At 46.3% G+C, this 71,846-nt stretch overlaps 1 protein-coding gene across 1 annotated transcript; it reads right to left on the bottom strand.

Annotated features, from left to right (window-relative positions):
- Positions 1–36,972: 36,972 nt before the first annotated feature.
- WNT5A (Wnt family member 5A) lies at positions 36,973–54,338 on the bottom strand (the record flags this gene model as incomplete). The annotated part of the gene is given in 7 exon segments (XM_082848104.1): positions 36,973–37,431; positions 47,288–47,580; positions 52,028–52,278; positions 53,561–53,694; positions 54,103–54,153; positions 54,155–54,241; positions 54,243–54,338. Coding segments are annotated over 7 exon segments (1,371 nt in total).
- Between the last annotated feature and the right edge of the window lie 17,508 nt (positions 54,339–71,846).

Here is a 71,846-nt window from a genome sequence, read left to right as displayed (position 1 = left end):
CCTCCTTGGGTAGGTTTTGTTCCAAGTACTTTATTATTTTTGATGTGATGATAAATGAAATTGTTTCCTTAATTTCCCTTTCTGACCTTTTATTGTTAGTGTATAGAAATGCAACAGATTTCTGTGTGTTAATTTTGTATCCTACAACTTTACTGAAATCATTGATGAGCTCTAGTAGTTTCCTGGTAGTGTCTTTAGAATTTTCTTTGTATAGTATCATGTCATCTGCAAACAGTGATTGGATTCCTTTTATTTCTTTTTCTTCTCTGATTGCCGTGGCTAGGACTGCCAAGACTATGTTGAATAAAAGTGGTGACAATGGACATCTTTGCCTTGTTCCTGATCTTAGAGGGAATGCTTTAACGTTTCACTGTTGAGCATGAGGTTAGCTGTGGGTTTGTTGTACATGGCCTTTATTATGTTGAGGTAGGTTCCCTCTATGCCCACTTTCTGGAGAGTTTTTTATCATAAATGGGTGTTGAATTTTGTGAAAAGCTTTTTCTGCATCTATTGAGATGATCATATGGTTTTTATTCTTCAATTTGTTAGTATGGTGTATCACATTGAGTGATTTGCATGTATTGAAAAGTCCTTGCATCCCTGGGATAAATCCCACTTGATCGTGGTGTATGATCCTTTTAATGTATTGTTGGATTGGGTTTGCTAGTATTTTGTTGAGGGTGTTTGCATCTGTGTTCATCAGTGATATTGGCCTGTAATTTTCTTTTTTGTGGTATCTTTGTCTGGTTTTGTTATCAGCCTGAGGGTGGCCTCATAGAATAAGCTTGGGAGTGTTTCTTCATCTGCAATTTTTTGAAATATGTTCTGAAGGATTAGTGTTAAGTCTTCTCTAAATGTTTGATAGAATTTGCCTGTGAAGCCATCTGGCCCTGGACTTTTTCTTGGGAGTATTTAAATCACAGATTCAATTTCATTACTTGTGATTGGTCTGTTCATATTTTCTATTTCATCCTGTTTCACTCTTGGGAGATTGTACCCTTCTAAGAATTTGTGCATTTCTTCTAGGTTGTCCATTTTATTGGCATATAGTTGCATAGTTGCTTGTAGTAGTGTCTTATGAACTTTTGTATTTCTACGGTGTCTGTTGTAACTACTCCTTTTTCATTTCTAATTTTACTGATTTGATCCCTCTCCCTTTTTTCTCTTGATGACTCTGGCTAAAGGTTTATCAATTTTGTTTATCTTTTCTTATTTCTGCTCTGATCTTTATGATTTCTTTACTTTCTTTGGGTTTTGTTTGTTCTTTTTTCTCTAGTTGCTTTAGGTGTAAGGTTAGGTTGTTCATTTGAGATTTTTCTTGTTTCCTGAGGTAAGAGTGTATTGCTGTAAACTTCCCACTTAAAACTGCTTTTGCTGTGCCCCATAGATTTTGGATTGTCGTGCTTTTGTTGGATCATTTGTCTCTAGGTATATTTTGATTTCCCCTGATTTCTTCAGTGATCCTTCGGTTGCTTAGTAGCATATTGTTTATCCTCCATGTGTTTGTATTATTTACAGTTTTATTTTTCTTATTAGTCATCCATTTTATATACATCAGTGTATACATGTCAATCCCAATCTCCCAATTCATCACACCCCAATCCCCACCACCCGCCTCTTTCCCCTCTTGGTGTCCATATGTTTTTTCTCTACTTCTGTGTCTCAATTTCTGCTCTGCAAACCGGTTCATCTGTACCACTTTCTAGGTTCCACATATATGCGTTAATATACAATATTTGTTTTCCTCCTTCTGACTTCCTTCACTCTGTATGACACTCTGTAGATGCATCCACATCTCTACAAATGACCCAATTTACTTCCTGTTTATGGCTGAGTAATATCCCATTGTATATATGTACCACATCTTCTTTCATCTGTCAGTGGGCATTTAGGTTGATTCCATGACATGGCTATTGTAAATAGTGCTGCAGTGAACACTAGGGTGCATGTGTTTTTTTGAATTATGGTTTTCTCTGGGTATATGCCCAGTAGTGGAATTGCTGGGTGATATGATAATTCTATTTTTAGTTCTTTAAGGAACCTCCATACTGTTCTCCATAGTGGCTATAGCAATTTAAATTCCCACCAACAGTGCAGGAGGGTTCCCTTTTCACCACACCCCCTCCAGCATTTCTTGTTTGTAGATTTTCTGATGATGCCCATTCTAACTGGTGTGAGGTGATACCTCATTGTAGTTTTGATTTGCATTTCTGTAATAATTAGTGATGTTGAGCAGCTTTTCATGTGCTTCTTGGCTATCGGTATGTCTTCTTAGGAGAAATGTCTATTTAGGTCTTCTGACCATTTTTTGATTGGGTTGTTTATTTTTTTTTAATATTGAGCTGCATGAGCTGTTTATATATTTCGGAGATCAATGCTTTGTCTGATGATTCATTTGCAAATACTTTCTCCCATTCTGAGGGTTGTCTTTTCATCTTATTTATGGTTTCCTTTTCTGTGCAAAAGCTTTTAAGTTTGTAGGTCCCACTTGTGATTTTTGTTTTTATTTCCATTACTCTAGGAGGTGGGTCAAAAAAGATCTTGCTGTGATTTATGTCAAAGAGTGTTCTTCCTATGTTTTCCTCTAAGAGTTTTATAGTGTCCGGTCTTACATTTAGTTCTCTAATCCATTTGGAGTTTATTTTTGTGTATGATGTTAGGGCGTGTTCTGATTTCATTCTTTTACATGTAGGTGCCCAGCTTTCCCAGCATCACTTGTTGAAGAGGCTGTCTTTTCTCCACTGTATATCCTTGCCACTTTTGTCATAATTAGTTGACCATAGGTGCATGGGTTTATCTCTGGGCTTTCTATCCTGTTCCATTGATCTCTATGTCTGTTTTTGTGCCAGTAGCATATTGTCTTACTACTGTAGTTCTGTAGTATAGTGTGAAGTCAGGGAGTCTGATTCCTCCAGCTCCGTTTTTCTCCCTCAAGACTGCTTTGGCTATTCGGGATCTTTTGTGTCTCCATACAAATTTTAAGACTTTTTGTTCGAGTTCTGTAAAAAATGCCATTGGTAATTTGATGGGGATTGCAATGAATCTATAGATTGCTTTGGGTATTATAGTCATTTTCACAATATTGATTCTCTCAATCCAAGAACATGGTATATCTCTCCATCTGTTGGTATCATCTTTAATTTCTTTCATCAGTGTCTTATACTTTTCTGCGTATAGGTCTTTTGTCTCCCTAGGTAGTTTATTCCTGGGTATTTTATTCTTTTTGTTGCAGTGGTAAATGGGAGTGTTTCCTTAATTTCTCTTTCAGATTTATCATCATTAGTGTATAGAAATGCAAGAGATTTCTGTGCATTAATTTTGTATCCTGCAACTTTACCGAATTCACTGACTAGCTCTAGTAGCTTTCTGGTGGGATATTAAGGATTCTCTGTGTGTAGTATCATGTCATCTGCAAACAGTGACAGTTTTACTTCTTCTTTTCCAATTTGTATTCCTTTTATTTCTTTTTCTTCTCTGATTTCCGTGGCTAGGATTTCCAAAACTATGTTGAATAGTAGTGGCGAGAGTGGACATCCTTGTCTTGTTCCTGCTCTTAGAGGAAATGCTTTCAGTTTTTCACCATTGAGAATGATGTTTGCTGTGGGTTTGTCATATATGGCCTTTATTATGTCGATGTAGGTTCCCTCTATGCCAACTTTCTGGAGAGTTTTTATCATAAATGGGTGTCGAATTTTGTCAAAAGCTTTTTTTGCATCTATTGAGATGATCATGTGATTTTTATTCTTCAATTTGTTAATATGGTGTATCACAGTGACTGATTTGCATATATTGAAGAATCCTTGCATCTCTGGGATAAATCCCACTTGATCATGGTGTATGATCCTTTTAATGTGTTGTTGGATTGTGTTTGCTAGTATTTTGTTGAGGATTTTTGCATCTATATTTATCAGTGAAAAGGGTCTGTAATTTTCTTTTTTTGTACTATCTTTGTCTGATTTTGGTATCAGGGTGATGGTGGCCTCATAGAATGAGGTTGGGAGTTTTCCTTCCTCTGCAATTTTTTGGAAGAGTTTAAGAAGGATGGGTGTTAGCTCCTCTCTAAATGTTTGATAGAATTCACCTGTGAAGCCATCTGGTCCTGGACTTTGGTTTGTTGGAAGATGTTTAATCCCAGTTTCAATTTCATTACTTGTGATTGGTCTGTTCATATGTTCAATTTCTTCCAGGTTGTCCATTTTATTGGCATAGAGTTGCTTGTAGTAGTCTCTTAGGATGCTTTGTATTTCTGCGGTGTCTGTTGTAACTTCTCCTTTTTCATTTCTAATTTTGTTGATTTGAGTCCTCTCCCTCTTTTTCTTGATGAGTATGGCTAATGGTTTATCAATTTGTTTATCTTCTCAAAGAACCAGCTTTTAGTTTTATTGATCTGTGCTATTGTTTCTCTTCTTTGTGTTTCATTTATTTCTGCTCTGATCTTTATGACTTCTTTCCTTCTGCTAACTTTGGGTTTTGTTTGTTCATCTTTCTCTAGTTCCTTTAGGTGTAACGTTAGTTTGTTTATTTGAGATTTTTCTTGTTTTCAACTATATTTTCAACTATAATCTCTTCAAATATTTTCTCAGGTCCTTTCTCTCTCTTCTCCTTCTGGGACCCCTATAATGCGAATGTTGTTGCATTTAATGTTGTCCCAGAGGTCTCTTAGGCTGTCTTCATTTCTTGTCATTCTTTTTTCTTTATTCTGTTCCACAGCAGTGAATTCCACCATTCTGTTTCCAGGTCACTTATCCGTTCTTCTGCCTCAGTTATTCTGTTATTGATTCCTTCTAGTGTAGTTTTTATTTCAGTTCTTGTATTGTTCATCTCTGTTTGTTTGTTCTTTAATTCTTCTAGGTCTTTGTTAAACATTTCTTGCCTCTTCTCAATCTTTGCCTCCATTCTTTTTCTGAGGTCCTGGATCATCTTCACTATCATTATTCTGAATTCTTTTTCCGGAAAATTGCCTATCTCCATTTCATTTAGTTGTTTTTCTGGGGTTTTATCTTGTTCCTTCATCTGGTACATAGCCCTCTGCCTTTTCATCCTGTCTGTCTTTCTGTGAATGTGGTTTTTGTTCCACAGGCTGCAGGATTGTAGTTCTTCTTGCTTCTGCCGTCTGCCCTCTGGTGGATGAGGCTATCTAAGAGGCCTGTGCAAGTTTCCTGATGGGAGGGACTGGTGGTGGGTAGAGTTGGCTGTTGCTCTGGTGGGCAGAGCTCAGTAAAACTTTAATCCACTTGTCTGCTGATGGGTGGGGCTGGGTTCCCTCCCTGTTGGTTGTTTGGCCTGAGGCGACCCAACACTGGAGCCTACCCGGGCTCTTTTGTGGAACTAATGGCAGACTCTGGGAGGGCTCACGCCAAAGAGTACTTCCCAGAATTTCTGCTGCCAGTGTCCTTGTCCTTTGGTGAGCCACATCTTACCCCTGCCTCTGCAGGAGATCCTCCCACACTAGCAGATAGGTCTGGTTCAGTCTCCTGTGGGGTCACTGCTCCTTCCCCTGGGTCCTGAGGCACACACTACTTTGTGTGTGCCCTCCAAGAGTGGAGTCTGTTTAACTCAGTCCTGCCGAAGTCCTGCTATCAAATCGTGCTAGCCTTCAAAGTCTGATTCTCTAGGAATTTCTCCTCCCCTTTCCAGACCCCCAGTCTGGGAAGCCTGACGTGTGGCTCCGAACCTTCACTCCAGTGGGCGGACTTCTGTGGTATAAGTATTCTCTAGTTTGTGAGTCACCCAACCAGCAGTTGTGGGGTTTTATGTTATTGCGATAGCTCCCCTCCTACCATCTCATTGCAACTTCTCCTTGTCTTTGCATGTGGGGTATCTTTTTTGGTGAGTTCCAGTGTCTTCCTGTCGATGAATGTTCAGCAGTTAGTTGTGATTCCAGTGTTGTCGAAAGAGGGAGTGAGAACATGTCCTTCTACTCTACCATCTTGAACCAATCTCCCCTACAGTTTTTTTTCTGGTTGTTGATTTCTAATCTCATAGTGTTGTGGTTGGAAATGGTGCTTGATGTGATATCAGTTTTCTTACATTTGCTAAGGCTTTCTTTGTGGCCTAGCATGTGATCTATCCTGGAGAATGTTGCACTTGAAAAGAATGTGCATTCTGCTGCTTTCAGACAGAATGCTCTATAAATATTATCTAAGTCCATCTGGTCTAATGTGTCATCTAAGGCCTGTGTTTCCTCATTGATTTTCTGTCTTGGCGATCTGTCTGTTGATATAAGTTGGTTGTTATAATCCCCCAATATTGTGTTACTGTCAATTTCTTCTTTTATATCTGTTAACATTTGCCTTCTATATTGAGTTGCTTCTGTGTTGGGTACATATATTTACAATTCTTATATCTTTTTCTTGGATTGATCCCTTGATTATTATGTAGTGTCCTTCTTTGTCTCTTGTAACAGTCTTTATTTTAAAGTCTATTTTTTCTGATATAAGTATTGCTACTCTAGCTTTCTTTTGATTTCCATTTGCGTGGAATACCTTTTTCCAGCCTGTCACTTTCAGTCTGTATATGTCTCTCTATCTGAAGTGGGTCTCTTTTAGAAAGTGTATATACGCTTCCTGTTTTTGTATCCATCTAGCCAGTCTTTGTCTTTTGGTTGGAGCAATTAATCTGTTTACATTTAAGGTAATTATCAATATGTATGTTCTTATTGCCATTTTGTTAATTGTTTTGGATTTGTTTTTGTAGGGTTTTTTTTCCCCTTTCCTCTTTTGTTATCTTGTGATTTGAAGATGTCCTTCAGCGCTGTGTTTGGATTCCTTTTTTCACGTGTGTCTGTACATCTATTATAAATTTTTGGTTTGAGGTTACCATGAGGATTTGATATAGTATTCTCTATATATACATGATTGTCTTAAGTGGCTGATCTCTTAATTTTCAAATACATTTTAAATATTGTGCATTTGTACTCACCTTCTCTCACAATCACTGTTTTTGATATCATATTTTACATCTAATTGTTCTGTGTGTCCCTTAACTTATTTTTTATATAGATGATCTTGTTACTTTTGTCTTTTAACCTCCCTACTAGATTGCGTGTGGATGATTTCCTACCTTTACTGTATCTTTGCCTTTACCAATGAGCCTTCCCATTTTGTAATTTCCTTGCTACCAGTAGTGGCCTTTTTTTTCCACCTAGAGAAATGCCTTTAACATTTGTTGTAAATATGGTTTGGTCTTTCTGAATTCTTTTAGCTGTCACTTGTCTGTAAAGCTTTTGATTTCTCTGTCAAATCTGAATGAGAGCCTTGCTGCACAGTATTCTTGCTTGTAGGTTTTTCTCTTTCATCATTTTAAATATATCATGCCACTCACTTCCGGCCTGCAGAGTTTCTGCTGAAAAATCAGCTGATAGCGTTATGGGTGTTCCCTTTTATGTTATTTGTTGCTTTTCCCTCATTGCTTCTAATATATTCTTTTTATTTGATTTTTATTTTTTTTAACTTCATTACTATGTGTCTCACCATGTTCCTCCTTGGGTTAATCCTGTATGGGACTCTGCATTTCCTGGACTTGGACTACTTTTTCCTTTCACACATTAAGGAAGTTTTCAGCTAATCTCTCTTCAAATATTTTCATGGGCCCTTTCTCTCTCTCTCTTATCATTTTAGGACCCCCTATAATGTGAATCTTAGTATGTTTGATGTTATCCCAGAGGTCTCTTTTTTTTTTTGAATTTTATTTTATTTTTTTTACACAGCAGGTCATTAGTTATCTATTTTATACTAATTAGTGTATATATGTCAATCCGAATCTCCCAGTTCATCCCACCCCCACTCCCCCACTGTCCCCCCTTGGTGTCCATACGTTTGGTCTCTACATCTGTATCTCTGTTTCTGCCTTGCAAATTGGTTCATCTGTAACATTTTTCTATATTCCACATATATGCGTTAATATACGATATTTGTTTTTCTCCTTCTGACTTCCTTCACTCTGTATGACACTCTCTAGATGCATCCATGTGTCTACAAATGACCCAATTTCGTTCCTTTTTACGGCTGAGTAATATTCCATTGTATATATGTTCCACATCTTCTTTATTCATTTGTCTGTCGACGGGCATTTAGGTTGTTTCCATGACCTGGCTATTGTAAATAGTGCTGCGGTGAATATTGGGGTGCATGTGTCTTTTTGAATTATGGTTTTCTCTGGGTATATGCCCAGTAGTGGGATTGCTGGGTCATATGGTAATTCTGTTTTTAGTTTTTTAAGGAACCTCCATACTGTTCTCCATAGTGGCTGTATCAATTTACATTCCACCAACAGTGCAGGAGGGTTCCCTTTTCACCACACCCCCTCCAGCATTTCTTGTTTGTAGATTGTCTGATGATACCCATTCTAACTGGTGTGAGGTGGTACCTCATTGTAGTTTTGATTTGCATTTCTCTAATAATTAGTGATGTTGAACAGCTTTTCATGTGCCTCTTGGTCATCTGTATGTCTTCTTTGGAGAAATGCCTGTTTAGCTCTTCTGCCCATTTTTCGATTGGGTTGTTTGTTTTTTTAATATTGAGCTGTGTGAGCTGTTTATATATTTTGGAGATCAATCTTTTGTCTGTTGATTCATTTGCAAATATTTTCTCCCATTCTGAGGACTGTCTTTTTGTCTTGTTTGTAGTTTGCTTTGCTGTGTAAAAGCTTTTGAGATTCATTAGGTCCCATTTGTTTATGTTGTTTTTATTCCCATTACTCTAGGAGGCGGGCCAAGAAAGATCTTGCTGTGATTTATGTCAAAGAGTGTTCTTCCTATGTTTTCCTCTGAGTTTTATAGTGTCCGGTCTTACATTTAGGTCTTTAAATCCATTTTGAGTTTATTTTTGTGTATGGTGTTATGGAGTGTTCTAATTTCATTCTTTTACATTTAGGTGTCCAGCTTTCCCAGCATCACTTGTTGAAGAGGCTGTCTTTTCTCCATTGTATATCCTTGACTCCTTTGTCGTAGATTAGTTGACCATAGGTGCGTGGGCTTATCTCTGGGCTTTCTATCCTGTTCCATTGATCTATATTTTTGCTTTTGTGCCAGTACCATATTGTCTTGATTACTGTAGCTTTGTAGTATAGTCTTAAGTCAAGGAGTCTGATTCCTCCAGCTCCATTTATTCCCTCAAGATTGCTTTGGCTCTTTGGGGACTTTTGTGCCTCCACGCAAATTTTAAGACTTTTTGTTCTAGTTCTGTAAAAAAAAAAAAAAAAAAAAAAAAAAGCCATTGGTAATTTGATAGGGATTGCATTGAATCTGTAGATTGTTTTGGGTAATATAGTCATTTTCAAAATATTGAGTCTTCCAATCCAAGAACATGGTATATCTCTCCATCTGTTTGTGTCATCTTTGTTTTCTTTCATCAATGTCTTGTAGTTTTCTGAGCACATGTCATTTACCTCCTTAGGTAGGTTTATTCCTAGGTATTTTATTCTTTTTGTTTCAGTGGTGAGTGGGATTGTTTCCTCAAATTCTCTTACTGGTCTTTCGTTGTTAGTGTATAGGAATGCAAGAGTTTTCTGTACATTAGTTTTGTATCCTGCAGATTTACCACATTCCTTGATTAGCTTTAATAGTTTTCTGGTGGCATCTTTAGGATTCTCTATGTATAGTATCATGTCATCTGCAAACAGTGACAGTTTTACTTCTTCTTTTCCAATTTGCATTCCTTTTATTTCTTTTTCTTCTCTGATTTCCGTGGCTAGGATTTCCAAAACTATGTTGAATAATAGGGGCAAGGGTGGACATCCTTGTCTTGTTCCTGATCTTAGAGGAAATGCTTTCAGTTTTTCACCATTGAGAATGATGTTTGCTGTGCGTTTTTCATATATGGCCTTTATTATGTTGAGGTAGGTTCCCTCTTTGGCCACTTTCTGGAGAGTTTTTATCATAAATGGGTGTCGAATTTTGTCAAAAGCTTTTTCTGCATCTATTGAGATGATCATATGGTTTTTATTCTTCAATTTTTTAATACGGTGTATCACAGTGATTGATTTGCGTATATTGAAGAATCCTTGCATCCCTGGGATAAATCCCACTTTATCATGGTGTCTTATCCTTTTAAGGTGTTCTTGGATTGTGTTTGCTAGTATTTTGTTGAGGATTTTTGCATCAGTGTTCATCAGTGATATTGGCCTGTAGTTTTCTTTTTTTGTGACATCTTCGTCTGGTTTTGGTACCAGGGTGATGTTGGCATCATAGAATGAGTGTGGGAGTATTCCTTCCTCTGCAAATTTTTGGAAGAGTTTGAGAAGGATGGATGTTAGCTCTTCTCTAAATGTTTGAGAGAATTCACCTGTGAAGCCATTTGGTCTTGGACTTTGGTTTGTTGGAAGATGTTTAATCACAGTTTCAATTTCAGTGCTTGTGATTGGTCTGTTTATATTTTCTATTTCTTCCTGGTTCAGTTTTGGAAGGTTATACCTTTCTAAGAATTTGTCAGTTTCTTCCAGGTTGTCCATTTTATCGGCATAGAGTTGCTTGTAGTAGTCTCTTAGGATGCTTTGTATTTCTGAGGTGTCCGTTGTCACTTCTCCTTTTTCCTTTCTAATTTTATTGATTTGAGTCCTCTCCCGCTTTTTCTTCATGAGTCTGGCTAAAGGGTAATCAATCTTGTTTATCTTCTGAAAGAACCAGCTTTTAGTTTTATTGATCTTTGCTATTGTTTCTCTTGCTTGTGTTTCATTTATTTCTGCTCTGATCTTTACGATTTCTTTCCTTCTGCTAACTTTGGGTTTTGTTTGTTCATCTTTCTCTAGTTCCTTTAGGTGTAAGGTTAGATTGCTTATTTGAGATTTTTCTTGTTTCTTGAGGTAGGATTGTATTGCTATAAGCTTTCCTCTTAGAAGTGCTTTTGCTGCATCCCATAGGTTTTGAATCGTTGTGTTTTCATTGTCATTTGTTTCTAGGTATTCTTTGTTTTCCTCTTTGATTTCTTCAGTGATATCTTGGTTATTTAGTAACGTATTGTTTAGTCTCCATGTGTTTGTGTTTTTTATGTTTTTTTCCTTGTAATTCATTTCTAATCTCATAGCATTGTGGTCAGATAAGATGCTTGATATGATTTCAATTTTCTTAAATTTGTTCCATGCACACTTGAGAAGAAAGTGTAATCTGCTGTTTTTGGATGGAATGTCCTATAAATATCAATTAAATCTATCTGGTCTATTGTGTCATTTAAAGCTTGTGTTTCCTCATTAATTTTCCGTTTGGATGATCTGTCCATTGGTGTATGTGAGGTGTTAAAGTCCCCCACTATTATTGTGTTGCTGTCGATTTCCTCTTTTAGAATTGTTAGCAGTTGCCTTATGTACTGAGGTGCTCCTATGTTGGGTGCATATATATTTATAATTGTTATATCTTCTTCTTGGATTGATCCCTTGATCATTACATAGTGTCCTTCCTTGTCTCTTATAACATTTTTTATTTTAAAGTCTATTTTATCTGATATAAGTGTTGCTATGCCAGCTTTCTTTTGATTTCAATTTGCATGGAATATCTTTTTCCATCCCCTCACTTTCAGTCTGTATGTGTCTCTAGGTCTGAAGTGGGTCTCTTGTAGACAGCATACATATGGGTCTTGTTTTTGTATCCATTCAGTGAGCCTGTGTCTTTTGGTTGAAGCATTTAGTCCATTCACATTTAAGGTAATTATCAGTATGTATGTTCCTATTACCATTTTCTTAATTGTTTTGGGTTTGTTTTTGTAAGTCCTTTTCTTCTATTGTGTTTCCCACTTAGAGACGTTCTTTTAGCATGTGTTGTAGAGCTGGTTTGGTGATGCTGAATTCTCTTAGTTTTTGCTTGTATATAAAGCTTTTGATTTCTCCATCGTATCTGAATGTGTTCCTTGCCAGGTAGAGTAATCTTGGTTGTAGCTTCTTCCCTTTAGTCACTTTAAATATATCATGCCACTCCCTTGTGGCTTGTAGATTTTCTGCTGAGAAATCAGCTGTTATCTTTATGGGAGTTCCCTTGTATGTTATTTGTCGTTCTTTCCTTGTTGCTTTTAATAATTTTGCTTTGTCTTTAATTTTTGTCCATTTGATTACTGTGTGTCTTGGCGTGTATATCCTGCCTGAGACTCTCTGCACTTCGTGGATTGGGAAGCTATTTCCTTTCCCATGTTAGGGAAATTTTTGGCTATAATCTCTTCAAATATTTTCTTGGGTCCTTTCTCTCTCTCTTCTCCTTCTGGGACCCCTGTAATGCGAATGTTGGTGTGTTTAATGTTGTCCCAGATGTTTCTTAGGCTGTCTTCATTTCTCTTCATTTTTTTTCCTTATTCTGTTCTGCAGCAGTGATTTCCACCATTTTGTCTTCCAGGTCACTTATCCGTTCTTCTGCCTCAGTTATTCTGCTATTGATTCCTTCTAGTGTAGTTTTCATTTCAGTTATTGTATTGTTCATCTCTGTTTGTTTGTTCTTTAATTATTCTAGATCTTTGTTAAATGTTTGTTGCATCTTCTCAGTCTTTGCCTCCATTCTTTTTCTTAGGTCCTGCATCATCTTCACTATCATTATTCTGAATTCTTTTTCTGGAAGGTTGCCTATTCCACTTTATTTAGTTGTTCTTCTGGTGTTTTATCTTGTGCCTTCATCTGGTACATAGTCCTCTGACTTTTCATTTTGTGTATCTTTCTGTGAATGTGGTTTTCATTTCATAGGCTACAGGATTGTAGTTCTTGCTTCTCATCCCTGAGGTCTCTTAAACTGTCCCCTTTTCTTTTCATCTTTTTTTATCAATATTTTTATTGAAGTATCATTGATTTACAATGTGTTAATTTGTTCTGTAGTGCAAACTGATTCACCTATCCATATATATAATAATCCTTTTTATATATTCTTTTCTATTATGGTTTATTGTAGGATACTGAGTATAGTTGTCTGTGCTATATAGTAGGAACTTGTTGTTTTTCTGTTCTATGTATAAAAACTTACATCTCCTAACCCCAACCTCCCACTCCATTGCTCTCCCAGCCCATTCACTTTGGCCTCCAACAGTCTGTTCTATGTCCGTGTTTCTGTTTCACTGATAGGTTTATTTGTGCCATAGTTTAGATTCCACATATAAGTGATATCATATGGTGTTTGTCATTCTCTTACTGCCTTACTTCACTTTGTACAACTCTGTAGTTGCATCCATGTTGCTGCAAATGGCGTTATGTCATTGTTCTTTATGGCTGAGTAGTATTCCATTGTGTATATTTATCACATCTTTATCCATTCACCTGTCAATGGACGTTTAAGTCATTCCATGTCTTGGCCTTTTTAAGTAAGCAGTGCTTCTATGGACATAGAGGTGCATGTATCTTTTTGCATTATAGTTTTGTCTGGATATATGCCCAGGAATGGGATTGCTGGACATATGGTAATTCTAATTTTAGTTTTCAGAGGAACCTCTGTATGGTTTTCCACAGTGGCTGCACCAACTTACATTCCCACCAACAGTGTGGGAGGGTTCCTTTTTCTGCACACCTTCTCCAGCATTTATTATTTGTAAACTTTTTAATGGTGGCCATTCTGACTGGTGTGAACTCATGTCATTGTCGTTTTCACTTACATTCAATAGCTCTGCTGAGCATCTATTTATGTGCATATTGGCCATCTGTATCTCTTATTTGGAGGAATGTCTATTTAGGCCTTCTGCCCATTTTTTGATTGGGTTGTTTTTTGTTGTATTTTTTTTTTTTGCGGTACGCGGGCCTCTCACTATTGTTGCCTCTCCTGTTGCGGAGCACAGGCTCCGGACGCGCAGGCTCAGCGGTCATGGCTCACGGGCCCAACCGCTCCACAGCATGTGTGATCTTCCTGGACCGGGGCACGAACCCATGTCCCCTGCTTCGGCGGGAGGGCTCTCAACCACTGTGCCACCAGGGAAGCCCTGTTTTTGTTTTTTTGTTTTTGAGTTGTATGAGCTGCTTATATATTTTGGAAATTAAGCCCTTGTCAGTCTCATCATTTGAAAATATTTTCTCCCATTCTGAAGGTTGTCTTTTCATGTTGTTTATGGTTTTGTTTGCTGTCGAAAAGATTGTAAGTTTGATTAGGTCCCATTTGTTTGTTTTTATATCTTTTGCCTTTGGAGACTGACCTAAGAAAACATTGGTACAATTTATGTCAGACTTTTGCCTATGGTCACTTCTAGGAGTTTTATGCTGTCATATCTTATGTTTAAGTCTTTAAGCCATTTTGAGTTTATTTTTGTGTGTGGTGAGAGGTTGTGTTCTAACTTCATTGGTTTATATGCAGCTGTCCAGTTTTCCCAACACCATTAGCAGCCACTTTCTTTTTCCCATTGTATATCTTTGCCTCCTTTGTCGAAGATGCATTGACTGTAAGTGTGTGGCTTTATTTCAGGGCTTTCTATTCTGTTCCACTGACTCATATGTTTGTTTTTGTGCCAATACCATGCTGTTTCAATTACTGTAACTTTGTAATATTATCTGAAGTCTGTTAGGGTTATGCCTCCTGCTTTGTTCTTTTTCTTCAGGATTGCTTTGGCAATTCTGGGTCTTTCATGTTTCCATATTAATTTTAGCATTATTTGTTCTAGTTTTGTGAAAAATGTCATGGGTAATTTAATAGGGATTATATTAAATCTGTAGATTGTTTTGGGTATTATGGCCATTTTAATAATATTAATTCTTCCAATTGAAGAGCATGGGGATTCCCTGGCCATTCAGTGGTTACGAGTTGGTGATCCCACTGCTGGGCCTCTGGTTTGATCCCTGGTCAGGGAACTAAGATTCCACAAGCTGTGTGATGCAGCCAAACAAACAAATAAACAAACAAAACAGAAGAGCACAGGGTATCTTTCCATTTCTTTGAGTCATCTTCAGTTTTCTTTATTAATGTTTTATCGTTCTCAGTGTATAAGTCTTTCATCTCCTTGGTCAGGTTTATTCCTAATTATGTAATCTTTTAGGGTGAGATTTAAAAGGTAATTTTTTTACATTCCCTTTCTGATATTTCACTATCAGTGCAAAAAATGCAACCGATTTCTGTATGTGAATCTTGTATCCTGCTACCTTGCTGAATTTGTTTATCAGTTCTAGTAGTTTTTGTATGGAGTCTTTAGGGTTTTCTATATATAGTATCATACCATCTGCATATAATGACAGTTTTACCTCTTCTTTTCCTATTTAGATACACTTTATTTCTTTTTCTCATCTGATTGCTGTGGCTAGGACCTCCAATACTATGTTGATTAGAAGAGGTGACAGTGGGCATCCTTGTCTTCTTCCAGATTTTAGCAGGGAGTCTTTTAGCTTTTCACCATTTGGTATTATTCAGGTGTGGGTTTGTCATAAATAGCTTTTATTATATTGTGATATGTTCCCTCTATACCCACTTTGGTAAGATCTTTTATCATGAATAGATGTTGAATTTTGTCAAATGCTTTTTCTGCGTCTATTGAGATAAACATGTGGTTTTTGTCTTGTCTGTTGTTTATGTGGTGTATCACATTGATTGATTTGTGTATGCTAAACCATCACTGTGAACTTTGGATGAATCCCACTTGGTCATGGTGTATGATCTTTTCTATGCATTGTTGGATTCAGCTTGTTAATATTTTGTTGAGAATTTTTGTATCTATATTCATCAAAGATATTGGCCTTTAATTTTCTTTTTTCATGGTGTCTTTGTCTGGTTTTGGTATCAGGGTGATGGTGGCTTTATAGAATGTCTTTGGGAGCGTTCCTTCCTCTTCAATATTTTGGAAGAGTTTAAGATGGATTGGTATAAGTTCTTTGTGTGTTTGGTAGAATTAACCTGTGAAGCCATCTGGTCCAGGACTTTTGTTTGCAGGGAGTTTTTTAATTACAAATTCTATTTCACTTCTAGTGATCAGTCTGTTCAAATTATCTATTTTTTCCTGATTCAGTTTTGGTGGGCTGTATGTTTCTAGAAACTTGTCCATTTTTTCTAAGTTGTCGAATTTGTTGGCATATAATTGTTCATAGTATTCCCTTATGTTTTTTGTATTTCTGTGATATCAGCTGTTATGTCTCCTTTTTCATTTCTTATTTTGTCTATTTGGGTTCTCTCTTTTCTTTTTGATGAGCCTGACCAGATGTTTGGCAATCTTGTTTATCCTTTCATATAACAAGCTCTTGGTTTTATTGACTTTTTCTGTTGTGTTTTTCTTTTTATCTTTTTTTTTTTTTTTTTTTTTTTTTTTGCTGTATGCCTGCCTCTCACTGTTGTGGCCTCTCCCGTTGTGGAGCACAGACTCCGGACACACAGGCTTAGCGGCCAAGGCTCACAGGCCCAGCCGCTCTGCGGCATGTGGGATCTTCCCAGACTGGGGCACGAACCCGTGTCCCCTGCATCAGCAGGCGGACTCTCAACCACTGCACCACCAGGGAAGCCCCTCTATTGTGTTTTTAATCTCTATTTTATTTATTTCCTCTCTGATCTTTATTTCCTTCCTTCTGCTGACTTTAGGTTTTGTTTGTTCTTCTTTTGCTAATTCTTTTAAGTGGTAGGTTTCGTTGTTTATTTGAGATTTTTCTTGTTTTTTGAGTAAGACCTGTATTGCTATGAATTTCTCTCTAACAACTGATTTTGGTGCCTCCCATAGATTTTGTATGGTTGTGTTTTCATTGTCATTTGTCTGAAGATATCTTTATTTTCCTCTTCTTTTCCACGTTGGCCCATTGGTTGTTGTTGTTTAATCTCCATGTAATCTTTTTTTTCTCATTTCTTTTTCTGTGGTTAATTTCTAGTTTCATGCCATTGTGGTCAGAAAAGAGGCTTGAGATAATTTCTATGCTCTAAAATTTGTTGCTTGTTTTGTGCCCTAGTATGTGGTCAATCCTAGAGAATGTTCCATGTGCACTTGGAAAGAATGTATATTCTGGGTTTTTTTGGATATAATGTCCTGAAAATATCAATTAAGTCTAACTGTTCTATAGTATCATTTAGGATCTCTGTTGCTTTATTGATTTTCTGTTTAGAAGATCTGTTCATTGATGTGAGTGGGGTGATAAAATTTCCTACTATTATTGTATTTCTGTCAATTTCTCCTTTTATGTCTGTTAGTATTTGTTTTATGTATTTGGGTGCTCATATATTAGGTGCATATTTGTTGAAAAGTGTAAAATTCTCTTCTTGTATTGATCCTTTTATCATTATAGAGTGTCCTTCTTTATCTTTCTTTATGGCCTTTGTTTTAAAGTCTATTTCGTCTGATATGGGTACTGTGACCCCTGCTTACTTGTCATTTCTGTTTGCCTGAAATATCTTTTTCCATCCCCTCACTTACAGTCTATGTGTGTCCTTTGCCCTAAAGTGGGTCTTTTGTAGGTAGCATATCATAGGCACTTGTTTTTTTGTTTGTTTGTTTTTTAAATCTAATCTGCCACACTGTGTCTTTTGATTGGAGCATTTAGTCCATTGACATTTAAGGTAATTATTGATATATATGAGTTTATTGCCATTTTAAACTTTGTTTTCCCATTGATTTTATATTTCCTCTTTGTTCCTTCCTTTTTCTTTTCTTTCCTTTGTGTGTGTGTGTGTGTGTGTGTGTGTGTGTGTGTGTGTGTGTGTGTGTGGTTTGATGATTTTCTTTTGTATTATACTTATGTTCTCTTCTTTTTGTTTTTTGTGAATCTGTTGTATATTTTTGATTTGTGGTTACCCTGTTTTTCAAGTATGTTACCCCCTTCCTATATCTACTTGCCTTAGACTGATAGTTATACAGGCTCTAACACATTCGAGATAAAAAAATCTGTTTCCTTTCTCTCCCCCACCACATTTTATGATTTTGATGCCCTCTTTTACATCTTCCTGTTCATCCTTTTTCTGTTCATGGTGGTTATCATCACATTCACAGAAATTTTTTACTTTTTTAAAAAATCCATGTACTGGTTTATTTAAGTGATTTTCTTTCCAATTGTGATTTTCTCTTTCCTATGGATTCTTAATACTTTTCTATTTAGAGAAGACCTTTCAATACTTCCTTTAGGATAGGTGTAGTAGTATTCCTTTAGTTTTTGCTTGTCTGAGAAATTTTTTCTCCTATTCTAAATGATAATCTTGCTGGGTAGAGTATCCTAGGTTGCAGGTTTTTCTCTTTCAGGACTTTGAATATATCTTGCCACTCCCTCCTGGCCTGTAAGGTTTCTGTAGAGAAATCAGCTGATAGCCTTATAGGGGTTCCCTTGTAATTAGCTCTTTGTTTATTCACTTGCTGCCTTTAGAATCCTCTCTTTAACTTTTGCCTTTTTTATTATAATATATCTTGGTGTAGGTCTGTCTGGGTTTATCTTGTTTGGGACCCTCAGTGCTTCCTGAAACTGGATATCTGTTTCCTTCTTTAGGTTTGGGAAGTTTTCAGCCATAATTTCTTCAGATACATTTTTGATCCCCTTTTCTCTTTCTTCCCCTTCTGGAATCCCCATTATGCATAGATTGACCCACATTTTATTACCCCATAGGTCTTTTATCTTGCTTTCACTTTTTTTTTTTTTTGGTCTTTCATTATCTCATTTTTGAAATGGGTGTCTATTAGACTAAAGAGATTTGTTTCCTTGTTTGTTCTTTCAGGGGAATTCTCTTGGTCTTTTACCTGGGAGTGGGTTCCTCTGCTTCTTTATTTTACTTACATTTACCTTGCTCTCTGAGTTTAGGAGAAACAATTACCTACTGTGATTTTTTAGGGCTCTTTACATGTGGGAGGGTGTCACTGTGTAGCTTGGCTGGGTTTAGTATATTGATATTTGGTGTGATGGTTGTTTTTAGTAGAGATGCCTATAGCCTCTTTCCTCAGCATGTGCTGCTCATTATCCCCTTGAGTGGGGGTGTGCAGATAGGGTGGCTGATACCCAATCCTGGGGTTCTCAGCAGCAGCGGCAGCTCAGGTGCACCCCTGGAGCATGTGATGGGAGCAGAGGTGGCTCACAACCTCTCTTGGAGTCTGCATGGGCAGTGATGGCTCGAAACCACTCACAGTGACTGGACAGGTGACAGTGGCAGCTCACTACCCCTTCATTCTTTTTTCTTTATTCTGTTCCACGGCAGTGATTTCCACTACTATGTCTTCCAGATCACTGATCCATTCTTATACCTCATTTATTCTGTTATTGATTCCTTCTAGTGTATTTTTCATTTAATTTATTGTATTCTTCAACTCTGATTGGTTGTTCTTGATATTTTCTAACTCTTTGTTAAAAACTTCTTGTACCTTCTCGCTTTGTGCATCCATTCTTTTCCAGAGTTCTTGGATTGTCTTTATGATCATTCCTCTGAACTCTTTCTTGTGTAGATTGCCTTTTCCAGATAGATTGCTTATCACCATCTCACTTAGTTGTTCTTCTGGGGTTTTATCTTAATCCTTCCTCTGGAACATATTCCTCTGCCATCTCATTTTGTGTAAACGTCCATTTGTATTTTCATGTATGTGGTATGTTTCTTGACCTTGGAGAAGTGGCCCTCTGTAAGGGATGTCCTATGTATCCCAGCAGTACATTCCCCTCTCGCCATCCAAGGGCCAGTGATGAGCCCCACGGTAGGTTCCGGCTGGGGTTTGTGGACTCAGTTTCACAGCTGAAGGACTGTAGATTTTTGCCTCTGGTGTCTGCACCCTGGTAGGTGAGGCTGGTCTAGAGGCTTGTGCAGGCTTCTTGCTGGGAGGGGCTCATGCCTGCCCACTGGTGGGTGGAGCTGGGTCTTGGCCTTCTGTTGGGCAGGGCCGTGTCAAGGGGCATGTCTAGAGGCGGCTCTGGGCTCAGCAAGTCTTTAAGCAGCCTGTCTACTGATGGGTGTGGCTGTGTTCCTACCCTGTATTTTGTTGGGCTGAGGCGTCCAGGCACTGGAGGCACTGGGGCCTCCAGTCAGTGGGGGCCAGGTCTCGGTGCTAATGACCTAAGTAAGATATCGATCTCCAGTGAAAATTTACTCAGATGAATAGTCCCTGATATCTCTGCCACCAGTGTCTATGTCCCCAGGGTGAGCACAGTCTCCCCCCTTCCCCGACTCCCCAGGGGACCCTCCAAGAGTAGCAGGTGAGTCTGGCCCAGACTCCTATGAAGTCACTGCTTTTGCTCTGGTTCCTGGTGCTCATGAGACCTTGTGTGTGCCCTCCAAGAGTGGAGTCTCTGTTTTCCCCAGTCCTGTAGAGCTCCTACAATCAAGCCTTGTTGGTTTTCAAAGCCAAATGCTCTGGGGGCTCCTCCTCCCAATGCTGGACTCCCAGGCTGGGGAGCTTGATGTGGAGCTCAGAACTCTCACTCCTGTGGGAGAACTTCTGTGATATAATTATTCTCCAGTTTGTGGGTCATCCACCCAGGGGGTATGGGATTTGATTACATTATGTGCATGCCCTTCCTTTATGTCTTTGGATGTAGAATACTGTTTTTAGTAGGTTCCAGTCTTTTTTATTGATGGTTGTTCAGCTATTAGTTGTGATTTTGGTGTGCTTATGAGAACAGGTGAGCTCACAGTTCTTCTACTTCACCATCTTGTCTCTCATCCCTTAAAGGAAGCCATAGTTTCTTCAAATACACTTTCAATCCCCTTTTCCCTTTCTTCTCCTTCTCAGATCCCTATTATGTATAGATTGGCTCGTTTTGTATTATCCCATAGGTCTCATATATTGCTTTCATTTTTTTTCATTTGTCTTTCTGTCTGCTGTTTTCACTGAGTGATCTCCATTGTTCTATCCTCCAGATCACTTATTTATTCTTCTGCATTATTTACTTTGCTATTTATTGCCTGTAGCTTGGCTTTCATCTCAGAAAATGAATTTCCTAACTTTAATTGGCTCCTCTTTATAGTTTCTAGTTCCTTGTTACAGTGATCTGTATTTCTATCAATAACCTTTCTTAATTCCTTCAGTATTTTTATTACCTCCTTTGAACCAGGGATCTGGCAGACTGGGGAGGTCTGTTTCATTGTTCCTTCTTTCAGGGGAATTCTCTTGTTCTTTTAGTTGGGAGTGGTTCCTCTGTTTCATTTCTCTGACTCTATTAAGTTAGGAGAAACAGTAATCTACTGTGGTCCTGAAAGGCTATTTGTATGTGGAGCCTGCGTGAGTCTAATATTTCTGGTGTGAGGGCTTTCTTGAGTCTGGACACCTACCACATCTTTCCTCAGTGTGTTCTGGCCATTATCACCTTGATAGGTGGTGTGATTGCTGTTGTGACCCAAGCTGCACTAGATGTTGAGTGGGGTGTCTTCTTTGCTCTGTGGTTGTCACAACACTGTCTGGGGCAGGGTTTGCTCCCCAGTTGTTGGAGTAGAGGTCCCCGGATCTCCTTCTGATCTGTAGTGTGAGGTAGGTGGGACTGCAGTGCTTCTGCTGGGAGAGGAGCCACCGAGTATTCCTTGGCAGGAGCTGTCCACCAGGAAGTGCACTCTGCAGTATCACCCGTCACCCTTCGTGAACACTCACAAAGTACACTGTTGTTGGCGCTGCCCTTGGCCCCGCCTCATGGGAATGCAGGCAGTCAGCCCAGATGTCCCTGAGGCACTGTGCTCACAAAGCCTCCAGTGCAGACCTACTGAAGTCAGACACCAGGACCAGCTGTAGTCACACACCTGGACCTGCCAAGGAAGCTGTGGGGTCAGCCCAGACCCTGGCCCCGCCTCAGCATTTGTTATTTATAGGCTTTTTGATGATGGCCATTCTGAGCAGTGTGAGCTGATACCTCATTGTAGTTGTGATTTGCATTACTTTCGTAATTAGTGATATTGAGCATCTTTTCGTGTGCTTATTGGCCATCAGTATATCTTCTTTGGAGAAATGTCTATGTAGGTCTTCTGCCCATTTTTGATTGGGTTGTTTGTTTTTTTTGTTATTGAGCTGCATGAGCTGTTTGTGTATTTTGGAAATTAAGCCCTTGTCAGTTGCATCATTTGCAAATATTTTCTCCCAGTCCATCCACAGGTTGTCTTTCTTTTGTTTATGGTTTCCTTTGCTGTGCCAAAGCTTGTAAGTTTGATTGGGCTCCATTTGTTTATTTTTGCTTTTTTTTTCTTATTGCCTTGGGAGACTGACCTAAGAAAACAGTGCTGTGATTTATGTCAGAGAATGTTTTGCCTATGTTCTCTTCTAAGAATTTCATGGTGTCCTGTCTTATATTTAAGTCTTTAAGCCATTTTGAGTTTATTTTTGTGTATGGTGTGAAGGAGCGTTCTAATTTCATTGATTTCATGGGGCTGTCCAGTTTTCCCAACAACACTGGCTGAAGAGACTGTCTTTTTCCACTGTATATTTGGGAAGGGACAGAGCAGGGACCTGTGTAGAGAATGGGGAGATTGCTGACACTGACTTATGCATTTTACCAACTATTTTGAAAAATTAGTCAAGAAGAATTTGTTGATTATCTGCCTTTCTCCTTTTGATGAAATGAGCTTTAGCAAGCTATATCTCTCTCAAGAATACACCAGGGCTTCCCTGGTGGCGCGGTGGTTGAGAGTCCGCCTGCCGATGCAGGGGACACGGGTTCGTGCCCCGGTCCGGGAAGATCCCACATGCCGCGGAGCGGCTGGGCCCGTGAGCCATGGCCGCTGAGCCTGCGCGTCCGGAGCCTGTGCTCCACAACGGGAGAGGCCACAACGGTGAGAGGCTCGCGTACCACAAAAAAAAAACAAAAAAAAAACCAGACAGGGAGTTTAGATATATGTCTAGCTACAAACTGTTAGCAGGAAGACTTTGGTAGCAAGTGCCTTGTACTTTAGACTGGGTCTTACCTTATCCTTGGAAATCAAGCGTGTCTGGCTGGCTGCCTTTCTTCTTTCCTTCCTTCTACTTCTCTACTATGAATTATAAATAGAAAGAAATCATTTTAGTAGAAAGCCCAACATCTTCAACACAATTTGCAAGCTCTTCATGACCTCCAGCTGAACTTCCCAGCCCAGTTGGCCACTGTCCCCACCATTCTTGGTCATCCAGTCTCACTGGCCATTTTTCAGCTTCTCAAAGATGCCAGTCCACCACAGGGCCTTTGCATTTGCTGTTTCTTGTGCCTGGATTACTCTCCCCTGACACCACTCTTCCCAGCCCTGCCTTTGCCCAAGGTACCTCCTACTTATTCACCAAGCTTCAGTGTAATTCCCAGCTCAATTTCTCTTTCTTTGAGGGAAACTTTCCCTGGTCCCCCCGATTGGGTCAAGCTCCCTAGTATAAACTCTCAGAGCACCATGAGCCCTTCATATCAGTTACCAATTGCAATTTCATATTTATTTGTGTAATGGTTTGATTGTCTGCTTTTCCAACTATCTGGTTAATCCCGTAAGAATAGAGACAGAGTTTGCACTGGCTCGTACCTGATTCCTTAGTGTCTAGCACACAGCTTTGTTATCATAATATTTTGTGAGTCAAAGGGATGAATGAATAGTTGTCATTTCATACCCAGGAAAACGTCCATTTAAGATTGATGGTTAAATAAAAATATTTTCAATAAAAAAAAACTAAGACAATTCCCATCAACTCACTAAAAGAACTTCTAAAGGCTGCACTTCTGGCGCTAAGGAAAGTCAATACAGATCACAGGTGGTCTAAGAGACAAGATCTTGGCATATATGTTGGAAAATCTAAATGAACATTGACTGTATAAAATAATAACTGCAGTATCTACTTTAGGGCATTAAGCAACCAGGACACTGGTCAAATAAGAGCATATACATTAGGAGAAGAAAAACTGGAATTGAAATGATCTAGGAACCTCACATGGCTTGAGAAGATGATCAAGGTACTGATTAATATTAGACTTTATTCAATATAAATATTTAAGCATAGAGGGTATCCATATTTAAAAAAAAATAGGAAATATAGCTTCCGAAACAAAAAGTAAGAAAATGGAATGAGAAAAAGGAAATACAAATCACCCCAAAGAGCAAGAAAGGAAGATAAGCAAAAGAAAGAAAAAGTAGGACCAACAGAAAGCTCAAAATATATACAATCAAAACAATGAACTAACTTTTCAGTTAAAAGGCAAAGAGTAAAGATTGTCAGAGTAAAGAAAATCCAACTCCAGATGTTTAAAAGAGACACTCAAAACCTAAAGATACAGAGCAGTTGAACAAAAGGATTAAAAGAGACAAGTCCCAACCAAAAGGAGACGATGGTAGCCGTACTGATACCAAACCCAATAGAATTTGAGGTGCAAAACATCTGGTATTAATAGGGATAGTATATAATAATAGAAGTTTTTATTTGCCAGCAACGTAGCAAGTGAAGAAGATGCCGTCCATTCATTTGTATCTTCAAGTCATTGTGAAAACATGTCCACGGAAAGGGAGCAGCTCTGTTGAAACCAAGGGGGAAGCTCACCCCTCGGCTGAGGACGCATCAGCCCAGGCGGGATGCCGTCCGCCTTTACCACCAGCCTCAAACAGAAGGACCTCCCCGAGCTCAGCATGGCTTCACTTCCCTTGACTGCCGGCCGAGTGGACTGACTTCTGCTGCCGTTTGGCACAATTCCTCAGTCACCCCCACTGAAAGCGACAACTGCTCACCCACACGTCCTTGGTCCCGTGCTCTTCCAGCCCCAGGTCAGAAACCTAAAGGAACCCAAATGCTCTGTGTCACGTAAACATCCTCTGATTCTCCCTCCTCCCCAAGCTTCACCATGTGAGTCTGACTTAAATTCTTTCTTCATTTTTTCCTCCTGTACTTTTGCATAATTATCAGCACTGAGCACTGTCCCAGGTACAAAGGAAAGACCCCTTCAGAGTCCTTAGCCTGACTCTCAGGACCTAGCCTAGCGGGTCTTCCTCCCATCGCCTCCTGCGGAGGGAGGGGTGTGACACCGATTACCAGACTCCTGAGCCGTTCTCCACCCTTGGAAGCCAAAACTTTGCTTAGCTTCAAGCGTGAAGTTAGCCCTCAGAGGTCATTTTCCACACTGTTCACAGGGGTAGTCACACGCATGTCAACCATTATTTCATGTGTCCATTTTTATATTTAAAAATGACCTTTAATGATTGCAAAAAAATCATTTTCATCATAGAAATATTAGAATATAAAGATTAATAAAACTAAAAACTGACTTCACCGCTGTGAACACTTTGGTGCACTGCTATTCAGACATTTTTCCCATCCACACAAACACACACACACAGGAATAGTTTTACCCATTCATTTCCATTATGAAATAGAGCATTTAGTCTGAGGGCAAAAAGGAGATGAAGACCCTTGGATATCACCAAGTCAGGTGTGTGAAGCACCCCTTAAAATCACGTGTTCTCAGGACTAAGTTTTTCACTGAAAAGTTGCAAAATCAACAGCACATTAAATAGTAAAAGAAATGGCTTTCAAATTGTTTCCCCCCAAAAGAAAATAGAGCTCTTTGAATTGGTTACCTGTGACTGCATGACAAAATGCCTTACTACCCCTAGACGTCACAAAATAAAGCCCTGAAATGGCATTGGCCCCGTAGGAGCTGTGTCTGTGCTCTCTGAACACCTCATCAAAACTCCCTCCTTTTTTTCTTTAAATTGTGGTAAGAGACCTTAACATGAGATCTACCTGTTAACAAATTTTTAAGTGTACAATACAGTATTGTTAACCGCAGGCACAATGCTGTACAGCAGGTCTCTAGAATTTATTCTTCTTGCGTGACTGAAACTTTATACCCGTTTGAACAGCAGCTCCCTATTTCCCCTTCCCCCCATCATCCCTGGCAACCACCATTCTAGTCTCTGTTTCTAGGAGTTTGACGATTGTGGATGCCTCCTATAAGTGGAATCATGCGGTATCTTGTCCTTCTGTGACTGGTTTATTTCACTTAGCATAACGTCTGTCCTCCAGTTTCATCTACGTTGTTGTGTATGGCAGGATTTCCTTTTTTTTAATCGAAGCTGAATAATATTTCCTTGTACGTATATACCACATTTTCTTTATCCATTCGTCTGTCGATAGACATTTAGGCTATTTTCAGATCTTGGCTATTGTGAAGAATGCTGCACTGAATACGGGAGTGCACATGTCTCTCTGAGATCCTGATTCCAATTCTTTTGGACAAAGACCCAGAAGTGGGACTGCTGGGTTATATGGTAGTTCCAGGAATTTAGACCCCAGGAATCGGACTTGAGCCCAGAAACTCTGCTGCCCTTCCTCCCCACCCCCAGCTGTGCTGATTGAACAATGGCAGATGAATGCGCGAATCAGATCCTCGCTCTGGATTATGGCATTCAACCTGGCAGCAGGGTTTCTAGAAACACAGGAGAGCTGGGAGTGCAGATCTGGAACATAGGTTTTAGTCTCATCCAAGGAGCCTAGAAAAAACAGATTCCCAGGACTCCCTCCAAGCATAATGAATCTGCACGTCCAAGGGAGGGCCCTAGCATCTGTATTTTATGAATATCCTAGCCGATTCGGGAGCTCTGTCAAATTTGGAGAGCACAGCAGAGGGCAAATTCACGCATTTCTGATCTGAGGTCCCCGGAGCCACCCCTATGGCTCGAGACTTCCTTGGCTTCCAGGAGACATGGCAACATCTTCCAAGGAGCTGTTGTTTCCTCCAGCTGAAGTTGGATTCTGGGATTGTGGTCAAAAGAACCTTAACTTAATACAGTCCAGAACCATTGGCACTCTGGGCACCTGCCGTGTTACAGCCTCCATTTTGCACTTTGCAGTCTTTGCTGTTCTTGTGTTGCATCTGCCTCTCTGTGGAGTATTTTCCCGCATTTGGACATTATGCATACGAGAAACAGGGTCCTCAGAACAAGACAGCTGATTTGTGAGTTTCAAATTCTCGATTCTGGGGGAAGCTGATCTCTGTAAGGTGTTTTTCTGATTTAAGTCAGCACCCTGTTGACCGCAGGTGTTGGTGTGGTTTAAAGGTGGTGGAGGCCACAATGCTTCCTGCAGGTACAGCTTGAGCATCTAGGGGGTACAGGCACAGCTCCAGGCCAGTGCTTCCAGTAGAACTTTCCTCAGTGCTGGAAAGTGCTGTAACTACGCCGTCACTTTGGATGTGTGGTTGTTAAGCATGTGAGATGTAGCCAGTGCAACTGAGGAACTGGATATTTTATTTTATTTTAATTTAATTTAAATCGCCAAATGTGGTTAATGGCTCCTGTATTGGACAGTGCCGTTCTAGATACTTCACCTGATTAATTATGCAAGGCAGGAACACCAGCCTCATGATCCAGGTGAGGAAATCGATACTCATAGAGGCAAAAGGAGATGCCTGAGGTCCCTAAGTGAGACAGGGCAAGGATTCAAACCCAAATTCAATGCATGATATGATAACTGGTCTCCCTCGGCCCCCCCCCCCACACACAAATATACAAGCACAGACACACATACACAATGTGTGTGAAATCCTGAGAAGGGATAAAATAAAACTGAACAGCCCATCTCTGAGGCATCAGCTCCGTTTTAGTTACAAAGCCAAAACGAAAAGAAAAGCCACAAAGCAGGACACACACTGTCAATTCCTCCTAACCCTGTAGCCGGTCAGGGCAACGGGCTTGGCTTCTCCTTCAGCCGTCCTGGCTCAACACGGGGCCTGTGGTCGAGTGTGTTTTATTGCATGCCGAAAACTCCAAGATAGCTCGGCCTCCAAGAACAAAAGTGATTGTGGGGTGAAGAGGGAAGGGGGCCAAGAGGCAGTCCCTCCCGCCTCCTAGGACGAACACTGCATCTAACAAGAGGCATCCTGGCCTTTAAAACTACCGCCCAGCTGCGGAGGGGCCCTGTGCCCCGGGAAAACTCCATCACTAACAGTTATGGTCAGCCATTTAAATCACATTACACTGTAAGTGGATATACAAATTGTCAGCCCTAATGAAATTTAGGAGGAAGCAGTGGGAGAGGTGAAAACACTTAGAACTGGTTTCTTGGTTTGCGAGACCCGAATTCAAGTGGTTTAAACTGCTCGCTGAGAACGTGCTCGAGTGTGGTTTTCCTGCCGGCGCGTGGAGGCTCCCTGGGAATCACCGTGCAGTCTCCTTCCTGGTTCAGCCTGGACTTGCACCTCGCAGTCGACCTCGAGGTCAACTTGGAGCGGCTCGAGGCATGAGAGGGTCTCGCTCTTTTACGCACCTTGCAGAAGGCCTGGCGCCCAGCAGCGTCTGGGGAAGGTGGAGTGAGAGAATAAAAGCAGACAGCCTTCAGGCACAGCCGGAATCGTGAAAGTCTGAAGAGGCCCTAGGAAGGGAAATCCACCTCGAGGATGCCAGAAATCCCTCCAGAAAGACGGCCGGGGGCTGGGAGGGCTGCGAAGAATTGACCGCTTTTAGTCTCTTCTCCCAGGAAGCACACTCAGGGGACAACGTGCCGAGGAGTGCGTTGGAGTTAACTTGTGGATTATCTGCTGCTACAGAGTTGATCAGGCTTCTCTCTCCAGGGCGGGAGGGGTCCCGGCAGACAGGAGGGCTTACAGATTAGGATAATAACAGAAGAGCTTCTGGTTAATGAGTGGTCACCATGTGCCTATCACTGCGGGAACCCTTTTCCAGGTAATCCTCACAGGAGCCCTGCACCGTGGATAGGGTTTGCCCCTTTCACAGACCAGGAAATGAGAGCTCAGAAAGGTCAGATTTGCCCAAGATGGTGCAGGTGTTTCTGATTCTGACACTCAGAGTTTTCCTGTGTTGCCACCTCATGCTGGGTGGGGCATGGAGCCAGGACGTGGTAGAGGAGGACGCGCAAACGAGATGCTCTCCCTGTATGTATCCGTAAGCAGCAGAGGCCGGTTTTCATTTGCATTCTTTTATTCCCAAGTATTAGGGTTTGAGGCCTGTTCTCCACCTCCACATGCCAGCAATTTCCTGGGACGCGATACTGCTGAACAGGAAACCAAACTCAGTCATGTGACCCCATCCAAACCATTGTGCACACGTCAGGAAATAAGGCCCACCGAGGGGAAGGGATTTGCCCAAAGTCACACAGCAAAGTGGTGGCCAGAGTTGGGCCACTATCCAGATGGTGAAAGTGCTGTTGGGCTGGTCATAAAGCCAGAGTCTAGGTCTCTCAGGCCTGGTTCATGTGCAGAGGGAAACCTTGCAAGAGTGTGTGAACTTTCACCAGGGACTCCAAGGTGGTCTCAGCTCGAAAACTAGGACAAGTGACTCTGGGTCAGGAATGAAATGTTAGGTTTCTAGTGTTTCTAGCCTTCCATTTTTCTCTTTCCAGTAACCCTGAGGTAGTGTCATCTCGTGGATAAAATGAGGGCTCTATAATCAGAGGGACCTGGCTTTGCTTCTTACCAGCTCTGTAGTTTCGGAAAAGACACTTAATCTTCTGGGGCTTCTGTTTCTTCTGGAAAATGTAAAGAGTAACCCTTCTTTTTGTTGGATGCCATGAGATCAAACAAAATAATGAAAAATACATTAAAAAAAACAAAAACCACCCAGGACATGTGTGCAGTAAATGGGAGCAGTTGCACAGGTCTTATTATTTCCACTTGATAGACAGGAACCTGAGGCCCAAAGGAAGCTCACTGGCTTACGCACGGGAGCACGGCTTGATACCCGCAGGAAGCGAAGTGGGGTACGGTGCAGGGTGCGCCTAGGTAGGTTCAGGGCTGCTCTTCTCAGCCTCAAAATCTTGCTCTGTAAAGAAGAGGTAGGTCCCCACCCTGCTCATGTCACAGGTCTCTCCTGAGACATGGGAAAACATTCCTCGGAGTTTCCCAGGGATGGGGGAGGACTTGGCATGTCTGAGCTGAGGCTGAGCCCATCCTCTGATTCCCCACCCTCTGCTTCCCCAGCCTGAGCCTGATCAGGAACCTTCAGGAGTCCCCTCCCAGTGCCTTGAAGGGAGCGCCCTGCAAGTTGCTGAATCAGGGAGGCTCATGAGTCATCAAAAGCTGGTGATGGGAATGTGGCTGTTTTCTCCCCATGCCAGTGGGTGACTGCTGCCACCACCACCATCATCCCTGCCACTGCTTGAGGTCCTACTCGGTGCCATGCTCTTTACTTCCATGATTAGCAGTCCTCACCGACACCCTATAACGTTATCATATCCTCATGTGCCACGTGAGAATACTGAATGAAGCTCAGAGGGGTTAAGTAACTGGCTGAAGGACACACAGCTAATAAGAGCAAAGCTTGGAACCAGGTTTTCTTGACTCCAAATTCTTTGTCCTAGCCTCTGCCCCATGCTTAAGGTGGGTTTCTGGGGGTGAGAGAAGGGAATCCTATTGCAGGTGCTGTCAGAGGAGAGAGGCGAGGTAGAGCCACTCAAACACTGTGGAATCTTGGCCCACGGGAGGGACCATTTGAAGGGTGCTGCAGCAACTCCTCCCAATCTGTACAGCTCTCCTTTGCAATGTGGCTTTGCCACTCCTCTCATTGAGAGGTGGTGCCTATTTCTCTATCTCTTTGAATCTGGGCTGTCCATGGGCTTGCTTTGGCCAGTGAATGCAGTGGAAGTGATATATAGTCATCCCTCCACGTCCATGGGAATTGGTTCCAGGACCCCGCCTCAGATACCAAAACGCAAGGATGCTCAATTCCCGATGTCAGCGTTCTGTATCTGTGGATGTGGAGGGCCAACTCTAGTGTAACTGGATTTCAGGCCTCAAGAGGCCTTTGAGGCTTCCAGTCTCACCTTCGTGGGATGTGGTATCACAGTGTGAAAGAGCCCAGGGCACCCCTTATCCTTAAAGATAAGAGACCACATGGAGAGAAAGGCCCCGCCAGCAGCCAGAACCAGCTATTGAAGTGTGCGAGAGAGGCCGTGTGGGATCAGCCAGCCCCTCATCCGTCCGCCGGCCCTCACAGTTAGCCCAGCCCGTATCGTTTACCCACAGGGTCCCAAGCAAATACAATGGTGATCGTTTTCAGCCACTGATTTTTGGTGTGAGTGTGGTGTGTTATTCAGCAATGGACAACTGATAAAGTGAGTGACTTAATTCTCCCAGCCTCGGCATCCTCATCTGTAAAATGGGCATGATGCTCACGTCCGTGTCTGATAAGCTTGTCAGGGAGAGTGAAGGAGAGGAAGCCTGTGAGTCTCGAGGCGCTGAGTCTAGTACGGTGTTGGCGGCATCGGCATCAAGGGGTCACCACTGGTGTGAGCGGCTCTGGTCAGGGTCTCTGAGGCAAGAGGCATGTGGTAAGCCCCTCTGAGGGTCTGATGCACACAATAGCCCCTCACAATTATTTGGCCCAAAATGTCAGTCAGGGTGAGGTTGAGAAACTCTGAGTTAGAGGGAAGACACTTGTGACAACCATGGCAAGTGCGTGAGTCTGCAGGGGTCAGCTGGGTGGCATAAATGGCTGGCTAACTGGACACAGCCGGCCTTGTCTGGAAGGCGCAGTGGCTGCTGGGATCCAGCTGAGTGTCGCTACAGGGGACCTGTGACACCATGTACTCAGGTGGCCAGTTCTTCCTGTTTTGAAGCAAGAAATCCCAGTTTGAATGTGAAAATACTCATCTTTTTAAGTGCTGCCAATTAATTTGAGTATCTTTTTAACGCTTGCCAGTCAAACAAAACACATCTGGAAATGTTATATACACAGAGGGCCACGGTTTGTAACCTCCCCCAAACACTAAGGGGGCCTTCCTAGCACTGAGCTAGCCGCTGGGGGGTATTTTAAAGAACACTGGCCCACCTTCCTGGGTTTAGTCTTCAGACTTACTTCATCCTTCTTAGCTAGCCTATAGTGAGCTCTTCCTATGTACTCGAACCTGCGCTAAACAGTCCAAACACGGTAACTCATGTTTACAAGAACCTACAGTGTAATACTCTCTCCCACTTTAACTGGGTGCTCAGAGAGGTTATACAGCTTTCCCAAGGTGACAGAGCTAAGGGCAATACCACTATTTGAACACAGGCGGTCTGGCTCCAGAGCCTATATTCTTCATCACTGAGCCAGGCTGCCCTGTGAAGGATGCTGCAGCTCCACACTCTACATGGGAAAGCTTGCAAGGGACCTCGCAGGTTCATTAGTCACCCCAGGCAAGCACCAGTCCACCACCGTGGTCAGCCTGCGTGCCCCAGGTGCTCAGAACCTCAGTTCCTCCATCTAGAGCTGTGCGTCTCACCTGGGGTTGATTCTGCACCCTGGGGTACATTGTGCAGTGTCTAGAGACACTTCTGCTTGTCACAAATGGGGGAGCTACTGGCATCTAGTGGGTAGAGGCTAGTGATGCTGCTAAACATTGCACACGACAGCCCCCCACAATAAAGAATTCTCCAGCCTGAGAAGCCAGAAGTGCTGAGGTGGAGAAACCTGATCTAAACACCTGGCTGGCAACCGTGGCAATTTCCAAAAGGGAGCCAGCAGAGAATATTCCAGGTGATTCAGGCTGTTTACCTAGGACATTTTTTTTTCTCTCCTCAAATCATTCTTTCTTCTCTTGCCCTGGTATTTCTTCACAATCCCATGTCGCTGTGCTAAATGCCTGCACTGAATAATCATCTCCCAACACAACTCTCATATATTAGCAGCAGAACAAATAAGAAATGGGGAAAGAAACAGCTACAGGCAAAAAAAGATAAGCATTAAAATACACAATAGATGCTTGAGATTTGACCATAGTATCATCTACATGCCCGAAATGTGCATTTTTTCCTGGATTCGCTAAGCCATAATCACACTCTAGGCCCACATCAAATTTCAACTGCCATGGACACCATCTCTGCCAAACACACACGTGACCGCACTGATTTTATAAAATGACTTTAATAGAAAAGTAGTACAAGATATGAACAAAAATAAATAATCTTTATCTATTTCTAGCCCAGCAAATGGTACACTGCTTGTAAAATTGGTCTTTTGCATGCAATTTTCCTTATTCCTTTTTTGCTTTTGAAATACTGAGACAGAATGTTAATTAAATCTTCTAGATTAAAATTGATACATTTTTGGTTTTTAAAAAAAAATCGTACCGACCTTTAATCATTCCACATCCATTTTTTAAAGTTGGCTAACAAGATGATGTTTTACTAACATAAAATATTATCCAGTCATCAGAGTTAAATGTAAGGTCTGTGCGAACAGGTAAATTAGAAGATTCCTTTACTAAGTTTTAATTCCTACGTTGCTGAATGTTTCCTGTATTAAGAATGCGTTTCATCATCTCACTTGCAAAGTATGGCATCTGGCTTTCACCATTCCACAGAGAGGGGAGACTAACGAATACTTTCTTAAAAAAATAAATATTTTAGAAGTATACTTTACAGTGATAATGCAGTATCTTAGACCTATGTCTTGGTGCGTATTTGCATCATATATACCCTTCAAGTTATCAGTACCTTTTCTAGTTGTCTCTATTTAAATTATGGGTCACTCAGTCTTTGGGGACTGTTTCTGCTAACGATCTCTGTGAGTCAGCCAGTGACTCTCTTATCTGGAGTACTTATCCTGCTACAGTGTCATCTTTGATACTTCTGGTGGCTTGAACAAGGTCTTGCAAAAACAAATTGAAAATTGTATCGGCAAATCGTACAAGCAAAGGGTTTGCATGGGCTCCTGAAACACAGTGCCGGTCTCGGGAGGTCAGCAGCTTGAAAAACTGAACAGATACACTGGACTAAAGCTTAAAACAGTCTTCCTGGTACTTAAGTCCATAATTACTATTTGGAACATAGCTCTGTTTGTCGCTGCCTGTATATAAATTTTTTGTTAATTTTCCTGGATTGGGAAGCTCTTGAATGCACTCCAGGATGAGAAGGAAAAAAAATATGCTGACGCTCCTAAATCGCGTATATGTTTTTGCAATAAAGAACACTGGTCAATATACAACTGAGGAAAAACTGAAACAGATGTGAGTCCTAGAACCACAAGCGTTTGAATTTGCCCAGAAATGCTATTTTAAACACTCTATATGTTGGTCTACTGTTTTTTTGTGGAATAATGCATTCTTGGCATCCTTAAAAGGTTTCAATATGTTACAAGGTTATCCGGAAAGAAAAAAAGCAAAGGGCTAACGTATCAATCTGTGCGTCGCGGGCCAGGCTTCGCTGCGCGTTTTCAAGAAGCACAGGGCTTGTATTAATTGCACTTAACACAACGAACCTTCAGTTTCCTTCATTCTCTGCAGACTGAGGCTTGCTTTTCATAAACCTGCTTTCCAAGGGGCAAAGAGACACTCCATCCACACAGTAACTTCGAACTAGAGCAGCACGCTAGCTGCAGTGGTGAACACAAATACACTTTTTTTTGGACTAAAATTCTGGTCATGGATAAAAGCATGTGCCTTTTCAGTTCTTAGCTCTGAGATGTTACAACACCAACAAGCTCTAAAACAATTAAGTTACATGCCTAATGCTCGAAGAATGTGAGCAATCCTATAACCAGCTTTAAGCCATCTGCTTGATTTCTTTTTTTGAGGAACATATATAGGAAAAGAGAATTCCCCTTTTGTTCCGTTACATATAGAAATCTTTTGAAGCTCCCAATAGTTTGGTTTTGGTAAAATTCTCCACTCTTCTGTTATTCTGACATGTAGTCACCCCTAAACTATCCCTCATGTTTTCTCAAAAACTCTCCACATGAAGTATCTGAAGGACAATTGAAACCACTTACCAATATCCAAGTAACGTTTTATTTTATATTCTATCTTCCATTTGGCATAAGCCTTTCGATGTTTGTTTGTTTTCTGAACCAGTGAAATATACAAATCGCACGAGACAGAAATATGTACATGAAAAGTATAGAATAAAGGCCATAGAAGATATACATAATATCTGAATGACAAGTAGAATATTTTACATTAAATAGTTTCCTTTAAAAACTAGGATTGTTAAACTCAACTCTCTTCATAAACAGGAATCACTAAAAAGGAACAAAATCTGGTTTAGCAAATAAAAAGAACTTACTTCATGGTTTTTGTATAATAAAAACCAAAAAAGTGACATTTTAAACTAATTAGTGCTTCTTACTTTCAAGATCTTTTGCTTGCAATTCACTGCAACTGCAGGGGAGTGAACATCCTTGTGCAACAAGAGCCACAGGTGGCTGAGGTGATCTGAGGGCCACCCGTTCCCACGAGGGCTGCAGGAGATGTGTACCTTTCCCAACTTTTAAAGCAACAGAAGTCTGAGATAAGAACACAGTTGATGGTACTCTTTGCAAAGAGGTGTCCTGGTTTAAAAAACTTTTTAAACTAGCCATACATGTTGTGAGCTGGATTTTCCTCAGGGACTCAAATAGGTACTATCAGGTCTAATGGGCACCAGTTTCCACTCTGCAAAACGCATGAAGGAAAGAGAAATGCCGACAATGCTTCCGAGTGTTGAATTATCTCTTCATTCCCACGTCTGTGATGAATAAGTAATGCCCTCTCCAGAAAGGGTACAGAAAAGGAGGATGGGGCGGGGAAGATAAAAGAAATCTTCAAACCAACAATGCACATGAGTATAAGACCTTCCGGATTCCTCAGAAACAAGGCTGCTCCGTGATGCTCAGGGCGTGATGGCATGGAGGCCACAGCCCCAGCTCAACTCAGAAACCGTCTGGAAAAATCCCAATTGGATTGCAATGGAGGACGACAAGGCTCTAGACCCGAGTAAACTGTAAATCTAAATCACTGGCTGCACTGAGATATAATTATATCTATATTTATATATATATATGTATATATATATATATATATATATATATGTATGTTATATACAAGAGACTGAGATATCAGGCACCATTAAACCACATTCCCCCCCTTATAAATGCAACTGTTCAAGTCCTCTAGGAACAGTTCTGGGGTACACCTGCAGGGTAATAGGAAAGCGTGAGTGGAGAGTCTAAACACAGGATCATAACAGGGAGACGCTGCCACACCTCTGTGAAGTCCATTCGCCAAGTAATGTCATTAAAACATAGAAAACTCCTGCTCCTCAGAGTAAAAGTTATAGGGGAAAACCAAAATCCCTAAGTAGCAAACTGTTTCCCAAGCGGAGCTCCTATGTTTCATTTCCTGTGCTACTATCAGAGGGGACGCAGTGGAGCTGCCGTTTGGAAACGTGGCCGGCGTCACAGCGCAGCAAGGCATGGAGGAATCGGGTAGGGCGCGGGGTCAAGTAGGGAGGGCGGATGTCACGTTTCCCCCTCAAATAGGTTTTCTGCTCTGGTGCAGTGCTGAACTGCACGCAATTACCTTGTAGCTCGGGCTGAGGATCTGTGAATGGAATTCATTTATTATTTTCATTGTTATCATTTATTAACCAAGTATCCCTAAGAAAATTACAGTATATTTTCCTTTACAGTCAAGTCAACCTCCCTTGCCCTTCTCCAAACAAAAAGTCTAGTACCCAGAATCGCTCGGGGATCCTTTTCCAAGTGGATAACCTAATTCCCACAACAGCGTCAAATCACTGACTTAATATAAGGAGTTGTTAAGTTTTCTCTTTTTTTTTTAATTTCTGGGGCTTCCCTCCCTGCTCCCCAAGTTTCAGTAGCTAGTAGAATGGACCATCTGTAGATGGAATGTTTGAGAACAGTGCGACACGTGATAAACCTTTTTCTTTAAGGGATATGAGATTTTTCCTCTCAGACTTTAAATACCATTTTGGAAATGTTTCAGGCTGGCAGCCCCTGGGGAAGGGGCGGGGGGGTGTGTGGGTCTCATTGTTTTGTTTTTTTTCTCAAGACCTTTCAACTTTCACCAGAGCACCGAATTCCTTTTAGTCACAGGAGCTAAGTCACGCATAGATCTGTACCACCCTCTTGCAGCTGGACGCTACCTGTCCCATATGACCCCATAGTTGAGACAAAGAAAACAGTGTTTCCTTGACCTTCCAGATGTGCACACATCTAACTTAAGGTGTGCGTTATTCCCCCCTCATCCTATATACCAGCAAAAGAAGTCTTGTCTTACTTTTCAATGATCCACAAAATAAATATTTTCTTGGTTCCCACCCCCCCCTTTTTGCCAAATAATAATTATAATATTAATAATAAACCACAGAGTTCTCAGATGGGAACAGAAAAAAAAAAATGGTTCCGGTTGCAATTCTTGGGGACAAAAAATAAACAGTATTAAAGACAACAACAACAACAGAATCACTGTACTTTCTATAAATAAGTGGGTCCTGGGAGTGGGGCTGGGTGACAGGCGGGCGGCGGGGTGCCCACTACTTGCACACGAACTGGTCCACGATCTCCGTGCACTTCTTGCACTTGACGTAGCAGCACCAGTGGAACTTGCAGTGGCAGCGCTCGGTCTGCACCGTCTTAAACTGGTCGTAGCCACGGCCGCAGCACATGAGCTCGCAGCCGTCCATGCCCTCGGACGTCTTGTTGCACAGGCGGCCCTGTGTGCCCAGCGAGCCGGTGCTCTCGTTGCGCACGCAGTAGTCGGGGCTGGGGTCGATGTAGACCAGGTCCTGCGTGGTGGGCGAGTTGAAGCGGCTGTTGACCTGCACCAGCTTGCCCCGGCTGTTGAGCCGCATGGCCGCTGCGCTGTCGTACTTCTCCTTCAGGGCGTCGCCCACCTTGCGGAAGTCGGCCAACTGCAGCCAGCACGTCTTGAGGCTGCACGAGCCTGACACCCCGTGGCACTTGCAGGCCACGTCCGCCAGGTTGTACACCGTCTGTGGGGAGAAGGGGACAGTCAGCGGGCGAACTCACCCGGGAGCCCAGACTCGGGCGGGGGTCGGGTGACCGAGCTCCCCGGCTGGGTGGAGCCCTGGTCACCAGCTCAACCTGGGCCTGGGCTACTTCCCCCTGTCCTCCATGACCAGGAGCCTTGTGTTGCCTTCTTTAAAAAGTCTGCAAAATAAATAGCCTCTTAGCCCCTCATTATTACACATCGTCATAATAAACAACCACAGTGTTTGAATGGGAGCGGGGAAAAAAATTGGTTCCATTTGTCTCTTTTTTTTTTTTTTTGCAGGGAAGAACATTGGCAGCAACTCATACGTCTTGAACACTCAGCCCAGAGCTGCTATCAGTTCCTCACCTGCGTCACCTGGATTCATCCTCACCACCAGCCCACGAGGGAAGAGCTCTATCATCTGCATCTCACAGAGGAGGGAAGCGAGACCCAGCAAGGTGAGTTACTGACCCAACCACTGGGAAGGAGCGGGGGCGGGGGGCAGGATTTGAACCCAGGCAGGTGGGCTCCAAGCTCATGCTCATGACTTGGCCCTGGGCACCCAGCTGGTAAGTGGCAGGGCTGGGCAGGTGTCCAGCCCAGGTAGGATCAGGGTTCAAATCTTTCCTCACTCTTACTATCACTACTGCTGTGTGGCAGGCACTATCGTAAAAGCCTTTACACTCTTCATCTCACTTAATGCCCCCAGCGAGGTTGTAACGTGGCCTGGATTAGATGATGGCAGTGACGGAGATAGAGGGTAAGTGGCCCGCACAGGTCGCACAGCTAGAATGTGGGAGAACCGGGTGTGGACCTCAGGTACCCTCACTCGTGCTTCTCGCACACCCCCTACTCTCTATCCGCCCCTGCCTAGGAGAAAAGCATTCATCTTGGACCCAGGCGGACCTGGGTTCTGTCCTAATCTGTCCCTGAATTTAGGCACCAGGCTTCACCATTCTGAGCCTCCGTTTTCAATTTGGGAAGGGCACTGTGATGGTTGCAACCTCACAGCACGGTTGCAAGGATAAGATCAGGAGATGCATGAAAGTACTTAGCAGGCAGGATGCAATCAGTAAACCTGGTCTGCAGGGTGACCGTCTGGACGCTGGTCCTGGGCCCTTGCCCAGTCACCCTGGCCTCGCAGTAGCAGCACCTATGGGTCTGGCCTCACGGTGCTGTGTGCCCAGCAGTCTGGGAGGTGGCGGCTGCCTATTTATAGTGCCGACTGCCCACAGTTCCTGTGCCAGTGACCCTCCAGAGCCAGCGTGCCGCTGGCACGCTGCACAGCGCCTGTCAGGAACCTGGAGGGCCAGAGTGAGTTAGAAGGCTGCTTCGCCCAGAACAGCTACCTTCTCCCTCCAGGGATGCATAAGGGGCTTTCCTACAAGGGGAGCGGAAGTGTACTCCCTTGATATGAAGTGTTTCAGTCCCGCAGCTAGTCTGCAGAAGGGTTTTGCAAACCCTTCTTTGTAAGCTTCGCTGCCCTTTGAGGAAAATCAAAAGCTAGTGTCCCAGGGAGACTCTAATGTGACCTCCTGGCGCGGCGTCTCACTTTCCTCCTCCCAGCCCCGCTACCCCACAGAAAAACTGTCTTCCCAGTAATCTCACCCACCAGAATCCAGGCACAGGTCATTGCTCCAATTACAAAATTTCCAAAAACACTCCCCCTACTTAAAAATCCAAATGTTAAATGAAGTTCTATTGAAGGGGCTTTTCCCACTCTCCAAAATCCCCTCTCTCCACCTGGAAATCCCTTGACCTTCTCTTCTTGGTTGCTATAAGCCCCTAAGGATTTCTCTCCATGAGGGAAGCCGAAGAAATCCACAAAGATGGATGAAAGCACCAAACAGGGGCACAGTGGGGCGCAGAAGGGTCAGCCATACCTGTCCTGGAAGCGTTTCTGGTCTGAGATGCTGGGCACCCGGCATGCAGCGTAAGGTGATGTGTCCCTGATGAGGGCAAGACCAAAGTCCTAGGGTCCCGGAGAGAGCGGGACTGGCATGCCCACTCCATGGCGCGGGTCGGCTGCCGTGAGGGGTGAGTCCACGCACACTGCCAGCACCACGGCAACGGGCGGCCTCGGAAAGGAGGGGCCGCACTCACCGGGAGCAACCACCTGACCCCTCAAGGCACCACAGGTGAAATTCTCCAGTTTAGTCTTTCCCTGAGAACCGCCCCCCCCAAATAGTTAAGATCAAATTTGAGAAGAAATAGGTTAGCTGGAATGATCTAGATAATCTTTGGCTTCCCTAAGTCCTTTGCTTCCAGTAACTAAGCTATCATTTATCAAGCACTTACCTCAGCCCTTCAATTGAACCTTATGAAATTGGATGTCAGAAACGGTGAAGTATTGGTAATAAGGTACAATCTACTATGTGATGCCAGTGAGTCCTACAGCAACCCCAAGGGATAGCTAACGCCCATTTAACAGATGTGCAAATGGGGAAACGGAGGCTCAGAAACAAACAGACAGAAAGGGATTTTAACCTAGATGTCTTTAATCCCCACAACTATGGCCCTTTACCCTCGAGCTGTGACGCATTAGTTTCATTAAAAAAAAAAAAGCGCCTGGGCTTACAGGTCAATCCACTAATTCTCCCCACGGGCTTGAAGTGGTTCTCCAGCCTCAGTTTCCCAGTCTTTAAAATGAGGGGGTGTGGATGAGGGGCCCAAAGGCTCCTTCCAGGCCTCTAGCTTCACTCTGTGATTATCGTCCCTTTTCCTCACCCCAAAATACAGAAGACTGAAATCTCTGACCAGAAAGTTCCTGGCATTTACCTTGGGTTCTGTGAAAAAATAATGGCTCTGGTTTTCAGTGCTGCCAAAGTTAGGAAAAGTTTTCACCCCTTCATTATAAAGCAGCCATAAAGTGCCATGTGTTTAACCACAGGAAAAAAGGGTCTTTTTTAACGATTGTGGGCGAGCCTTTCACATCCGCATCAGGGGAAGGAAAGAATGAAACCGGGAGACTGGGGCTACCTGGCAAGGATTTCCTCTCTGCACACTACTGAGTGGCTCTCTCCCCTCTCCAGAGCATCTCTCTGCAAATTTCTGAGTGGCTCTCTCACCTTTCCAGAGCATCACTCTGCACACTTCTGAGTGGCTGTCCCCTCTCCAGAGCACGTCTTTGCACACTACCCAGTGGCTCTCTCCCCTCTCCAGAGCACCTCTCTGCAAATTTCTGAGTGGCTCTCTCACCTTTCCAGAGCATCTCTCTCTCTGCACACTTCTGAGTGGCTGTCCCCTCTCCAGAGCACGTCTTTGCACACTACCCAGTGGCTCTCTCCCCTCTCCAGAGCACCTCTCTGCAAATTTCTGAGTGGCTCTCTCACCTTTCCAGAGCATCTCTCTGCACAATTCTGAGTGGCACTGCCCTCTCCAGAGCATCTCTCTGCACACTTATTTTTTTTCTTTTTTTGTGCTACGTGGGCCTCTCACTGTTGTGGCCTCTCCCGTTGCGGAGCACGGGCTCTGGATGCAAAGGCTCAGCGGCCATGGCTCACGGGCCCAGGCACACCGCGGCACGGGGGATCTTCCCGGACCTGGGCACGAACCCGTGTCCCCTGCATGGGAAGACAGACTCTCCACCACTGCGCCACCAGGTGAGCCATCTCTGCACACTTCTGAGTAGCTCACCCCTCTCCAGAGCATCTCTCTGCACACTTCTGAGTGGCGCTCCCCTCTCCAGCACATCTCTCTGCACACTTCTGAGTGGCGCTCTCCCCTCTCCAGAGCATCTCTGTCCACACTTCATTTTTTTGGTGCTGTTTTTGTTTTGTGTTTTGTTTTGTTTTGTTTTTTTTGCGGTACGCGGGCCTCTCACTGTTGCGGCCTCTCCCGTTGCGGAGCACAGTCTCCGGACGCGCAGGCTCAGCGGCCATGGCTCATGGGCCCAGCCGCTCTGCGGCATGTGGGATCTTCCCGGACCGGGGCACAAACCCGTGTCCCCTGCATCGGCAGGCGGACTCTAAACCACTGTGCCACCAGGGAAGCCCTCTCTGCACACCTCTGAGTGGCTCTCTCCCGTCTCCAGAGCATCTCTCTGCACACCTCTGAGTGGCTCTCTCCCTCTCCAGAGCATCTCTCTCTGCACCTCTGAGTGGCTCTCTCCCCTCTCCAGAGCATCTCTGTCCACACTTCATTTTTTTTTTGCGGTTGCTTTCGTTTTGTTTTTTGTTGTTTTGTTTTTTTGTGGTACGCGGGCCTCTCACTATTGCGGCTTCTCCCGTTGTGGAGCACAGACTCAGGACGTGCAGGCTCAGCGGCCATGGCTCACGGGCCCAGCCGCTCCACGGCATGTGGAATCTTCCCAGACCGGGGCACGAACCCGTGTCCCCTACATCGGCAGGCGGACTCTCAACCACTGCGCCACCAGGGAAGCCCGCTCTGCACAATTCTGAGTGGCTCACCCCTCTCCAGAGCATCTCTCTGCACACTTCTGTGTCGACCTCTCCCATCTCCAGAGCATATCTCTGCACACTTCTGAGTGGCTCTCTCCACTCACCAGAGCACCTCTCTGCACACTTCTGAGGGGCACTCTCCTCTCAACAGCATGTCTCTGTTCACTTCTGAGTGGCTCTCCCCTCTTCAGATCATCGCTCTGCACAGGTCGAGTGGCTCACCCGTCTCCAGAGCATCTCTGTGCACACTTCTGAGTGGCTGTCACCTCTCCAGAGCAGGACTTTGCACACTACTCAGTGGCTCTGTCACCCCTCCAGACCACCTCTCTGCACCCTTCTCAGTGGCCCTCTCCTCCTTCCAGAGCATCTCTCTGCACACTTCTGAGTGGCTGTCCCTTCTCCAGAGCTCGTCTTTGCACACTACTCAGTGGCTCTCTCGCCTCTCCAGAAAGTCTCTCTGCACACCTCTGAGTGGCTGTCTCGCCTCTACAGAGCACCTCTCTGCACACGTCTGAGTGGTTCTCTCCCCTTTCCAGAGCATCTCTCTGCACACTTCTGAGTGGCTCTCCTCTCTCAAGGGCAACTCTCTGCACACTTCTGAGTACCTCACCCCTCTCCAGAGCACCTGTCCGCACACTTCTGAGTAGCTCTCTCCCATCTCCAGAGCATCTCTATGCACACTTCCTAGTGCCTCTCCCCTCTGCACAGCATCTCTCTACACACTTCCGAGTGGCTCTCCCCTCTTAAGAGCATTTCTCTGCACACTTCTGAGTGGCTGTACCCTCTCCAGCGCATCTCTCTGCACACTTCTGAGTGGCTCTCTCCCCTTTCCAGATCATCTCTCCGGACACTTCTGAGGGGCTCTCTCCCTCTCCAGAGCACCTCTCTCCACACTTTTGAGTGGCTCTCTCCCCTTTCCAGAGCATCTCTCTGCACACCTCTGAGTGGCTCTCTCCCCTTTCCAGAGCATCTCTCCGGACACTTCTGAGGGGCTCTCTCCCCTTTCCAGAGCAACTCTCTGCACACTTCTGAGTGGCTGTCCTCTCTCCACAGCACGTCTTTGCACAGTACCCAGTGGGTCTCTCCACTCTCCAGAGAACCTCTGTGCACACTTTGGAGTGGCTGTCTCCCCTCTCCAGAGCATTTCTCTGCACACTTCTGAGTGGCTGTCTCTGTCTCCAGAGCACCTTTCTGCACACTTCTAACTGGCTCTCCCCTCTCCAGAGCATCTCTCTACACACTTGTTCGTGGCTTTCCCCTCTCCAGAGGATCTCCCTTCACACCTCGGAGAGGCTATCTCCCCTATGCAGAGCATCTCTCTGCACACCTCTGAGTGGCTCTCTCCCCTCTCCAGAGCATCTCTCTGCACACATAGGAGTGCCTGTCCTCTCTCCAGAGCACGTCTTTGCACATTATTCAGTGGTTCTCTCCCCTCTCCAGAGCATATCTCTGCACACTTCTGAGTGGCTCTCCCCTCTTAAGGGCATTTCGCTGCACACTTCTGAGTGGCGGTCCCCTCTCCAGAGCACCTCTCTACACACTTCTGAGTGGCTCTCTCCACTCACCAGAGCACCTGTCCGCACAATTCTGAGTGGCGCTTCCCTCTCAACAGCATGTCTCTGTTCACTTCTGAGTGGCTCTCCCCTCTCCAGATCATCGCTCTGCACAGGTCGAGTGGCTCACCCGTCTCCAGAGCATCTCTGTGCACACTTCTGAGTGGCTGTCACGTATCCAGAGCACGTCTTTGCACACTACTCAGTGGCTCTGTCACCCCTCCAGACCACCACTCTGCACACTTCTCAGTGGCCCTCTCCTCCTTCCAGAGCATCTCTCTGCACACTTCTGAGTGGCTGTCCCTTCTCCAGAGCTCATCTTTGCACACTACTCAGTGGCTCTCTCCCCTCTCCAGAAAGTCTCTCTGCACACCTCTGAGTGGCTGTCTCCCCTCTACAGAGCACCTCTCTGCACACGTCTGAGTGGTTCTCTCCCCTTTCCGGAGCATCTCTCTGCACACTTCTGAGTGGCTCTCCTCTATCAAGGGCAACTCTCTGCACACTTCTGAGTGGCTCTCCCCTCCCCAGAGAATGTCTCTGCACACTTCTGAGTACCTCACCCCTCTCCAGAGCACCTGTCCGCACACTTCTGAGTGACTCTCTCCCATCTCCAGAGCATCTCTATGCACACTTCTGAGTGGCTCTCTCCCTTCTCCAGGGACTCTCTCTGCACACTTCCTAGTGCCTCTCCCCTCTGCACAGCATCTCTCTACACACTTCTGAGTGGCTCTCTCCCCTCTCCAGAGCATCTCTCCGGACACTTCTGAGGGGCTCTCTCCCTCTCCAGAGCTCCTCTCTCCACACTTCTGAGTGGCTGTCTCCCCTCTCCAGAGCATCTCTCTGCACACCTCTGAGTGGCTCTCTCCCCTCTCCAGAGCATCTCTCCTGACACTTCTGAGGGGCTCTCTCCCCTCTCCAGAGCATCACTCTGCACACTTCTGAGTGGCTGTCCTCTCTCCACAGCACGTCTTTGCACAGTACCCAGTGGGTCTCTCACTCTCCAGAAAACCTCTGTGCACACTTTGGAGTGGCTCTCTCCCCTCTCCAGAGCATCTCTCTGCACACTTCTGAGTGGGTCTCCCCTCTCCACGGCATCTCTCTGCACACTTCTGAGTGGTTGTCCCCTCTCGAGAGCGCCTCTCTGCACACTTCTAACTGGCTCTCCCCTCTCCAGAGCATCTCTCTACACAAGTGTTCGTGGATCTCCCCTCTCCAGAGGATCTCCCTTCACACCTCGGAGAGGCTATCTCCCCTATGCAGAGCATCTCTCTGCACACCTCTGAGTGGCTCTCTCCCCTCTCCAGAGCATCTCTCTGCACACTTCTGAGTGGCTCTCCCCTCTTAAGGGCATTTCGCTGCACACTTCTGAGTGGTGGTCCCCTCTCCAGAGCACCTCTCTGCACACTTCTGAGTGGCTCTCCCCTCTTAAGGGCATTTCGCTGCACACTTCTGAGTGGCTGTCCCCTCTCCCGAGAATCTCTCTGCACACTTCTGAGTGGCTGTCCTCTCTCCACAGCACATCTTTGCACACTACTCAGTGGCTCTCTCCACTCTCCAGAGAACCTCTGTGCACACTTTGGAGTGGCTCTCTCCCCTCTCCAGCGCATCTCTCTGCACACTTCTGAGTGGCTCTCTCCCCTCTCCAGAGCATCTCTCCGGACACTTCTGAGGGGCTCTCTCCCCTCTCCAGAGCACCTCTCTGCACACTTCTCAGTGGCTGTCTCCCCTCTCCAGAGCACCTCTCTGCACACCTCTGCGTGGCTCTCTCCCCTCTCCAGAGCATCTCTCTGCACACTTCTGAATGGCTCTCCCCTCTCCAGAGCACGTCTTTGAACACTACCCAGTGGGTCTCTCCACTCTCCAGAGAACCTCTGTGCACACTTTGGAGTGGCTCTCTCCCCTCTCCAGAGCACATCTCTGCACACTTCTGACTGTCTCTCCCCTCTCCAGAGGATCTCTCTGCACACCTCGGAGAGGCTATCTCCCCTTTGCACAGCATCTCTCTGCATACCTCTGAGTGGCTCTCTCCCCTCTCCTGAGCTTCTCTCTGCACACTTCTGAGTGCCTCTCCCCTCTCCATATCATCTCTCTGCACACTTCTGAGTGGCTCTCCCCTCTCCAGAGCACCTCTCTGCACACTTTGAGTGGCCCTTCCTTCTCAAGAGCAACTCTCTGCACACTTCTGAGTGGCTCTCTCCCTTCTCCAGACCACTTCTCTGCACACTTCTGAGTGGGTGTCCTCTCTCCAGAGCACGTCTTTGAACACTACTCAGTGGGTCTCTCCACTCTCCAGAGAACCTCTGTGCACACTTCTTCGTGGGTCTCCCCTCTCCAGAGCATTTCTCTGCACACTTTTGAGTGGCTGTCCCCTCTACAGAGCATCTCTGCGCACCTCTGAGTTGCTCTCTCCCGTCTCCAGAGCATCTCTCTGCACACTGCTGAGTGTCTGTGCCCTCTGCAGATCACGTCTTTGCACACTACTCAGTGGCTCTCTCCCTTCCCAGAGCATCTCCCTGCACACTTTTGAGTGGCTGTCCCCTCTACAGAGCATCTCTGCGCACCTCTGAGTTGCTCTCTCCCGTCTCCAGAGCACGTCCCTGCACACATCCGAGTGGCTCTCCCCTCTCCAGAGCATCTCTCTGCACACGTCTGAGTGGCTGTCTCCTCTACAGAGCACGTATTTGCACAAACTCAGAGGCTCTCTCCCCTCTCCAGAACATCTCGCTGCACACCTCTGAGTTGCTCTCTCCCTTCTCCAAAGCCCTCTCTGCACACTTCTGAGTGTCTCTCTCCTCTCAAGAGCATCTCTCTGCACACTTCTGAGTGGCTCTCCCCTCTCTAGAGCATCTCTCTACACCCTTCTTTTTTTTTTTTTTTTTTCCTTTTTTTGCGCTAAGCGGGCCTCTCACTGTTGTGGCCTCTCCCGTTGCGGAGCACAGGCTCCAGACGCGCAGGCTCAGCGGCCATGGCTCACGGGCCCAGCCGCTCCGCGGCATGTGGGATCTTCCCGGACCAGGGCACGAACCCGCATCCCCTGCATCAGCAGGCGGACTCTCAACAACTGCGCCTCCAGGGAAGCCCTCTGTGCACACTTCTGCGTGGCTCACCCCTCTCCAGAGCATCTCTCTGCACACTTCTGAGTGGCTGTTCCTCTCCAGAGCATCTCTCTGCACACTTCTGAGTCGCTCTCTCACGTCTCCAGAGCATCTCTCTGCACACCTCTGAGTGGCTCTCCCCTCTCCAGAGCACCTCGATGGGCCTGTTGGTCAGACCTATATAAAACTCCAGTCTGATAAAAATGCTCCTCGTTTTGGTAGAACTTGTGTATCTGAAAAACCCCGAATCCATCATGCCTGCTATCTAATGACACGAGGAGGGGCACGAAGAAAGCAGAGGGGAAGGTAAGTAACCCTGGAAGCTTGGGTGAGGGCCTTATGAGCTGGGCACCTACTGGCATAAGTAACTCCCCTGTCCTCCATTTAAGCCCGGCCACAAACTTGATCCCGGGCGGAGGGCAGCGAACGTCAGGAACATTTTTATTGGTGAGCTGGCCTGGCCAGCCCTACTGTGGGACCAATTACAAAGGCAAAGAAAGCTCTTTCTCAGGCCAGGTCAGGAGCACCTTGGCTGGAGGGGGCCGAGGCGGGATGCTTCCCCTCCAGGAGGCCTTTCTGGGGTGTCCACCCCTCTCCAGGGAGGCCTGTGTGTAGCTGCTTGGGGAGGGGGTGGGGGGAGAGTGGAAAGAGAGCAGCAGTGAGAGGCGGGGAGAGACCGGCAAAGCTGGGACGGGAGGCAGAGACGAGAAGAGAGGGAGACCCAGACGCAGAGACAGAGAGAGAAACGGAGAGTGGAGCACAGCACCGCCCGCCCCCAGGAGGGACGCGGCGGCGGGGATGCTCACCCTGCGGCCGGCCTCGTTGTTGTGCAGGTTCATGAGGATGCGCGCGCTCTCATAGGAGCCCTTGGCGTGGATGCGCTCCCGCTCGCGCGCGTCCACGAACTCCTTGGCGAAGCGGTAGCCGTAGTCGATGTTGTCGCCGCAGCCGCCCCACAGCCAGTCCCGCGGCAGGTCCTTGGGGCGCGCGGCGCGGCTGCAGCCACAGGTGGACAGCTCGCCCTCGCGGCAGGCGCGGCTCATGGCGTTGACCACCCCCGCGGCGCTCACGGCGTACGTGAAGGCCGTCTCGCGGCTGCCTGCGGGCGAGGACGGGTGAGTGGGCGCCCCGCGCTCCGCAGCCCCGGCCGGGGCAGTGCCGCAGAGGGCGGGTGGCGGGGGACCGGCTGGCACACCGCCGAGCCCCCGCTCCTGGCTGGGGAACGAGGACGCCCTGAGCCTCCGCCCACCACCACCACCACCACCACCCCCCCCCCCCCCCGAGGGGGAAGGCGGGAGACATTCCCCCCACACACGTAGAAGCGACACATGACAAAGGAGTAGCATTCCTGGTACCTCTGCTCTGACACTTCAGAGCCCAAGGCAGGATTCTAAGCAGTGCTGGCCTGATTTTTCTCTACACCTCTTATGAAAATATTCCAAACTTATTTTCCAAAATGCCCAGGAAAGAAGTCACTGAGGGAAAACGTAGACTTGGGGTAGACTTCCTTACACTTAGTTTAATGTTTGGTATTATTTTCATTCTGAGTTACCTACAGGGCAGGAGCATGGGAGCTGCGAGGCTTAGAGCTCCTGCAGCAGCCCCTGCCCCACTCCCTGCGGCCTCGGTGGTTGCAACCCGTCTTTCCCATCCTCCATCCGCAGCATCTAGCCTGTCTCAGAACAAGGCTCCTGACTTTCCCAGAGGACGTTTCTAAACTGGTCCCTAGAGAGTTTTAAATGAAACTCGCCTCTTCTCAAACCCCAAGCTGACCGGGCTGACACGTCTCACGTAGGTGAGTGAGTGTCTACTTTTAAAACAGCCCACAGTTCCTTAGTGTCACTTCTGCAGCTCCCCAGCAGCCTCTGACTCCAAGTGTCAGGATAACAGCAAAAAGGAGGAACAAAAATAAAAAGGTTCTTCTTCCCCAAACTTGTAAAGAATATACAGGCCTAGAGGAAAGAAGTTCTCTCCTTCCCTAAAACGTGTAAAGAGCAGCTCCCTGTCAAACGGTTCTATGGGAGCCCTATGTGTAAGGACAAAAGAAGAGGTAACCATAGACCACCTCCATCTCCACTTGTATGTGGAGGCATTTCTAACATGTAACTAACAAGAAGTCACTTAAAGTATTGTCCTATGAGAGAGAAAGGGTTAACACCCGGCCAGCTGAAGCTGGACCTGGGGTGGAGGGGTGGAAGCGGGGGCAAGATGAGGGGGGGTCCTTATTTTCCTCAACTATAAAATTAAGGGTATTGAACTAGATGCCTAGGGAAAAAAAGGGCCCCTTCTGGCACTAGAATCTCTTGACCGGAAACGGTTGCTCCTATACTTAAAGAGCTTGCTAACAATCTTTTTCTTTTGGGGGGGGGGGGTGGACAATGGGGGAGAGCACAAGCACAGCTGACAACAGGACTCAGCCCCCACCAGAAGGCCCATCGTGCGGGAGGACGGCTCTGCCCAGGCAAGTGTCCCCCAGGCTGCCCTTTTCTTGGACTTCTGCTCCACACTTCAATCCACAGCCATTTGTGATCTCCCTTCCAGGAATAGTGATGGTTCTGATTTACCAGAGCTTCCCTCCCACATTTTAAAAATGAATAACTTGAGGACTGTCCCGGTGGTTGACAGGAGGATCCAGAAAGTTCCTGTTGGGGGGGGGGGGGCGGCGTGGGGGGGGGGGTGTTACATCTGCCTAGCCTGAATTGGCAAGGCGGAGAACAGCAAGGGAGTGGAGAGAAATGAGGAGAGCAGACAGATTCTAGGGAGTGATTTGAGGATTAACGCTGATAATATAGAAAATGCTGTGTCCCTGGACGGGAGACTTGTAGAGTAAAGCGGTAGTCTGAGGAAGAGAGAGAAAAACAATCCTCTGGAGACAGAGAAAATAAACCACTCTCCTGTATAGATAGAGCACAAAAGGGCTTTTACGTAAAACACAATAACGCTGCTATTTTCATAAGTCTATCTTGAACGTATCCTTTTTTTGCCCCAGAATACAAACCTGGTAGAAATCTCTAAGCTAACTGGTCATTGCAGGGAAACGTCAGCTTGGAAAGTGCTCTTTGGCTAAAGCCTGTGGATACAGTCATCCTGGATGGAACGCTGCTGGTCCAGTTACGGCTCCCGCCCTGTGAAATCTGCATCTACTCCTAGTCTCACCCTCCTTAAAAATGGCGCCTTTCTTATACATCTTTTCACAGCATGGAAACAAAGATGAGACAGAGACAAAAGCTGGAAGGAAAGGCTAGCATGATGAAAAAACGAGGAAGTTTCCACAATGAAGAGTGGGCCCTTTATGAGGCGATGGTGTACAGCGCCTGGACTGGCCTTGAGAAAGGAGGTAAGGGGTTGGGGGTGGCAGCCTGAGTCAGACACTGGCCCCATCACAGGGTCAGATTCTCAGGGACAAGAACTGGCCTCCATGTCCCTGCTGTACTAAGTGCTCTGGAGTGGGGCACCCACACACCTAGCATCAAAGGTGTTTTAAATTTTCCCTTAGCTCATTCTCTTCCAACATACCGTTAAATAGAAAAGTGAAAGCTAAGTAACTTTTCCACTATTGGTGTGGGGTCCATGTTTCTCTTGCATAAAAATCTATTCTGCTTTTTCTTCTCTCCATCTCTCTCTTTTTTTTTGAAAGGCTCTGTCTGCGTTCACCCGAAAGCCACCCAGCAGCTTTCTGCTCTGAGACCTTGGACACCTGAGGATCCTTGGGCAAGGTGCTCCCAGGGCCTCCGTGACTTGCTAATAGGATCTAGGAGGGCTCCCTCCTCTATGGCCGCCACAAGGTTCCACTCCCGCCCAGTTCGATTCAACCTAGACAGTGCCACACAGCTGAGGACCAGAGAGTCGACTTCCAGGGGACAATTAAATACAGGCCTTTGTACCAAGGGGTTCTGCTTGTTCCCTGAGGAAGCAGGCTCTTTGAATCTTGGACCACATTTTAAATAAATCTTCAGCAGAACTCAAATCCACTTAGCAAATGATAGCTTATTCTGAACATGTTGGCCCAAAACAGACTACGCAGGAAGAGGATCTTAAAGCTGTGCTCCAGTGACTACCCAGAAAAACAGTTCCAACTGCTGTCTTCCTTCCTTGCTGCCATCGGAGGTGTATGATTTTTCACTAACTCATATACATGTGAAAAGCCACTCCCATAGTTTAGTTTGAGAGGAAGGCAGATAGGGGGAACATATAAGGCAAAGGTGACGGGGAAAGCTGACAGGTCACCATTCTGATACAGCCAAAAAAAAAAAGTTTTTGGGTCACTCACAATATCAAAATGCAGCAGAATTCGAGCTTCACTACACTGCCAGTTAACTACATAAGGCAGCCCATAATCGGGGAAAACTCCGGTGTTCCTGAAGCTTAACTCCTAGAGTCAGAGTCAGAGCCCAGTACATACATTAGCACATTTTAATCATTAACAGGAAGGACAAAGCCCTATGAAACTCTGCAGGCTGAGGCTGCAGACCATTGTCCCATTCAATTAGAGGAACGGCTTCCAGTCCTGTATTATTTTAGTTTATGAAGCCGCTTGGCTCAAACATCCGCTGACAACTCTGTTTTGTTCTCAATGAATGCACTTTTCAGGGTTTTTAAAAAAGCGTTTTATCCGTCCATGACGGACATGAAGCCAACTTTTTATCTTCAGTCAGTATAAATAGTTAATTGCTTTGATAAATTGCTTCTTATTTTAGGAGTCAGTCACTGCAGTCATATTAATTACACAGGCTTGTTTGCATAAAAGTAAAAAGAGACCGAAAATATTCACTAGAAAACACAGACAGGACCACATCTGTCAGACTGTAGCCTATGCTATTCAACCAAACCAGAGGCAAACTGATGTGCCAAGTTCTTTGCCTTTAGCCCAGTTTTAACGCCGCCTCCTGCCTGAATGGAATAGCAAGTTCAACAACACATTTAAAAATAAAGCATTGGACCGTGAGCCGTACGTTAAAACTTTTTAAAGTTTCTAGGCTGAGATCTGAAGCACGTGCCTTTATATCAATCAATGGCCAACATCGCAAATGTAAATTGGATCACATCTGATTAAACTTCTTTCTGGGACTAAAAATAAAGCCTTTAACATATATATATATATCTTGATAGCCTTAGGAAATATCTATATTAGGAAAATTGAAACCTTGTTTACTTCCAACACATCCAGCATTCTGAGAGATGACAGTTCTTAGTCTGATGCTTGGGCCACTTTAAAGTGACTCAGCTTTCCTCCTCATCTTTCGAGAGACCAAAATAAGTGTTCTGCTACTACTATTTTAAACAAAATGCTCTTTAGAAAAATTAAGTGTGCAGAAAAATGAAGGTGTCTTTGATGCCCTCCCCCATCTCCTGATTTGGGTCAACAAGTCCAAAACTTATAATTAGATGTGGGGACAGGCATGCACACAGCCATAATGACAAAATTCCCAAGCCACCAGCCTGCTGGAAGACTCCCTCCGTATCAAGCTTGTAAGTAAGTAACACTAAAGACTTCTCCTAGGAGAAAAGTTTCTACATATTTAAAAATACATTAAATGGTTTCCTACCTATCTGCATGACCCTGCCGAAGACTGAGGTGTTATCCACGGTGCTGCAGTTCCACCTCCGGTGTCGGAACTGATACTGGCATTCTTTGATGCCTGTCTTTGCGCCCTCTCCGATGTACTGCATGTGGTCCTGATACAAGTGGCATAGTTTCTTCTGTCCTTGAGAAAGTCCTGCCAGTTGGCTGCACAGAGGCTGTGCTCCTATGATATATACTTCTGACATCTGAACAGGGTTATTCATACCTAGCGACCTAAAAAAGGGGGGGAGACGTGCATTCAAGATTTACGTGAACTCTCAAGGTGGGCCCCCTGAAAACATGTCAGCAATACATAGTTTTAAGCACACAGATGCTTTTTCTCTCCTGCTTGTCCTCATGACAGAGTATGAATGAGAAGGGCTTCATAAAACTCCTCTGTTTAAACTCCACTCAGAAAACAGAGGTATTGTGTAGTCCCCATCCCGCCATCTGGCTCCCCCGTTAGAGTTTTCACTCCCTTCCTTGCCCCTCGCCGCCATATACCTGAAGCAGAATTTCACAGAATTCTGAAATCCACACCAGAGAAGGGGGAAATGGCAGTTCGGGGTACGGGCCTCTGACATTAAAGAAAATGACTCACTTTGCCCCACAAACTGGACCGAGCTGCCTGGAAAAATGTATGAATGCCGAAAGTAGACACAATTAGACACGGGTGGGAGGTAAGACAGCAGTTCCTTCTGACTGACGGAAGAACAGTAGGACAAGTGTGCTGAAGAATACTTGTCCTACCGAAGAAAAATTCCGCCCGTTCCGGACATTTTAAAAGGGCTCCTTATGTGATTGTGAAAGACCCAAGACAGGGTATCCAGTGAACAGAAGTCGTGTTTGACAGTCGGAAAAATGCTGTTCATTTACAGCGAAAAAGTATCCAGAACGCCGTCAAAAATAATCCCCTGGATATACTGCAGTCTATCTTCAAGGCCCCTGCCGGCAAGAAACCCTCGTTTAGGGACATTCGACTACTTCAAGTTGACCTCCTTTTGATCAAATTTCAAGCCCCAAATACGCACTTGGAGGTTAGCTGTCTTCCTACAACTCTGCCTACCTCAGACCCTGAAGGTTAATAACCTCAAGTGACAGAAAATAAACGCTGGAACTCACTTTTACTGCCTCGAGGTGGCAAAAAGTAAATTTTATAGATAGGCTTACAATTATTAGAGAAGTGAATTTCGGTTCCCCTTTATTACATGATGTCCTACAAGCATACCTCTGAACAAGGACCTCATAGAAAAAGGTCTGAATTTATAGGTTCTGATTCCCTATGGAGCTAAGGATAAGCTTCAAAGCATTAGCAAATTAAAAAATGTTTTGATTTAAAGATACATATATATGTATATATATATACCTGTATAAGAGATATATATATATATATATATATATATATATGTATGTATGTATTAGATAAATGCACCCAAACTCACGACTCAGCTTTAAATACTGCAGCATTATACAAACGAATCTTTAAATAAAAGAGTATGCACATAGAAAAACTTACCACCAAGAATTGCCTTCTATTACGACCTGGGCGAAGGAGATAAATATGGCCAAAGCCATTAGGAAGAACTTGGAAGACATTGCCCTTCCAGCCGTCCCCAAAGCAACTCCTGGGCTTAATATTCCAATCGACTTCTGGAGAGGGAAGAAAGGAGCAGATGTTTATTGCCTCTCAGATAATTTTCAAGCATACAAGTTTAAACAACGGAAGCATCCGGGGTCTCTTAAGTTTACTGCTGATTGACTGCGCTTCTCCTCCGTGAGTTTTTTGATGGCAAGATATAGGCAGTTTCTTTTTCCAAATTAATCCACCCACGCAACCTCACCAGGAAATCTGATTTCGCTGGGATCCTGCGCGCGGGGCACGCCAGCGATTACAAACATGTCTCAATGCTGTTGAGTCAGAACCCCGGTGCCAGGCGCTGCCTCCTTCCTGCTTGCTCACGTCCCGCACCCCCTCGCTCCCCTCTAGTTCGCGCTGCGCTGAGTCCCTCCTCGGGAATTCACTCAGGAACCCGCTGCCACCCTCGTCCGCTCCCCGACCTGGGCAGAGCAACAAGTGGAGCCGGAATTAATTCCATGGGCGAGAGGAGCGCCAAAGGCGAGAGGATCGCGCCGCCGGCGGCTGCGCAGGAGGCGGAGTGGCCGGGGTGGGGGGTGGGGGCAGCACGCGGGGGGGGGGGGGAGGGCAAGGGGTGGGGGGCGAGGCCCCCGGGAGCAGCGCGCGCGCGAGTGCCCAGCTGGGAAATGCGGCTCCGAATTAACATCGTCTGTTTCATAATCAGTTTACGGCCCGCTTTGGGGCCAGCCACTTCCAGAGGGGGAAGGGCAGCCCGGGTTTCCTTAGAACGCTCTTCAGCCAGACTGGAGGGGGGAGAAGGAGATGGGGGGGGGGGCACAGGGGATAAGGGGGAGAGCGAGCTGCTCTCCCAACCAAGGAAAGCGGAAAACAATGCCCTCTCCCCTGCCTTCGGCCTCCTCCTTGGACTCAGTGTACCCCAGAGAAGGGATATGCCCCAGAGGAAAGAAGGAGGTCTGGGTCCAGCTGTCCCGAGAGACGGGATCCCTCGGCCCTCCCCGCAACCGTCCCCCAAATTCTGATTTTCTCACTCCCCCTACCGCCCCCCTCCGATCTCCACTCCTGGCAGCTGCCACGGAGAAAGGGGAAAGGAAGCCAAGAGGGACTCCAGTTTCCTTCGGTCCTGGTCTGGAGTTGACCATCTCTCTATCGCGACACCGTGAGCCTGGTCCTGGAACAGCGCTACCCCACCCTCCAGCCCAATTCAGACTTGGTTGGGTCAGTCCCGAAAGGTGAGGGTCCAAGGCGAGGCCAGAGCCGGTGCGAGTGAGCCCCCGCCGGCGGGGCCAGAGATGCTCCCGCGCCTCAGCTGAGTCCCTGCATTCCAGGGCGCCAGGGCCCTTGGCGGCGAAGGTTCGCGTCGTGAAGAATTTCGGAGGCAGGGGGCGGCCTTGGAAGCTTCCGCTGCCGTCCTCCCCACTGGTGACTTCTCCACCTGTAGGCGGCGGCGGAGCGAGGCGGCGGAGGGTGCGGGTGGGAGGAGCGGGTTTCCAAAATCCCCTTTTACATCTCTGATAAGGGTAACCCGGCCGCGCTGCGCCGCCCGCAACCCCCGAGGGAGCCCCTTCCTCGGAAAAGGGAAGGTGAGCCTCCTCCCGGCGGCAGAACGGCCTGGCCTGGAACCTGCGCCGGAAAAGAGATCGAGGGAACCTAGGCAGCCGTGGAAACGCGAAGGGGCTCGGGAGCGCGCCGCAGCTTTTCCCTGCCAGCCGCCCTTTCGGCCCAGACTCCTTGGGGCTCCTCGAGAGGAAATGCTTATGTGGTCCCAGTGCCCGCTACCCAGGGCTCCGCGCCTGTGTCCCACTCGTCCCTAAAACGCCGCAAAGCCCGGGGAGCATCCCGGAGAATAGAAACCTGGGGTTTCCCCAGCCCAGCAGAGAGAAGGCTCCGTCTTCCTCCCCACCCCCGCCCCAAGTGTCAAGTTTCCTCCAGGGGAGGGGGCTGGTTGCGAGGGCTGCCTTCGCGCGCGGCCCAGGCTGCGAAGTCTCCTCTCCCCAGCGGCGGCCAGGACCGCGCGCGCACACATTCATACACACACTCACGCACATTCACACACTCACTCGTCCACAGACACACACGCTCCGACGTGCTTCCAAGGAGGCGGCAGAGATCGCTGCGGGCCGCGCGCACTTTCCGAGCTTCCCGACGGGCGGGGCGCGTGGGGCGGGGAGCGGGCAGTGGAGAAATTGGTAACAGATTCGGCGGATTACTGCGGATCTCTTTGTTAGAGGCGAAGCCACACAAACCGAACCCACTCTCGGCCCGACGACCCCGGGGCGAGTCCACTCGTTCACAGAATGGGGGCCACCTGGGAGCGGGCCATTTGGTTTCTGCGACTCGGGTCTCTAAGCGCCAGGCTGGGGGTAGGCCGGAGGTGTCCCAAAGGGGATCCATCAGGAGAGCCCCGCGAGTCGCGTCTCCACTTAACCCCGCGTGCTTGGCCGGAAACACCTTGGCCCTCTTCCCGCTCCAATCCCCGCGCAACCCAGAAAAGGCCCCACAAGTTTGAAAGACAAGGAACCCACAGCAAACTCACTAATACATCTACTCTGTAGGGTGAACGTCCCTGCCTGTTTACCAAGAGATCTGATCCGAAAAGAGTACGAATAAGACCTCTCCGGAGACTGTTAACACCGAGGGTAAAACAAAAGTTCTGGGGAGAAGCTGAGTTTCCCAAAGAACGGACTAAAAGTTTTTGAACGATTTCAGGGCCCAAGGAAACCGACTTTGTAAGGATCCTTGGAATCTGCTCCTAGTGTGCGACAAGTAGGAGGGTTGCGGGCATTTGAGAGGTTCAGGCACAGGGGAGGGGTGAGGTGGGGGTAAGGGCGTTCGTTCGCACGCCCTTGTTTCCAGCCTCAGAACAGATCCATAACCCTTCTTGAGAGAGAGAGAGAGAGAGAGAGAGAGAGAGAGAGAGATAGGAATCCGTCACACTAGTTCAGAGGACGTTTGGGGCAGCAGAAAGCTTCGGAACGCACGCGCAAACTCGCGCGGCACCCAAGTCCGAGGCCGGAGGCCACTAAAACGAAATTCCCCGGAGGGACGGCAAAGATTCTGGACCCTCGGCCGACGGCGCTACCTCACTTGATCTGGGTATCCCCTGCCACCTCCACCCTCAGCCCCCACCCCCAGTCTCTGGGAGCGGAAATGATGGAGAAACTGGGAGGAAGAAATTAGATTGACCTGGGCTCGCGCTGGCGAAAAGCACAGGAAACCCCAAGAATCCCAGCTCTTAGTGGGAGATAAATTTTGTTCCCCCCGCCCCCCACCTGCGATCTCTCCTGAAAGCAAGGAAAGAGACGGCGAAAACTGCAGAAGAAAAATCAGTGGCAGCCACAAAATTGGGGCGTCCTGCCCAGGGGAACGGCGCTGAGAGAAGCAGGAGGGGATGATGGGCTGCAAGGAGGTCCGCTTTGGGGGAGCAGACAAGGAGCCAGAGCTCCGCCAAGGGTGCCTCGGGAAGTGTCCACAGCGCTGAGTGCTGGGGGGGGGGGCGGGGGCTGTGTGGAGCGGAGAGAGGAGGTGGAGGAGGGAGCTCCTTGAGCCCAAATCAGTGCAAGGAAGGTGTGCAGCCTCTGATTGCCCTGTCTCAGAACCGACACCAGGTCCGGTAACAGGGCATATCCAAGGGAAGAACGGTGGCCAAGTCTAGTTCTGTTCCTTGCCTCACCTCATCCATCCCCAGACAAGGCTCTCCAGACTGCAAGACAACTCTCTCTCTGTCTCTCTGTCTCTCTCTCTCTCTCACACACACACACACACACACACACACACACACACACACAGATGCCACTTCCACCTTCCCACACAAGATGTCTAGCTCTCTCTAGCCACAGGCTCTCAACTCTGTCCAGAAGAGCTGTTTGTCGGCAGAAGGAGAAAGAAAATTAAAGAACACTTCAACCCCCACTCTTCAGAGGCAGTTTCAACTCCACTTTTTAATAGACAAGAAACAGACCGAGAGGGAGAGAAAGCACCACTTGTCCTGGACCACAGGGAAAACTGGTGAGAGCGCCAAGGCCAGACCGGAGACTTCCTAGGGTGACGCTCCTGTTCCTTGCTATGCCCCGGAGAAGCGGTACCAATCCTTCTTCCACCTGCCCGAGCCCCATTTGCTGCGTCGCACCCTTGGCCCCTTCCTTATTAACGCAGCCGCCCAGTGCAGCTTGGCCTCTGGGGGCCTCCGAGGGCCCCTCCTGGGAGAGTGGGACCTGGTGATCTGAAGGGATGTGCTTGCAGAGCCAGAGGTGGGAGGAAGAGGCGAGCAGCTGCCCGCCGGCCCAAGGAACCGAGACTCCAAGACGTCCTACCTCAAGGCAGCCAACAGGGGGCAGCCGGTACCGCACAGCGAGGAAGAAAAAGACTTCAGGACTAGCTGAAGTCTGGCGCACCGTACTAACCCCTTGTGCACCGGGGAGCTCCGCTGAGCGGAGGGAAAAGCAAGGGACTCTTCGGCTGGGCCTCCTGGGTAGGGTCTTCCTTTGTGGAGACGGGCCTGGCTAAGTAAGGCTAGTATATTCCAAGACCCGAGAACAACTGACCTTCTACGCCGCCCCAAAACACGCAGGGCACAGATCCACACACTCGGACACACAATTTCCACTGCCTCCCATCGCCTGCGCGCTTTCTTTCAGCTTTGGCCCCTCGGAACTCCCCTGGCAGAGGTTGTCTAGAAACAAAATCTCCGCATCTGGCTGGAGCAGCCTTGAACGTTGGCGGGAGGGCAGGGGTTGAAGAGGTGCGATCCCACCGCTGGCTCCAAGTGACTTCCAAACAGTAAGCTGTCCATTTAAAGAAAGACGAGGGAGGAGAAGGGACCCTGATGCCAGGCTGCGATTGGAAAGTAAAACAAGGCCACAGGGTCTCCCAAGTTTGGGGGTTTTAAAAACGGGTTTTTTGTGTTTTGTTTTTGGTGGGGGGGGGGGCTTGTTTGCTTTAGGAAACATCTTAATTACAATTCCAAGCTTATTTTCTAGAAAAACTGAAAAGGGGAGAGATCAAGAAAAATGAAAATAAGGATCGAAGCTTGGAGGACAGAGAGGAAAAGTTGTTCGGAAAATAGCAAGTTATACCGCAGGAAGAAATGTTAACTTTCTGTAAAAGTGAACTCTCGGTGACCCTCGGAGTGTGTGACTCGGCTTTAACATACAACTGACAATTAAAACAAACAAGAGTTCACAAACTGCCCCCCGCCCGCTCTCCCAACGCGGAGGCCCAAATGTTTCTAAAGGACAAGGCAGATTCCGCGCAGGGGGCCGGGGCGCGCTCTCCCAGCGGACAGGATTAGAGCCACCACTGCCAGCCCTCCCCGCCCCCATCACTGCTGCAAACTGCGGAGCTCACCCAGTGGCAACTAATAATGCTAATAACGCGACCCCGTTCCCCGAGCCAGGGTGCACGCTGGCCCCCTGCCAGGCACTCTTAAAGGCACAGGGCCTGCAGCGCTTGGGTCCCCGGCTGCGTTGAGCTTGCAACCTGGCCTCTGGCTGCAGAGGGCGAGAGGTGCGCTGCTCGGCACAGTCGGCCCCTAGTCCAGCTTCACGGTCTCTCAACCAAGGAGTCCCCTTCCCCTTTCTGAGCCCTGGCTGCACACCTTCTCGATGCCCGCGCTTGGTAAATATTCGTTGAATTGAATCATTATGCTGTTACTGAAATATACAGAGTAAATTACACTCGCGTTTCTCAGGGCAAAAGGAAACTCATCCGTGAGCCGCTGTGTTTCTGTCTCGTCTCTTCCCCACTTTTTCTCCAAAGTCTAAAAAGTTTGCAGAACGTTTGGTGGGACCAGGTCTCCTGGGAGGCCGAGGCAGTGCGCGGGGCGGGGGTGGGGGGGTAGCGCGGCAGGGAAAGGGTAGGGGTCCCTGCCAGCTACGCGGGAGTTCTAGCCTCTCCAGGCATTAGGAGAACTGGGGGGAGGGATAGGAATAGGTGGAGGGGGGGGGGCGGGATATTTAGTTAACTTCCAAAAGAAAAAAAAGTGGCGAGCGTCGAGCGTCGGCGGAGCACAGAACACCTACCTTCATTGCGAGGGGGAGGGGGCGCGGGGAGGAAGTCGCCGCAAGACCGAGGGCAGCCGAAGAATCTGAGCGGAGCGGCCGGGTTAAGCCTGGAGGGACGATCCGGCGCAGAGCTGCGTGCTCCTCCAGGGCGCGTCGGGCAGGCTCAGGGGATTGGAGCCCAAGCGGTCACTGGCATCCGAGTCTGGGTGCCTGAGCCGGAGCAGCGCTGGGATGCGTCCGTGAACCGAGGGGCGCCGAAGTCCGCCTGCCGGCAGCAGGAACAGGGCCCGGCCGGCGCGCAACAAGGGAGCCGCGGGTCCGGCGAGGGCGCGCAGGCGACTGTTTCGCGGCGAGGCGCTCCCTCTCCAACGTCCATCAGCGACGGCGGTAATTAGGGCTTTCCAACCCCAAATGTGGGCGTGATTGTGCAAAATACTTTACAACAAATAAAAAAAAAATCTTCACAAGCGGGTGAAAAAAATGCCCCACAACTCAACTCTGGCCCGGGGCGGGGGGGTGGGGGAGGCGATCCGTGCGCCCAGGTGCCCCCAGTTCATTCACACCACGGATTCTGCAGACTCCTGGCGGCTCACGCCTCCTGATCTCCAGCTCCTCCTCTCCAAGTCTGTGGCCGAAACGTCTGCTTCCAGGCGCTGATCCTGCGGCCGCGAGTGAGTGTGTGGATGTCTGTGTACACACACAGACACACACCCAAACACACACACACCCACACGCACTGCAGCTTGGGGGCCACAGAACAATCAGGCGCGCATGGGTTTTTCTCCGGGAGATGCCGCTGAAAATGCAGAAGTCGCCATCCGAGCTGCAAGAGTCAGCGCCAACTTTTGTCCTTTCATTTTAGGGTTTGGTAAAAAGGGGGAGCAAACTGGGTAAAAGTTGTCCCCGAAAGTTCTGCCTCCAGTGGGTTCGGGGACGATGCGCGACTGCCCCAGGGGAGACACTGGCTCCCCCCTCCCAACCCCCTTCTTTCCCTCTTCTGGTTAATCCCCCTCTTTTCCCCGCCTTTCCAGGGCGAAGAGGCGCGCGGGCACCGCGGCCGTGGGGCTAGAGAGGGGCGAGGGCGAGGGACTCCGCGGCGGCTGTTCAGCTCCGGCGGTCCATGGCCGGCGTGGCTCCCCACCTCCTCGTTTGGCGCCGGGACGAAGGGGCGGGAGAGTGAGCAGGCGGGCGGCGGGCGGTCGGGGCACGGCGGCGGCGGGAGGAGCTCGCTCGGCAGCGGCCGCACGGAACCGGACTCCGGGCGGCGGAGGCGGCGCCTCGGAGCTTGCAGCAGCCTTCCACGCGATCCTGCGCCCCACAGACAGACTGACCGACCGCAGGGACCACGTACCCCCCACCCACCCCCCGGCCTCCCTCTCTCCCTCACTCTCTCCGGACTCCTCTTTCCCCTGGTGTTCTCAGAGAGAAAAAAAAAAATTTTTTTTTTTTAAGTTTTAGAACCAAAGGCTGCTGGAAAGGGGGGGGGAGGGGAGGGGAGACAGAAAAAACTCAACTTTGTCTTTGCGCATGCGTGCTGAGGCCGACCTATGACAAACTCTGCAGGATTTTAAAGCCGTACCACGAGCTGGGGTGCAGGGGGGCGGGATACACTCCCTGCTCGATCCCCCTGCTTTTGGCTCCCCATCCCCCAGGCGTCTGCTGAGAGACAGAGGTCCACTCCGCAGCCGCTGCCTGACCGCCGCCCGGCCCTCTGCTCTCCTTCCAAAACCGCCTACCCAATGGAAGCTGAACCCCAACTTCAGCCTGGACCCCTTGGCTCACCTGTCCAAGGCCGCTCGCACTGGGGCTGCACAGGGGGCTGTCGCCATGACACGGGATCTCTAGCAGGACCTCCTTCCCATTCTTAACCTTGGGGGAGGGTCCCTAAGCCCGGGGGCTGGAGAAGAGGACAGGCGCACACATCCTTTCCCGCCCCCAGTGTAGGAGATCTGGGTGCTGGGGTGCGCGAGTGAGCATCTGGCTGCGACCCAACGCATCCAGAAGCGACCCGTGATCCTGCCGGGTTGCATCTTGGCTGGTCCCCTCAGGTGAAAAGGCTGCGAAGTTCGGCAAAACCAGGTTCTGCAGGGCACCGCAACGTGCAGGCACTTCCAGACACCTGTGGTTTGGGCGACTCCGATTGGGCGGGGTTGGTGGACGTGTGACCCCTACCTCCCGCACGCCAGGGGCGCCACCCACAAACAGTGGTTCACATTGGAGTGCAGTTCTTGTTCTCAGCCCTCCCCATCCTCAACCCAAGGTGGAAGACACACACACACACACACACACACACACACACACACACACGCACGCACACACGCGCACGCACGCGCGCGCGCACACACACACACACACACACGCACACACTGGATTCAATTTCTGCCATACATCTGGCATGCCCTTGACCTTAAAGCACAAAACCCTTGGCCTGGGTACTTGGGGCAGTGGCTGTTTCGTTCTTTCCATCCCCCACTCCAATCTCTGGCTGACCACCCCAGGGCGATGCTGCCCCACCCTCTGCAAGTCCCTTCCTGACCCTTACTTGTCCCAGCTGCCTGTACCCCTCCAGGGTCCTGGCCTTTGCTGGGCACACCAGAATGGCAGTGTGGGCTTCCCACAAACTGCAAGAGAAGCCCTGGCTTCCTCCGGGGACGATTTCTTTCACCAGGGACGCAAGCAGACTTAAGAAGGGGGAACCCAATTTTATCATAGATGCCCTTGGGACATCTCCCATTCACCTGAATCCCCTCTCCCTTCACATTCTCTAGGCCTTGACCACATAGTGGCTATTTTCCAATTTCTAATCTAGCCTTAGATCTGCCCATGGGAAGGAGGGTCTAAACAAAGAAGGGTCCCCTCCTGGCAAGCTGCCCCTGGGCAGTCAGTGTCTCTCCGCGGTTCCCTCCCTCCAGCTCTTTGGCCCAGCGGCTGCAGCCTGGATTCTCCGGGGCTGTGGGGAACACACCCTCCTCCTGGGCTGGCACCCCAGCAATGCTCCGCAGCATGGCTTCGGACCCAGTTCACCCACGGAGGCTCTGATAAGTGTCAGGAAGTAAGGTGACTAAGAATAGAGTTCCCAAAGGGTGCTGAGCTGAAGCCCCCCACGTGGGGGGCACCTGAGTGCTGGAGGTAGATGCTTATAAGATCCTATTCTGAGAATTTGCTCCAGAAACACTAGCTACCTAACCACAAACCTTTAAAAAAAAAAAAAAAAAGTTATATTCTGAATTATCAGAATAATTGCCGGCTTCTCTCGAATTGCCTTTGTTAGTTAGCCTTTGTTAGCCCCAAGAGTTTCATTTCCTGTTTTGCTGTCTTTCCTCTAGTGGGAACTGGTGCTAGGTTATGGTTGAGTGTAAACTCTGCAGTCTGGAGTTCCAGTCCCAAATCTGCCTCTTTCCAGCTGTGAAACCTTAGACAAGTCATTTAGCCTCTCAGAATCCTCTTAAACACACACATATGACAACACAAATATTGATTTTGTTACAATACAAACAAACAAAACCCAGAGAAATATAATGACCTCGCCACACAACAAAGAAAAACAGATACATGATGACCTACCTGGTAGGAGAGCAGTGAAAACGAAACAGATGACCTTGAAAATCAGGGGTGCAGTGAGAACGAACAGTGATGCTTCTGGAGAACTTAGCAGGGGTCAGGCACGCACTGGGCACTGAATACCTGCTACTCTACAAAAAGCAGCTCTGCAAACAGGTTTTTAAGCTCCTTTGGTGGCAAAGCTGTACCTCCCGTGACAAGATCATTTATAGTCTTAATTTATCCCAGTTGGAGTGAATGTTCGTACTCTTCACAGATGAAATATGAACGGTGTTGGGTTACCGGGTGCTTCCCCAGACCTCACTGGGGCTATGTGCAAACTAAATAATCATATGCCCCATTTTATCTTTCAAAAAAAATTCCAAAATTTCCAACAAACCGGTCTATCCCCAAGCAGTTCAGATAAAGGGTTGTGAATTTCATCTGATGAAATTAATATTGGGTGTGCTGAGATTATACCCCACGAGGATGCAATAACCTCTGTGACAAGTGTTTTTCACGGCTGCAACTCCAGTGCTCAGAACAGTGCCTGGCACTTGGTAAGTGCTCAACAGTATTTGTTGAACGACCAAAGGAATGCATGAATGGATGAAGGAATTCTTTCCAGGGGAAAATGTCAAGGGAGACCAGCTGTGAAATCCACTGAGAACCTTCCATCAGGTTCTGCTCTGGAAAGTCGGGCTCAGTTGTAAGAACCAGTCCCACCATGGGTGCTGGTTAATTTGGCTGTGAGAGGAGCAGACAGTTGGAAGGAGGCAAATGGATGCCTCTTCACCTCCACCTTCAAATATTCTCGTTTAACCTACCTCCAATTTGTGGAACTCCATGGTTTCCCTTTGCAAACCGTGTGTGCATTTGGGTGTGTGCACACAGATTGAGTCATCTGCAGACACACTGGCAAGGCATCGCCATACTCCACTCATTAAAAATGCTTTTGAGTCTGTGGAACAAATAAATCAATATTTTTGGCTGCTCTCCCAACAGGGTTATTTCACAAAACAGAGCGCAAGATAAGGAGTTTATGAACGATCGCATCCCTGTGCCGCCTTTCCCAGTGGGAGAAAGCAGGGCCTGGGTTGTCATTCTGGGAAAATCTACCCCCCTTTTATGCCCAGCAAATAATATTTTATGGCCCTAGGTTTATGGTGGTGTTTTAATGATCCGCTGTAGAAAGCGGTTTTCTCTCCGGTCACTAGAATTTGTCAAGAAGGGCTGGAGGCCATAAAAGAGGGACGGGCCCCAGGGACAAACAGGCTCCATCTTCTGAAATAAACTAATAAAGGTTTCCAAGATGTTTACTTCTCCACCTCAGAGTCAAGACCAGCCGGGCTGCCGGCGAGGGGCCCACAGATGGAGCACTAAACAGGACAAAGAGGCCGGAAGGGGGTCAGGGCTTCCTCACCACCGCATGGCCACAGTCAAAGTAATACCACCACATTGTGTTGCCACTGGCCACCGGCCTTGCAGGGAGGAAGGGACAGAGGCTCCTTTGAGGTTGGAGGACAATTTTGGACACTGGGCAGACTCAAGGAGTCTCTTTGAGAACCTCAGGCTCTCCTAGCACTGGCCTAATCACGGTGCTCTCCTAACTTAGAGCCCTCTTTATTTTTATAGTCAATGGTGCTTTTTTTGTGGGGTGGGGGGGTGGGGGTTCTGAATGGATGCTTTGTTTTTTTGAGTTGTAAGGGACATCGAGGTCAAACAGACCTAAGTCTGAATCTCCACTCTGCCTCTTGCTGACCAAGTAACCTACAGGGGTCACTTTCCCTTCTGAGCCCCAATCTTCTCACCTGTAAGATGGAACACATTAGGGAGGCTCCAACAATTGAGACAATGTACAGAAGGCCTCGGTCCAGCCTCTGCCCGTGGAGAAGACTGCTGCAGTGATTTCAACATGAGGAATATCTGTCCCTGGGTCTCCGGGGAAAATCCTGAGACAAATGAGTTGCCTGAGGAGGGTAGGGGTGGATGTGTGGGAAGAGGAGAGAAATATGGTAGGCAATTATACATGATCCGCCGGGTCTGCACGGTAGAATTCAATAAGGAGGAGGCTGATAAGTGCTGAGATAATAATGAGTAATGAATAATAGTAATGATTGCTGGTAACATTTATTGAGCTCTTATTATGTGCCAGATACCAGCTCCTGTCTGAACTCTTTAAATTCATGGCTTTGTTCCATCCTTACTACTTCATGGGGTAGATCCCGTTATTATCTGCACGACATGGAGGAAAAAAAGGGTTCAAAGAGGTCACGATTTCTATAAACCCAAGCTGTTCTAGTATTCAAACCCAACAGTTTGAACCCTGGTAATCTGCATCTAAATAACAGAGGCTTAACCACCATACTTTACCTGTAAATAAAGAGAAAACCACTTTTTTAAAGGTATCTCCCCGATTCCCCAAATGGGCCCACACTTTTCCCCTTGGCCTCTCCCACATGAGGCTTACCTTAGTGGTAAGAGTCTTTTCCTGAAAGCTTCTGATTCACTCCACTAAGCCCCGAACACAAAAACCACCAGAATAAGCCACACCAGGAAAGTCTGATTCAAGTCCAGTTCAGTCTGATGGCTCTGTCAAAGATTTGTCCTTATTTCACTCACTGGCGTGCCGTGAAGCCACGACTTCCCTGCCCTCATTCCACCAGCACCGTCAGCAGTCAAAGCATCCATGCTCAGCAACTCACCTGGAATGCTGACCTTGTCTGGACAATGTCCTCTGAATTCCCGGTTCTCTGAGAAGGCCTTGGCCTGCTGCTCCTCCTGTGTTTTCCCTGACACGAGAGATGAGGACATGAGGGCTCGCCCTCCCCAGTGCAGCTCAGATCATATCACTCCCCTGCTCGAAGTCTTGCACGGACTCCCTACCTTACCAGATAAAGTCTAAACAAGTTGACCTGCCTGACAGCCACATCGTAATGCATCCTTCGCGCTTGCTGTTCCCGGTGCCCGGAAAGCTGTTCCTCCCGCCTGGGCACCCTCACTTCATTCAGGCCACCACCTCAGTGTATACATCCTGACCTAAGGGACCTCCAGCTCCCCCTGCCGGTGGTTCTCTGCATGATTTTCTTCTTCCATCCTGGTCTAAAATGAGCTCATTTCATCGGCATGCCTATTTCTTTGTTTTCTGTTTCCCCTCACTAGAATGTAAGCTCCAGGAGGGCAGGGGTCTCATCTATGTGTTCAGAGCTGTAACCTCCAGTGTCCGGCCCAGAGGAAACGCTCAGAATGAATGAATGACTGAATGGTCATGCCCATAGCAAGGGTTTGAACCTTGGTAATCTGACTGTAATATCAGGAGCTTCACCAGTATACCTTATAGATACTTTACCTACAAATAAAGGCAAAACTATTTTTTAATGTTTCCCTGGTTCCCCAAATGTGCCCCCATTTTTCCCCCTGGTCTCTCCCACACAAGACTTACCTTAAGCGGAAGGAGTCTGATAAGAGAAATTGTTTTCTTCTGAAGGAAGATGGCGTTCCATTACTCCCCCTTTTGCCGTACTATTTCTTCGGAAAGGCGATTTTTTTCTTAACTGGCATTTACTTTTAAAAGGCAGCTGGCATGGTCAGTCTTGTTGCCCATTCCATATTGTATGTGGGCCACTGGGCCTCTAGATGCTGGGTTTAGGAGAACATAGGTTAACTATTTGCAGGGGAACCCAAGTCCATTTATTAGACTCTCCTGAGAGACAGGAGAAAATGTTGGAATTTTATTTTGTCTTATTTATTTACTGGTCACACATTTCAACATCACGTGCCTACATCTGTGTATTAGGATTTGCAAATCTCATTTGGCTACACTCGGTAATTACTTTTGTTCCCAAACAACCCATTACCCGGCCAAACTTCTGGGTATGTAAGAGACGGATTTCAAATTCTTCAGCTAAGTTCCTTTCTCTGGAAGAAAAATCTAGAAAAGTGTAATATGTTTCAAAATTTTCCGACTTAGGCATGCAGTGAAACTGGTTGGCAGAAGAACACAGTCTCATTAGAAAGGGGCTGGATAATGTGCAGATGCGGCTCTAAGAAGATTCCAGTGTAGATCAAATCTATCCTTTCCAGATACGAAGCAATGAACAAGTTTCCTTTCATGACCACCTGGAAAGCCTACCTGGAGGATGAGTGTTAAAAATGGATTTTGCCTGAAGAAGAAAAGTGCATCCTGGCATCTCAAGACTACCTAAGAATATGAACATCTCTTTTTGTTATTTTCAGCTATGTGACACAATTTTTACCTTCAAACCAATGATGGAGAAAATTTTTCAGCAAGAGAGATACATAATAGTAACGTACCTAAATGAAAGGGACAACATTTCACCATTTAGTCGTTTATTTGGAATTCCTGATACCAACCTGTGCACAAAGTATCTAGGAAGCTGAGGCTTTTTTTTTTTTTTTTTTAACTTTTCAGGAACGTTCTGACTTACAATAGCAATTGCACATCTTACTGAATTTTAACTGGAGTGACTCTCACCAGATTTTTCTCTTCTGTGCAAATATTCTCGACCTCCTTAAAAGGGACCACAAATAATTCCAAATAGCAGAATTAAACCCCAAGTCCTTTTCATTTTGTATACATTGGCACTATAATCATCAATGCTCAATTAAGTGACACTGTTATGACTTCCCAAATCTGTCTCAATAAATCAGAGAATTTTGGATAAAAGCTTCTTTTCTCCACTTAGTTTAATCCTTAATTCAGTGATCTATAAGTGTCCATTAAGGTCAAGTGACAATTCACTGACTTTGAAAAACATGAGAAACACTCCTAGGGCAAAAGATCCTGATGTCTCTGAATGTATTTAAAGTAAGTGGTTTTGACTTAAGCAAAGATTTCTACTTAACCCAGAAGAAAAGCAGTTACTCCTTGGAAATAGCACAGAATTCAGGAAAGTGAAATGAATAATGGCAAAGGATTAAACTTACCTATTCCAGCCCGTACATATATCTACCGAGTATATACAGGAACACGATGGCTCCACTCATGTGTCATTTGTGGACAACCCTCCTTTCCTCAACCCAGGAGCATGATACTCTCAGTCATGCAGACGTGTCATAACAGAGATTAGTGAGTACGTAAGCACCATGCCTCCCTCATTCTGCACGCTCAGTTCAAGGATGTTTGAAAATACCTCTTTCTATTTGAAAACGGAATTCAATCCATGTGACGGCATCATCTATTTCAAAATTCAACAACAGGAAATAAAAACAAGTCATAAATTTAGAGTGTCAGTTTGCTGGGACTGAATTATAGCTACAGAAAATAAATCAAAGATCAGCTTAACACATATGGACAGTAGTAGCCGTGGACATGACTGACAGGCCATTCATTCTTTCATTCATTCATTCATTCATTCATTCTTTGCTCATTCAGCCAACATTTATGGCTCATCTACTGTAGATCATCAACTCTTCGTTTAACAAGCTTTATGACGCATTCATTCATTCATACATTCATCACATTAGTATTGTATGTGCCAGGTCAGGTTATCATGTTGGTTTGTTCATTTTAGTCAACAGGTAATTACTGAGCACTTATACTAAGCACTAGACCCGAACAGGCTCTAGAATAAAACCTCAAACGTGTGGCTGAGGGGGAAGCCCCCCAAATGTGTTTCTAAACATATCCTGGTTGTTACTGCTGCTTGGGTGAGGGCTCTGGGTCTGTGACCTCTTAAGGACCAAGTTCAACGTTGGGGATCCCTCCTCGTGCTGGCTGGCCACGCTACAAGTCCCAAGGGGGTCCAGCAAGAGACAGGGGTTTACTCTGACTCAATGGGTCACCATCAGAAGACAAACCCTCTACACCCACGTCATTGCCAGGTCTCCCAAGCACTGAAGTCTTACAGGAGGCTCAGAGAACGGAGGCACACTGTCCTCTGTCGAATGACACTGGTTGGAGGTTGGGAGAACTTGTAAACAGTCTCTTTTCTACAATCGTGACTACCTACCCCATAGAAAATAGCATTTCCCCCCACTTCTGTCTTAAAACACTCACTCAGGTCTGTGCTAAGCATTTTATGGACATAATATGGAGCCTGACCCGAAGGCTGTTATTATCCTGATGTTACAGAAGGGGAACGTAAGTTTGGAGTAGTGAAGCAACTTGCCCCAGGGCACACAGCCAGGCCAAAGATGAATCCTGCAGATCAAGAGCCCGGCTATAAATGTGGTTTCTGGGTAAGGGGTTGGGAAGCATCCCATGACATGAGGAAGTGTTGAAAATAAAGGCAATACAGAAGTAAGCAGAACCCAGAAATGGAGAACAACAATGGGACACTGGCCTTCTGACCTTGTCGAAGCCCTTGGATCCAGCCGTGCCTGAGGGCCACCTTAGCCTCCTTACCTTTCTTCTGTGAAATCAGTTTGAACTGGGCTTTAGCACTTGCAGTTCAAAGAGTTCTGACAATACAACAGCGTTGGGTTGTCTTGGGGAAATTAATATTTAAGTTAAAAAGGCAAATTCAGGTTTAGGGTTAAATGGCAGATACCTGTTCCCTGCTGGGGTTTGGACCAGCCCCCTCGAAACTAAAGGAGATTTGATCTGAGACCATCCTCAGGTTCTCTTGACACAGAATATCTTGTCAGAGCAGGAAGAAGCCATGGGGGCTGAGCACTAATGTATGAATGGTGTGGCGTGGGAGAAGAGTCCATACGTGAGTCAGGCGAGGACCTCGGGAGCACTTGGAGGATAAGCAGTGAGGTCCAGGCCAGGAAAAGGGTGTGTGAGGGATTTTCCTCAGAGACGAAATACTCTGAGGCTGAGTGACGGACGGTGCAGCCTGTGACCTACGCCAACATCTACAGGACATCTGCCTTTGACGTATTTGGGACTATCGGTGAGGAAGTCAACAACTGTCTTTTAAAAGTAGACCCTCGGGAACTCCCCGGTGGTCCAGTGGTTAGGACTCCACACTTTCACCGCCGAGGGCCAGGGTTCAGCCCCTGGTCGGGGGAACTAAGATCCCACAAGCCACGCGGTGCGACCAAAACAAAACAAACAAACAGCAAAAAAAAAGTAGACTCTTGATTTCTGTGGTCTCTCTGATGCCATTTCATTTGGAAACATAAACGGTTTAAATAAATGAAATTCATTACTTTGAGCCTTAAAATCCAAATACTCAGGGGAGAGAAAGAAGGGACTTAGATTCCCTATGCCCATCAGGAATCAAATTTGAAGTAACTAATTTCTCCATGTGGATTCATCAATTGGCTCCCCAAAAAAGACTTCTTGCAAGTCTCCTTCATGCCTGGCACTTTGCGGGGCTACAGAGATGGCAAAAATCGGATAAGGTTCTTGCCCACGTGGTACCTACGTATCTTCCCTGCCTAAGAGATCCTCCTTTTCCATGGTAGTGAGTATATTCATTCAGTCATTCATTTAATGGTTTCTCATTTATACCAACTTGTATAAATATACATATTAAATATGACCAAGTAAAAGCTCAGCTAGCAGGATGTTCTAGGAAAGAGCTATTCTTTGAGGATAAATGAATTGTTTAGCAAACTGGGAATGTAAGAATTAACATGTTAAACTCCTGCTAGACCTTTTTGTTACCTTTGTTAAAAATGGAAATTTTACTGAGTTTCTTCCTCGGTAAATACAGTCTGGTAAACCTGGATGCCACAGACTTCAGTGACTCAGGCGTGACGGTACAGGGGTGAGAGCTACACACGCCCAGTACAGTGGTCACGGACCACATGCAGCTGCTGAGCACTTGGAAATGCGGCTCGTCCAAATTCAGATGGGCTGTAAGTGCAAAATATAAACGGAATGTCAAAGCCTCAGCACGAAAAAAGAAAAAGATTGTAAGATATTAAGAGCGTCTAAACCGCCTATGTTGAAATGATAATATTTTGGATATACTGCATTAGAGAAAATATATCATTGAAATTAATTTCTCCTGCTTCTTTTTAACTTTTTAAAAAATATAGCTGCTAGCAGATTTAAAATTGCATACATGGCTTGCATTATTTTCTGTTGGATGGCTCTGGGTTAGAACAGGGCCCTGGAGTCAGAGTAAGGATTGAAAACTGGTGCCTCTATTTAATAACTGTAGGGACGGATAACTTAGCCTCACTAAACCTCGGTTTCCACCCTGTAAGACAGTTACTAACAGTACCTACCTCCCTGGGCTGTTGTGACAATTAAGTGAGCAAATGTACTCACAGTGTTTAGCACAACGCTTGGCACGTAGTTCCTTCTCAGTGAATGTCAGCTGTTCAGAGCTACTCTGCAGTTATCGTCTCCGGAAAGTCAGGAGATGGGGCTAGATCAGCACTGACAAAAAAACATACTCTAGGAATTTGCATAAATCCCTGACACCGAGTTGTTTCCTTTTCATTTGCCATTTTCCTAAATCTAAAGTGCTCACCAAACGAGGGTGGTGTTACCGGACAGCCATGATGAGCCAGGTTCTGGTTAAACACAAGCTCTGATGAGTTAGGTTTTGCTTAATCGAGGACTAATGCTCATTATAATTCTTCGTGGCATTGAAGAATACGTGCAGTTATGGTCACACACACTATTAACATAGGTCATGGTTCCTGGGAGCCTACCGTGTGCTGGACATTGTGTTAAGCATTTTACTTAAAGGTCATGCTCCCAACAGCCTTAAAGCACAGGGAGGTGGAGAGATTGGCTT

The sequence above is a fragment of the Leucopleurus acutus genome (genome assembly GCF_964270905.1).
Source record: "Leucopleurus acutus genome assembly, chromosome: 10".
NCBI classification, from domain to species: domain Eukaryota; kingdom Metazoa; phylum Chordata; class Mammalia; order Artiodactyla; family Delphinidae; genus Leucopleurus; species Leucopleurus acutus.
The sequence above is the reverse complement of the archived record's forward strand: the minus strand, read 5'-3'. Positions and strand labels throughout refer to the sequence as shown.